Source organism: Centrocercus urophasianus, unplaced genomic scaffold, assembly GCF_019232065.1.
Source record: "Centrocercus urophasianus isolate 14NV4802_14NV808 unplaced genomic scaffold, USGS_Curo_1.0 seq_53, whole genome shotgun sequence".
NCBI lineage: Eukaryota > Metazoa > Chordata > Aves > Galliformes > Phasianidae > Centrocercus > Centrocercus urophasianus.
In genome coordinates, this window is record NW_024885122.1 from 802,641 (window position 1) to 870,552 (window position 67,912).

Below are 67,912 nucleotides of genomic sequence, written 5' to 3' on the forward strand. Positions count from 1 at the left end.
TCAAGAAGGGATCTGTCCCTTACCAAGACCCTCTGCAAACCAGCCCTTGCACAGGCTGCTCCCTCCTCTCTTCCCTGTGTTTCTCTTCTGCTCTCACTTGATCGTTCCCAGGCCGTGTCACCAGCAGATGCAGCATGCTTTCAGCTCTCAGATGGGGCCACTGATGTAGGTGCAGTTCACCTGTCCTGACCGCAGCAGGAGGTTGGAGCCCAATCACTCTCACTGCAGTGTGGAATCAAGGTAGAGTGGGTGCTTGCTACTGTCAGCAAGGTTTGCATAATTCTTCCTAGTTGTTCTGTGTCATTTCAGCTTGGGGAACAGTCCATCCAGAAGGAATTTGTTAAGTGTTGGGAAAAGGAATATAAAGTGTTTAAAATTTGGTTGTTTGCTGCCATAGGCTGCCTGCAACTGTCTGATGAGGCTGGAGGCTCTTGCAGAGACACTGGAGCTCAGCCTTTCTTGAGACGTGTTTTCATGGCAAGCTGCCTGAGATGTGTGTATTTCAGCCATGACCTGTCAAAGAGGCAGGGGTCAACATGTGAGCTGTATAGAAAGAAATGCACTGGAGTGAGTCCAGAGCAGCTAGTGCTGTGCTCCCAGGCTGTGTGTCTGGAGCAACGTCACATCCTCCAGAGCAGATGGAGCAGAGCCATCTGAGGTCTTGAGCCTTGGATACACCGGGCTTCATTGAGCTAGTCTATATGACTGCTGCTCCAGAGGTGTGTGAGTTCCAAGTGACTGCATTGTAAACAATTACATTTGCCACAAATCCCAAGAATTAAGCATTTTCTTTTAAAGAAACTCAGCATAGAGGTTTTGAGCCCACAGACATCAGTTCTGCTGTCTCCCTGACTAGTAAATGCCTTGCTGGGTGGGGGCCCACTTTACATAGCATCTCTCAAATCCTTCATTTAGCTTTTTCCTCGTTCTTGAAGTCTAAAGAAAAGTAACAAGGACAAACCAGGGCTCCTAGAACAGCAGGGCAGATACTGAACAGCAGTTTCTTGTGGTTAAGGGAAAAAAAAAAAAAAAAGGAAAAAGAAAAAATAAAGGTTACTTTTCCAGAGAGGAATTTCAGTGGGCCAAGGCACCACATTACCAGGATGCTCACACTGTCCACGCTGGGGAGCATGGTCAGAGGAGCCCATCTATGAATGGATTTATTTATTTCTGTCTCCCCTTCTTTGCATGGAGACATTGACTGGGGAATCAATAAAGCCAGTGAGAAGCTGTCCAACAGAAGTGCTGCCCCCAGCCGCCCAGCTCTTACTGCCCAGCTCGTCTGCCCAGCACTCGGAGGGTCAGAACCACACTGACTGCTCCTTCTAAGAGTGCTATTGACAGAAGCCGAGCTGAAGAGGCTCGGGCTCTTCAAATTCTCAGACTGCAGCCAAAAATAAAAGCAACTAAGATTTAATGATCCACCCCTGGCAAAGCTATATTCGGAACAATGTGTATCATTGCTGTAATAGCAACCTGGAGCTGAGATTGACTGAAGCACTCAGTGCAGAGGCAGTAGTCCAAACACAGCAAGCGTATGCTCTCTCCCCTCTCCCTGCTGAGGATAACCACTTTGGCTTTGCTCTGCTGAATGCATTCTGCGCTTCGATTTCTGCATCTCTGTAGCTTTAATATAACAAAAAGCCCAAAGGCAGTTCTAATGGGGCAGCAAAGTTACAGCCGGATCTGCAGTATTTCAAACTCAAGTTGTCTGTGGATCTTCTAGATTCACTCCCTTCAAGAACAAGGACCCGATCCAACAGTATTGTTGGCTTCCATGCCCTGTCACAACAGATGGTTGTGTTGGGCCCTTAATTCTGAGGACACAAGCTGGGCCATCCCAGCCAGGCCCCCTGCTGCCCTGCACGAGACTCCCCCAGTGCCCCCTCACAGCTGCTGCTCTGCTCAGGGGACCACCACAGCTGGGGCTGGAAAATGCCAATTCCTTAAGACTTCAGACCTTCCCTCTCCTTCACCCTCTTTCCTTCCCTCTTCTTTCCCAAAAGTACATTTTGATTGATTGATTGATTGATTGATTCAAAACTTTCAAATGGAGAGGTCAGTTTTGCAATGAAACCTCCCCAAGAAATGGGGAAAAAAAAGGTGTTTTTTAAGAGCTTAAAAGAGGAAATCAATGTTATTGTGATATAAAGGAGAGCTGGAAGAGCCCCAGAATAATTCAGGAGATCTGAAAGATTTTACACAATATTTAATCCTGGAATCCTTAGGGCTTTGGGGGGTGGGGGGAGGGTTAGGGTCCCCGCTCCCTGGTCAGGAAGACGCTGATCTACAGAAGTTGGTATGAAGTCCCTGAAAGGATGGAAGTGGGGAGAGGTGACCCTGGCTGCGGGTTGTCTCGTGCAGACCTGCAGCCAGAAGCCAGAGGAACATGGTAAAGCAGCTGCAGGTGCAAAACACTGCCGCACCAGCACAGCAGCACTGCATCATACAGCTGTGCACCTGCTGCTGCCTTCTGGGGCAGCCAGCTCAGAACACTGCTGTGGTGCATCTGGGGTTTCAGCTGTGAGTGCAGGGATCGCGGACAGCACGTGGGTAAAGTGGGCATTGAGATTTAGAGCAAACCCAAATCTCCGGCGCTTCTTGGTCATGGCAAGCGTTGCTGTGGCAAAGGAGACACCAGACCAAGGACAGGAGTCAGAGGTTTCTCAGCCTGACTGTCTAACAGCTTGTTTTCAACATGAGTCATTTTGATCTGCATCCTTATTTAGCTTTAGAGATGTGTGCCTCCTTCTCAGACCCAACACATAGTCAGTGTGTGCACAAAGCCTGTTCTTTCCACTTCACCAAAGGCATTTCCTCTCTCTACAGACTCCACTGCATCTGCTTCCATCTGTGCTTGTAAATTCCCAACGGCCATATACCTGTCACAACCCTTCACATGTCTTATTTTATGGCTAAAACACGCTTTGCATCTCTTTCACATTACAATACCAGCAGACATGAGAGAGAAGCAAATGTTCTCTTTCAAAGCATCCCAAAGATGAGACACTTGCAAGGAGCACTGCGACAACTGAGCCTTTCTTTGGAAGGGCAGGCAGTGCCAAAATAATCCTGCCTGCTTTCTTTCAAGCAGTTCAAACCTGGCATATGCATGAGGAGATTAACTGCTCCTCTTAATTACCCTCCGGCACGGAACGCTGTTTCTTGTATTGAAGTAAACCATTCACTCTGAAGCCCAAGACAAACACAGGTGAGGGCACAGGTGCCTGTGTCTCTCTAGCAGACGTTTTAGGTGGGACCTTTCGAAATCCGATTGCTTTGTATTTGCATCCCTATTATTGTGAGAACCGCATTGAGAAACCCCCGTCTCCTGCTCCCTTCCCCCCTGGGTGGGTGGCTGCCAGGTGCAAGGGATTTGAGTGCCCAAATCCGGTCATCTTTGGGCTCAGTACTTTCTGCAGTTCCCCAGGCTCGAGGGTCAGGTTAAAATGCCCATTTCTTCTTGCAGGTTAGTGAACTGAAGAAAAAGGTGTTTTCTGCCCATAGTTTGCAGAAAACCGCGAGGGAGCAGGTTGACTGGGAAGAGGAAGGACTTTGCTCTGCCACCTCGTTCTTGCCCGGAGCCGGATAGAGCCGGGCGCAGACTGCTGCCCTTTGGGGTACTTTGTCGTCCGCAGTGCTCCGTTCCCACCATCAGCCCCATTTCTCTGCTCTCTGTGGACACAAGCGGCTGGTGGCGTTCCTCCTGCCTGAGCAAACGGTGCGCGAAGCACTGCGTTCCCCCTGGGCAGGAGGGAGCAGGGTGATGGGCGTCCTCCGAGCGCAGGACTTCGGCTCCCTCTCCTGGGGCCGCCCAGCGCCGGGCTCCCTCCTGGGGCTGAGGGTGACGCTGCTGCCCGGATGCAGGTTGCTGCAGGGGCGTTCCCATGGTACCGGCACGGTGAGGCACAGCTCCCTGTCACCGTAGGATGGTTGGGAAGAAGAGGGGACAGAGGTTGGTCCGGGTGGGACGGTGCCAGCACGAGGCCCTGGGAGCCACTCTAAGCAGCGGGGATGGAGGCAGGGGGGGCTCAGACCCTGTGACCTCTGGTTTCCGTCCCTCCCCACTGGGCCCTCGGGGCCAGCGCTGCCCCGCACCCAGCCTTCCTGCTGCGTGACTCGGCGCACCGCATCGCTGCCGGGCGCTGCACCCACTGACTGGCTCGCAGGAAGAGTCACTCCCCCGTGGCCCTTTGAAGTCCGTGCCCGTCTGTCCCATGGTTTGTGAGTCGCTCTGTGCTCCCTGGGGGGAGACCTGAGAGGAAACTCCAAAATCCTTCCCCTGGCCTCGTGCCCTCCCTTCCGACCTCACCGCAGAGCCAGGAATGGGGAATTTCTGGCACACCTCTGGAAGTGTTCTCCTGTGAACGGCACAGCCACGAGCTCTGTGCCCTGCCAGGTGCCCGCAGAGGCCGCGCCGTTCCCTGCTGCTCAGGGAGCTGCTGTCCTTCTCCCAAACCAATCTGGCTCCCTGTCCCCCCGCTGCACCTACCCAGTGGGACCTGGGCTGACAGCCACTGCTGCCCACCGCAGGCACGCTGCTCTCAGGAGAGACCTCCGTCCCTGAGCTGTCAGCCGGGTTAGCTGTCTTCGTTCAGCTTTATTTCTTTGGATCGCCAGAGAGAGGTTGTGGTGAGAACACCACCTCCATCTTCCTGGACTGGTTAGGATGGCCCCCTCCAACAGATGAGCGTGTCATGTACATGGGTGCTGTCCTCTGTAATGGCAACTTCTTGGGTCTGTGCAGCTGATGCCCACCCCAAATGGAACGTGCAAGTGCTGGAATTCTGCCTTGGTCTTAATGCAGCATTTCTGAGCCTGAACCAGGTGCCTCGAGAGCATTGTATCACAACCAAAAACCTTATTTCCACCCTACGCTATATGTGTGGGGGGGGGGGGTCGGGGGGTGGGGGGAGGGGGGAAGAGGGGGACTGTTCTATTTGGGGCTGGTTTTGCACCTGCTCATCATTGTCCCTTGTGCAACTCTTGGTGCCTGGGGCACAGCTGTGCTGCAATCACAGACAGCTCTTGCATCACCTGCACGGTGGCCTTTGGCAGCAGAAGAGCAGGAAGTAAAAAGTGTGTTGTTTTTTTTTTAACAACCTGAGTTACACACACAAAGAATCAGATGGAGGCAAAATGCAGAAGAAGCAGTTTTGCAAGAGCCTTTTATCTAAGTGTGTGAAAGTTCAGAGGTGAAGAGGTTTGCAGCCAGAATAGCACGAGCTCTCCAAAACGCACTGTCTTTGCCAGAGTGCCATGGTGTCATTGACTTTGGATGGGACTGGGGAAGAGTTCACTGTAACAAAAGCCCTGTGCACAGCCCACCTGCAAGAGAAGAGCTGCCCAGGAGAGTGTTGCCAAGATGTGGGGATGATGGCTGCACCCAGCTGGCATGGACTGATCCCTGGCAGCCCTGCCGTTAAGGTGGGCTCACAGGGCACCAGCCCATGTTCAGCCACCCGTCCCACCCCGCTCCCTCCTGGCCTTGCCTCCCTGGCCCTCCTTGGGCTTGAGACTGTGCTGGGCTGTGGCAATGCATGCACAGGTGAGGACAGGAGGGCCGGGTGCTGTTTGTGAGTGCTTATCTACAACACTGTGACACAGCTTTCGTGAAAGAAGTAACAGCCCGGTGGGCTGTGGCCCAGCACGTCAGGGAAGGTCTGGCTGCTGACCTCAGCAGTGTGTTTGTGTTTCTGACCTTACAAAACCCATTCCTTCTGTGGCTGAAACCATATCTGGAAATGAGGAAGAGGTGGGGAGCAGCGGTGCAGGAGGTGTGCTCGCTCTCAGGTGCCTCTCCGCAGCCCCGTGCGGCTGTGTCAGACATGCCTGGGGAGGAATTTACCCCAAATCCACAAACCAAGTGCACGGTCAGGCCCCCGCTGATGGAGCACCTCGTGCCCTGGCTGTGACTTTCAGGGCTGCTGTGCGGGCCTCGGGGGCTTTGGACCTCTGTCAGGGAGTTTGCCTAGAACAATTCTGTCCTCTGTGCCAAGACCTAGTCGTATCCAACACATTTCCTGCTGTTATCTCGATCCCCGTCCTCGGAGGAGGTTTTAATTTTAATCCTGGTAATTCAGAAATCAGAGAACATAGGAGACACGTGGAGCTGCGGGATGCTGGTGCCCAGCTGGGCTGTGGTCTGTGTGGGCAGCACTGTGGGGTGCAGGGTGCGAGCCACCCAGCTGCGCCTGTGGTGGCGCATGGGCTGCGAGGGGCTGCCGCGTGCCGGGCTGTCTGTGCTGCGCTGGGGCTGAGCTGCTTTGTCTATACTTAGTGCATTTTTCAGATAACCTTCTTGTGCTATTTTGGGGCTGAGTGCTGACTTAAGGCCCCTTCTTGCCCTTGTGCCCGGCTGCATCACAGGTTCCAAGCCTCCCGGTTTTCAGCATCCTCCAACACTCAGATGTGTAGAAAGGTGCTAGAAGGCAAATGGGCTTTTTGGGTTATTAGCAATGCAAAAAAGAAAGAAAGTAATGTCTTAAGCCCTTTTTCCTTCCTCCTTGGGCCCTGCAGAAGGAGTTTGAGGCCCAGGCTCTGGGCTCTGCAGGGCTGAGGTGGGACATGGGGACAGCTCTGCAGCACCCAGTGACAGACAGACCCACTGCTGTCACTGCAGCACAACGCACCGCAGTGCACCGCAGCTGGGCTGTGATGGTCATTCAGCACTACAACAACCGAGAGGGAGAAATTCTCCTTGCTAAAAGAGGCACAAAAGCCTTTCTTCCAAAACAGCATGAAAGAGCTCTGCTTTTCCAATGAGACTTAGCAGCAGCAGCGGCGGCAATGTGGATGGTGGGAGAAGGGTGGAGGTTCTGCTGCTTGGGCAGCTCTCAGACGAAGCTTCTCCTCCACGGACACCGCAACGAGGCTCTGATGGCCGTTCTGGGCCTGGTGCTGTTGCGGCCATGGCTGGGCCTGGTGGCGGCTGTGCTGGAAGGAGTGCAGGGCTGGGTGCCTGCCAGGGCCCAGCAGGAGAGCCTGGGAGCAGGGACCTTCCTGCAGCTCTGTAAGGTCAGTGTCTGTGGAAGCTCTGTGCTGAGGCAGGCCACTGCCTCACATGCAAACTGATGGGCACAGATGCCGGGTCACCCTCTGGGCCATTGAATCCAGCGGCCAAGCTGGGCCTTTCCAAGGGCTCTGCAGGAGCAGCCATACAGCATTGCTGGGACAGGGCGGCGATCCCACAAGCAACAAGCAGGGATGTGGCCCAGGGAGCACTGCAGGTTCAATGCTGAGCCCCAGGATGGTGAAACTGGCAGAGCCAGGCTGAGCTCTCGAGGCTGTGCCCTGTTGTACCCTGCTGTGCCCTGCTGTGCCCTGCTGTGGCCTATCCTCAGCCTGCAGCCAGCACATGGGCTGTGTGAGCCAGGGAACCTGCTGTGTTCAGGGCTGCATGCATTTGTTTAAAGATTCTTGTACGTGTCAGAGGTCCCAGGATGGTGCATGGATAGCAAAGACTGCCCAGGACCTCTCCCGCTCTCCACTCCACAGCCCCATTGCCAGAATTGCTGTGACCGTTGCTGCTCTCTGCAGTCAGGTGCCAAGGTCACAGCCTCACTCATCACTTGGCGGCTTTTAGGATGTTCAGGAACTTGTTTTTCAGGTCCTTGGGGTGGGCATGGGGAGGACAAGATGGTGGGAGCAGCAATGTGCACATGTAAAATCTTGAGGAGGCACCCGGGGATCTGAGATGATGGGCATCTCAGCACAAAACCAGACTGTGGATTAAGAGAAGACTTTAGTGTTCCCTGCGTCCCCTCAATATAGCAGAAGCTGCTCGGGGCAGGACATTTATAGCTGCCCTTCCATACTGGGAGCTCTCTTGGGTTTCAGTGCTGGGTGATAACGGGAGCGTGGCTCTGAGCCGCCCCATTCCTCTGCCAGTAACAGGCAGAGATCCCCTGTCCTGGTGCCACACAGCTCTGTGGCTGGCTGTGCCGTGAGGCTCCATGGACTTCCCTCCACGCTACCATACAGCCAAGGGGCTCAGTGAGGAGGAAAGTGTAATAGAGGAGCCTGCCCGTGGCTCTCCATTAGCACTCTAGATCCCTCTCCCACTTTTTATACCTGGCTTTGCCATCTTGATCATAAGGGGCATAAAAAACTGCTAAATAGAATCTCTGCACCAACACAGCTCATGGCAGCATATGGAAAGCACCACCCCATGTCTGTTCCCCCTTGCAGCCTCCTTTGTGCCCCTAATCCATACATGTTGTCACAGACAGCAGCAGGCTGCCACATCACAGGCTGAAGATATAACATCAGTGCAGGTGAAGTCACTGCAAGGACAGACACTGGCACAGATGAGGAGCACTCAGGGTGGACACTGGGGAGGCCCTGCAGGCTGAGCAAGGCCAGACCCCAGGTGAACCGGGACAGAGTGCCATCCCTGAGCACAGCAGCTCCTGGGGCTTCTGACCTCCCAGGGAGCCCTAGGTGCCTGCCCAGGCTGCAGGGACAGGCACAGCTGTGTTTCCCACGGGGACAGCAGCTCGCAGCTCCAGTGTCGTCTTCCAGACAGGGAAATGTCAGGAGCACAGCTCCGGTTGCAGGCAGCCTGGCCTTCGTCCCCTCTGGTGCTGTGGAGTGACACAGAGCTGGGCAGCCTGAGAGCTTCCCCTCATCTTTGTCCCCCCAGTTTTCTCCCCATCAAAGATTAGGGAGGTTGGGAGGCAAATTTTCCCACCGCTTCCTGACACCCAACATGATTTTTTCAAGGCTGGAGGGAACATTCTGCTTGCTTTCTCACTGGGCCACTGCTGTTATGAAGCCACCTTCCCTGAACATGTGGCCATCAGACACCGTGACCTCACAGGCAGCCCCTGGCTGAGGCACGCACCCCAAAACCACCCTGGGGAGGATGACTGAGCACACCCCAGCGGCTCCCGTTTCCTCCTGTCCCCAAGCCAACCCAGGAGCTGGTAGAAAACAAGACGTCAGTCACAGGGGCACTGAGTCAGAGCGCTCTGGCCGGGTCAGGTGGGGATGCTGGCAGGATGCCCTGCAGGGGCTGGGCAGAGAAAACCAAACCTCCCCCCACAGGCAGCCCTGTGTCCCACTGCTGTGTGTACCTGCCTCGGGCAGCCCCACCAGGTCCACATGCTTTGCAGTCCTTGCTTCAAAGGGTGCTTGGCTTTGCCTGGCAGGCAGCTGGTGACTTTCTTGCACAAATGGTTATTTAGGGACAATTTACCCTAATTTGAAATAGAGTGCAAGTCTGTTTGCTTGCTTGGTTGTTTTAATGAATGGAGAATGCCTCTATCATGTTCATTTTTGCAAAGAAAGTCTTTTTTTATTATTCTTTTCTTTTCAGAGAAGTGTAAATCTAACACTCAGATTTATGTCAAGTTAGGTCACCACCTGATGTTCAGCATTTTCTTAGTGCTCTCCATTATTTGCTGTAGGTGAACTCCTTTGCTGCTGGAGGGCTGTGCTGGGAGCAGCCCCAGGCCTTGGCTGCAGGCTCCCAACACCCCAGACTGTCTCCATCCCAGGCCATGGGCTGAAGCCTGCCTGTGCCCCGGGCACAGCCTCCCCATATCCCCAGGTGCAGTGTGCAGGGCTGCTCCTTGGGGCTGCCGTGGTTGTCCCACGGCTGCAATCACTGTGAGCACACAGTGGGCACACAGCCCCTCGCTGGGGGTTCACGGCCGTCCCAAGGAGGTGTCTCCAGAGAAGGATCCATCCACCTCCAGAACAGGCAGAGCGGGTGTCCCCATGCTCACCGTGGGCTGTGAGCTGGTGCCAGCAGCAGGAGAAACCAGAATGAGAACAGCAGCCGGAGGGGCTGCGGGAGGGCAGGCACTCCAACACCTGCAGGGTGGGTTACTGGGGGGCACCTCCCAGAGCACCTCTGAAGGGGACAGGGCTGGAGCACCTCAAGTACTGTGACCAGTGTTGGGCCCCTCACTACAGGAAAGACACTGAGTGTGTTCAGAGAAGGGCAGAGAAGCTGTGAGGGGTCTGGGGCACAGATGTCAGTGGCTGAGGGAGCTGGGATTGTTCAGTCTGGAAAAGAGCAGGTTCAGGGGAGACCTCATTGCTCTCTACAGCTACCTGAAGGGAGGTTGTGGTGGGGGTTGAGGAGGGGGTTCATCCTCTGCTCCTTCATAATAGTGACAGGACTGGAAGGAACGGCCTCAAGTTGCACCAGGGGGGTTCAGGTTGACGTTAGGAAAAATTCCATCTCCAAGAGTGGTCAGGCACTGGAATGGGGAGGCGGTGGACTCACCGTCCCTGGAGGTGTTAAGAAACATTCAGATGTACATGGGTTAGTGGGAAACGTTGGTGGTAGGCGGATACCCCACACAGGCTGCCAGCTCTGCCTGTGCCCCGCTGCTGCAGGCAGCGCTGAGAGGGCTCTGCAAAGATTCTGCCATGCTATTATTACCTAGCGTCTCGTTTCTTCAAGCGCTCTGGATGGCTGGACCCAGCATTCTGTTTTTAACAAAGGAAGAGAAATGAGAGCCCTACCCGACCGCCGTGCTGCCTGCTGGCGTCAGCGCCGAAGCGGAGCGCTGGCATTACACGCCGGCCGCGCTCTCTGCCAGGAGCTCTCGGCGCTGCATCTCAAAAGCAGCTCGGTGAAGCCAACCTGCCTGCCGTGTAATTTTCTGCAGTGGCCCAAACGCAGTGCCACCATTCCGGCAGCTCCGAGCGGCCCCGCGCCACCGCACCCCGCGCTCTGCTCCCAGCCCCGCCGTTCCCGCGGGCGCAGCGCTCCTGGTAGGCGGCGCGCAGGCTGCGCCAAGGCCGCGGGACTGCCGGCACGGCGTTATTTAATGGAGAAGCACAGGTTCCAGTAAGTCTCCATTTAATTCCGCCCCCGGTGAACTGGCGGCGGGAATCGCCACCCGCTGTGCCGCGAGCCCGGGCCGTGACGCAGACACGCCGCCCCGCTAATGACCGTGCCCGTAACGCTCCGTCCGCTCACGGACCATTTCCTGCCTCCCGCCGCCACGTGACGGACTCGGCACGGGATCCGCCCGCCCCGGTCCGTGCCGAGCGCGAAAGAGCAGGGCTCGGTGTCCACCCGACGCCCAGGGCTCTGCCGTCCGGGGCACAGGGGCCCTCCCGCCCCTAACGGGGCCCGGGCACGGCCGGTCCCCGCAGCCACGCAAGGGGCACGCGGGAGTCCCACAGCCCCGGCCGAGCTCCGCCGCAGCCCCGAGCCCCGCGCCCGGCCCGCGCCGCCTCGCTCCGCCCCGCCTCCCGCGGCGTCGCCTCCCATTGGCCGGCGGGCGGGGGCGGGCGGGCCGCTTTGTGACGTCACGCTCAGCTGTCGGAAGGTCCCGATTTGTGCGGGGCAGCGGCGGGCGCGGGGCAGAACAGCGGAGCAGAACCGGGGACGTCCCGCCCGCGGCGTCCGCTCCCGCCGCCACCTCCGCGCCCGCCGGCGCCGCGCCGCCGCCCTCTGACAGCGCCCGGTGCCGATACCGGCAGGGTGAGTGCGCCTTGCGGGGGATGGGGGCTCCGGGGTGGGCGGGTGTCCGAGAGCGGCGGGCGGCGGTGCGGCGGGGCTCCGGGCCGGACTCCACGGGAGCCTTTGTCTGGCGGCGGACGGGGCCGGGCCGGGGCAGCCGGGTCGGGGCCGCTCCCCCCCCCCCGCGCTGTTGTTTGTTTCGGCACCGCCGGATTAAGCCCGGCGCCTGCGCCCCGCTCCCATTGGCCGCGCCGGGTTGGAAGGCTGCGGTGACGTCGCCTCATTTCCATATGACATTGGGACGTCACGAGGCCGCCTCCTTCCCCCCCCCCCCCCCCCAATGTCCTCCCGTGACCCCGCACGGCCCCGGCCTGGCGGCGGCACCTCCCGGCGGGGTCACCGCGCCGTGCCTGGGGCCTCAGCGGGCGGGGCGGCTCGGTTGGAGATGGCGGCTGTCCGTGGGGACGTGGGGGCACGGCGGTGTGTCGTCCGGCAGCCCCGCGGTGATGCGGCGCTCGCGTTCCCGCGGCCTCACGAGTCGCGGCGCGTGTCCCGTGCCCGCGGGGCTCCCGGCTCGGCTCCGCCGCCGTCACCGCCGCTCCGCGTGGCCCCCGGGCGCCCTCGTGCTGCGGGACGCGGCCTCGGCTGCGGTTCCGCCGCGGGAACGGGCGTCGCTCGGGTGGCACGCGGGGCTCCAACGACAGCTGTTTGTTTGTTTTTTTCCCGAAGAATAAATTTTATTATTTTGAATTCTCCGAAATAACGCTGAGGATCTTACCGCACCTCGCTGTCGCCGTATCTGCTGCTCGTGCGTTTGGGTGCAACGGGAAGAACGCGGGGGAAGCGTTTCCCTCGAGGATGAGCCCGTGCCGCCCCGTGGGCAGGGCTGGATGCGCCCGGTTGCGGGCCTGGCCCGGCTCGGTGGGGCGGGAGGCGTCTGCGGGGCTGCGCGTGGGGCCGCTGCGTGGCGAAGCGCCCGCCGGGAGCTGCGAGGCGCGGGGTCACCCCGCGGGGCGGCCGGAGGGGGGAGGGGAGCGGGGCCGCCCCGTGTCCGCGTCCCCGTGTCGCGGTGCAGGGGTCAGGGCTTTGGTATGCCGTGTGTGCGAAGAGCAGCCCTGCGGGCGCTTGTCTAATTTAGGCGAAGTGCGCTGAAAATAGCGCTTCCCACGTGTGCCGGATTCGCGCACCTGATTTGCGCCGCGGTGCGGTGTGTCAGCAGCATCCCGCTGTGCCGCTATGAACGCGGCGGCACCCGGCGCTGCCGTCCTCAAAGGGCGAAGCTGCCGTGGGTCCCCGCGCAGCCCTGGCGCTCTCTGCCCCACTGAGTGTGAGATGAAGCCGCAGCTGGGGCTGCCCCTTGTGGGCTGGGGGGCGTCCAACACCTAAGGGAGCCCAGTGGGTGCATCACCCTTGTTTGCCTATTCCATGGTGTATTTTTATTCTTAGGATTTAGTGCTCCAGGAAAGTGGGCTGCCTGATGGTTTAGAGATGAGCGCACGCACGGATGGATGCTGCTGGAAATGCTGTGCTGTGGTTGTGGCCGTGGTCCCGGGGCAGAACACTGCCATGGCCGTGTGCGTGACCAGGGAAGCTCCTCTGCTGCGCTTCAGTGCTGCAGAGGGAACCCTTCCAGGATGATGGACGGAAGGATCCCAGCTGCTGTCAGTGTGGGGGCTTTGCTCCATGTCCAGCCCCGGGGGTGTTTTCATCTCCTTTTGTCTCTGGACCAAGTGCATTTTCTCTGCACGGTTAATACTCTGCACCTTGTGTCTGCCATCTGTCTGCAGCTCTCTGAGGGCTTTGCGGCCATTATTGAAATTGGAGTGCTGGCCCCACGCTGAGCTGTGGGGAACTCTTCCCCAGCAGAAAACTGGAGCAGTAATAAGGCCTGGCTGGAGGAGGGTGCTGCCCAGGGCTGGGTGACACAGCCCTCGCCCTGCCCGGGCCGTGGTGCGCTCACTGCCTGCAGCAGTCCTGCTGTGTAGCCCTGGCTCTGCCCCTGTTCCCTCAGCTCGGGTGCACCAGGCACACATGGCAGTGAGTCTGTGCTGAAGTGCCCACCCAGCGGATGCAGTTGGGGTGTGGATGGGTGTGAGTGGCCGTCTCCACATGCGTGGCTGTGTGTGTGCCCTGCGCTGCTGGGTTTGGAGGCCCAGCTGGTACAGGCTTGGGGCTTTGTTGTAAAGTAGCAGTGGTGGCACGTGTGATAGGGTCACCTTCCAGATCCGGAGGGTGGCAATGCAGCTGCATGCAGCTGCTTGAGAAGAGCATCTCTGCAAACAACCCACAGAGAATCTAACAGTAACAGCTTTCAGAATTAAACCAGCCCAAAACAGATTTCAGCACTAGTGAGGCTTCTGGAGGTGAGAGTGCTCCCCAAGCTCTTGGAGCCCATCCCCAGCGAGTGCACATTTCTAACAGAAGTCACATGCACTGCGTCCTTTGCTGCAGCAGGGGCTGGGACTGCCTTCCTGCTGTCCTCACTGACACCACTCCTCTGGCCTGAATGCCCCTGTTCCCTTTTGCAGGCCTTTGCACTGAAGCCAAGTGAAGAACCTCATAACTGCGCTACGCGCCCTGCAACTCAGCAAAGACTTTCATCAAAGCACTCCTGCCCCAAGGAAGGACCTCCAGCACCGCTGAGCTCTGTGCCCTGCCCTATCTGCCCATCCCCACGTTGAGGCGGGTGCTCAGCAGCTGCTTTTCTCCTGTCCCACCTGACTGCTCCCCACCATGTTCCAGCGTCTCACCAGCCTCTTCTTCAGTGACAGCAGCACACCAGAGGGCCTGGAGGAGCCCAAACCCTTTGTCTCTGAGGAGGAGGAGGAGGATGGATGGCTCATAATCGAGCTTGGAGGTGAGGAAAGCAAGGTTTCACACAGCTGCTGAAGGGTCTCTCCAGTGCTGGACAAGTGCTGTGATGGCATACCTTGCCCGTTAGTGGGGAGATGCTGCCCTGGGGCTCCTGAGCCCTCAGTGCGAGGATGGGACCCCTGTACAGTGCCAGGTCAGGAGCAGACCCAGGCTTTGGAGTGATCCCACTGTTCACTGAGTGGGGGCAGAGCACTGTGGCCTTGGCTAAGCCAAGGGCAGGCAGGGATGACAGCCACATCCCCTGCAGCCATCTCCAGCTCTGTGATGTGCTGGGGTCTTCTGAGGCCAACCAAGGAGTGAAAAATCTCTCTAAAAGTCTTTGTGTTTGTCTGCCCAAAGTGTGCCCGGGGCACTCAGGTGATGTCTGCTGCTGTGCCTGGGGAGCCCCTCCATGCTTTCTGCTCCAGGGCTGGCTGGGCCCCCCTGACAGCAGCCAGGCCAAACGCATTCCTTGGGCATGAGGGCTTCTCCAGCTCCATTAAGATCCTTGGGTTGCTATTGTAGGGTCGATGACTCAGCTGATTGCAATGATCATTTTGTGACCTTTTGCTTGCACAGGCACACACAAACAGCTGTCTGCACTGCAGGCCTTGGGCTGCTGCTCCTCAGTGCCCACCAGCTGCCTTTGTAGCCTCTCATGAGCACAGAGCCCAGTCCAGGGCTGGGGCTTGTCCCCCTTGAGGTGGGCACTGTTCTATGAGTCTGTCTCTCACGCACCAAGGAGAGCTCAGTTTTCGGATGTGAGTTGTTCCTTAGGGATCTCTAAGTCAGCTGCAGAGGGACTGGAGCACAGACCCAACCGGGGTGGGGGGCTGGGGCACCTCAGTGACAGTGGGAGCACTGCAGAGATCTGGACTGGGCAGGAGGGTGACATGGGCTCTGAAGTGCTCCTGGGGTCACAGTTGTGATGTGGGAGGGGATGCAAAGAGCTCCTGGCACACGGGTGTGCAGATGCTGTGCACGGGGGCCAGCGGGCCTCTGTCCTGCTGCTGGCAGTGGTTGCAGTGTGTCCAAAGCGTGCCAGGAGGAGCCACGAGTTTTCCCCCAGCAGATCTGCACAGATCTGTGTCCTGCAGCCGTGGGTGGGGGCCTGCAGCCTCAGTGGGGCTCCAGGGCTGGCTGTGGTTTGAGGGGCTCCTGTTTTTCTGGGTGATTTTTTGTTTTTTAACTGAAGCAGCCAGGCCCTTGGTGCAGAGCCAGCTCTCGGCAGGGAGCCGGCATGGACCTGGCACCCTGCTGCTGATCCCCGCCAGCACCACGGCTGCCTAAGCGTTCCCCAGCCAGCGAGGGATCGAGTTAGTTCAGCCCTATTTTGGAGCCCGGAGTTATGCGAAGCGCTTCCAAACCAAAGCCTCTTGGCTTCAGCCCCGGCCTCTGTGTTGTGGCAGGCGAGCACCTCGCAGCCTGGCTGTCCCCCAGCATCCTCCAGGTCTCTGACCCGTGCAGTGCAAAATGCACCTGAGTGCACGGCCCTGTGGGGCACAACTCAACGTTATGGCTCCCAGCCGCAAGTCCGTGTGGTGTGGGCAGCCCGTGTGTCCAGGGCCCTCTTTGAGATGGATGGGGACAGCTTAGCACGTGTGGCCCCGTGTCCTGGGAGCATGCTTGGTCCCGTTGACCAGTGCTTGATCCAGGCTCTGTGTCTGCTGCTGGCAAGCAATCTGCAGCCTGGTGCAGCCACAGCTGTTCCTCACCTGCTGTCTACTGACCTGAAGCCAGGTGCTCTCCTGTCTGCAGGACTAATTGTGCAGGCCCTGTCCCAGGTTCAAGGAGCTGGGGCGTGTTAGAAGGCAAACACCTGCCTTGTGCTTCGTAATTTTTCCAGCCTGTTTAGGCAGCACAGGCTCATGTTTGCCTCTGATTTCTCCTGCGCCTTCAGCCGGCAGCGGGGTCAGCGCTGTCCGTACAGACTGTGCTGTGCCCTTCCCCAGCAGAGCGGGTCCTGGTGGCTGCGAGGCAGTGCGCTCAGCTGGCCAGGAGGAGGCGGCCGGCAGGCTGAAGTCAAAGGCGATGTGGAAACTTCAGGTGAAGCGCTGATACTCCAAGGGAAAGGTTTTTTTCCAGGGAAAAGGTGCGCACTGTGTGTGCTTTGCTTCCACGTGTGCACGGTGTAGTTTGCTGCCTTTCTTGAATGGCACAGTTCAGGAGATCTAGGAAAGCTTGCAGACAAAAGCAAGGATTTTTTTTTTTTTTTAGCTTTGGCCAAATTTCTTTCTCTGCTTCAGGAAAAGAAAATAAAAGAAAAATAAAAAGGAAATAATTACTGCCAGGATCCCCAACTTTTGGTGAAGCCACCCACCAGAAACCAGTGCAGGGTCAGGGCGCAGGGCACGGCCGCCCAGCTGGCACCCGCTGCGCCCGTCTGCGGCGGTGATGCCCCGGGTGCCTCGCACACTAACGATGCCCCTTTCTCTCCCCCCTCTCCCCACTGTACATGGTGTGTGTGTGTCCCCGCTGCGCCCCGCATGGCTCTGCACCCCGCTTGCTCCCCAGGCGGTGCTGCCCACCCCGGTGCACAGCGGCGGGCAGGGGCTGGTGGCCACGGGTGCTCAGTGCGGCCCCGTCCGGCGCCACCACCTGCCTCGCCACCGGCCCCGGTCCCAGCTCACACCGGCAGCCCCACGCCCACCCTGCCCAGCCCCTGCTTGATGGACGAGAGTTGGTTTGTCACCCCTCCCCCCTGTTTTACTGCAGAGGAGCCCGGCCCCGACGGCGTGGGCAGCAGCCCGATGGAGGACCTGCTCATCGAGCACCCCAGCATGTCTGTCTATGTCACCAGCACCCTCGAGCTGGATGCAGAGGGACCTCAGGACGATGCTGCCGGGTGAGTGTGAGCTCAGGGACCGGGGCGGCCACACACAGCCTGTGACATTTTGCCTGTGCTGCCCAAACCCTGGGGGGACCTGGGGTCGGTGCTTTGAAGAGGTTGGCCTAGGGTAATATTTAATGCCACAGGTGATAAGACTCTGGGACAGGTTGATCAGAGAGGTTGCGGATGCCCATTGTCATTAGAGGTGTTTAAGGTCAGCTTGGAGCAACCTGGTCTGTTAAAGATGCCCGTGGCAGGGGTTTGGGTGTGATGATCTTTGAAGGTCACTTCCAATCCAAGCCATCTTGTGAGTCAGTGACACCAGTGTCCCTTTGTCCTACCTGGCAGGGTGCCTTGGCCAGCGCCATACAAAGACAGCAGCCTCCATGCCTGAAAGTATTCTGGCATGCACTAGAACTGTGTTAAGATGACTGTGGGCATGGGACTGGCCACGTGAAACCTTTGCTTGCTGCTGGGAAGGCACTGGCCTTGTCCTGCTCCTCTCCTGCATATCCCATGTCACCCCAGTGCCAGGCTGGGGAGTCTGCCAGGCTGGGCTTAAGCCTGGTGGCTTGCGTAAGTACAGCATGAGCAGAGAAGCCCCACCAGGAGAGGGTGGCCCTGAGCACATCGGTGTCCTTGAGCCCCCATTTTCCCCATACAGGGGAATGCTGCAGCCTGCTGCCACCAGCTCTCCCTCCTGGCTCTGCTGGCTCGGGTCACACTCCCACTGTGTGCAGCAGTGGGACAGGGTGCTCTCTTCTTCACCCACCCCATGTGGGTGCTGACCTTTCTTTCTGACTCATATTCCAGCTTAATGGGGATAGTTAAACAGAGATGCCATAATCTGCCACCTAACCGAGGCGCAAACAAAACCCCCTGCCATCCCCTTCCCTGGGAGCCTGCAGGATGCAGCCCATGATCTGCCCTTCCTGCACCTGGGGAGCTCTGTCTTCCCCCCATGGCTCTCCCTTACAGTGCTCAGGAAAGCCCTGACCGCGTCCAGCTGACCCAACCCTGGTGCTGCTGTGCTGGGTTGCTGCTGCCCTGTCCCTGCGAACCTTTCCCCCAGGGTAGGGAAGCATTCTCCGTGTCACAGCTTTACTATTTACCTAGCCTTGCAAGGCAGAATTGGGGGTGAATCTGTTTGGCCAGGGGATGATGTCCCTCTTGGCCTCCTCCGTTTGCATAGCCCTTCTGAGGGCCACGGTGCCATCTCTAGAGGAACCTCAGAGCTGGTGGTGAAGGAGGAGGGAGGCCAAGGGGAACCAGGAACAGGCAGGGGAGCGAATCTCCTTTGGGAGCAGCATGGGCACAACAGGGCATGGGCTCCCGCCCATTTCAGCACGGTGGTGGCAGCGTTGGCCAAGCAGGGTCCTGCCCAGAGCATCCCACAGCCCTCGCGTGGCGACGTGTGGGGATGGGCTCTGCATGAAGCGGGGCATAGGAGGGCGGCTTGTGTGCGGGATGCGTGATGGGAGCCCTGGGCACCACCGACCTCTGACGGCCCCGCGTTCCCACAGGGAGGTGCCGGAGCCCCGGCTGGAGCGGCACGCGCCACACCGCAGCGCATCGCTGTCAGTGAAGGCCGCCGTCCTGGAGAAGATCAGCCAGGCACGGCGCGTGCAGCGGGCCAAGCAGCTGGCCGAGAAGCCGTGGCTCAGCCAGAAGGCGCTGCAGCGGCAGGACCGGGCCCGCCAGCGCCCGCCCCGCCGGGCCCGCCAGCGCACGGGGAGCTTCCTCCACCAGCCCTGCCAGCGCCACTGCAACTACTGACCTCGCCCCGGCATCCGCCGGCGGGGCTCGGCCTCCCACCGCCGCCGGCCCCGGCGCCGCCGCCCCGCGCTCTCTCCGCTCCCCTCACCTCTCCGGGCCGCCGCTCGGCGTGGTGCGGACGGTGGAGCAGCGCGGCGCTCTGCGCTGAGCCCTGCCGGCCGCTACCCCGAAACAGCCCTTCCCTAAACCCGTGGAGAATCCCGATGGTTGCGTCCTGAGGAGCTGTGACATCAGTGCCTTTCTTCACGACGTCGTACTCCTCCAGGTGAACAGACCGCGATGTCACGATGCCGAGCAGAAGTGGCGAAAGGGACAGAGGCGAGATTTGGTGTTTGAGGGGAAAAAAAGACGACGCTGTAACTGATGATGCTTCCTCCTCCCGTCCCTGCCGGCAGAGCAGAGCACAGGCGGAGCTGCTGTCGCTGCTGCCGGCAGCGCTGCTGGGCCCTCGGCGGCTCCATATCGGCAAAACCAGCAATCCCTCTTCCTGCCCAAAATTCTTCATTGCGTTTTTACCACACTAATATGAAAACCCCACTGCCGTTTGCTTCAGAAAGCCAGGGGGGCTCTGTGTTCTGTGTTTTTAAAGACAACTTTACCAGAAATCTCAGGAAACAAAGCACTGAGCCGGGAGCTGCTGGAGCCCTGCTGGGAGGTGGCGGCCAGGCGCTGGTGCGGCGCGGGAACGTCGGCGGATCCCCGCAGCCTCCATCTGCGCGCCCGGCGCCACCACGCCACGGCCACGAGCAGCCACAGCTCCTGTGCTGTGCGAGCCAAGGAACATCAGCTGCCCTGCGCCACCCCCAGCAGCAGAGCGCAGAAGGGACCCGCGCAGACCCCCAGGTGGCAGAAGCACGTTGGAGCTGGCAGCAAGAGAACGTGAAGGAAAAGAAAGGATGGAAACCAGTGGTTGCAGCATGAGGCCAGGCAGCAGGAGGGCTGCAGGCTGGATCTGTGCCACAGAGGGAGCCCTGCCTGCCCCCGCCAACACTGTGTCGCTGATGGCAGCCACCTCCAGGCCTGGGCGATGCTTGTTGGTGCTGCTGCACTCAGGCTCCTCCTGGCACCCAGTGCCGGCCCCTGGAACTTGCTGCCCTTCACCATTGGGAACCCCTGGAATGGCGGCGTAGGAGCTGCTTTTAGGCAGTCGCTGTAGGCCCAACCTCAGACTGCTGACTTAATTTTTTTAAATGAAAAACCCACCCCCAGACCCTCCTCCAGTGAGCGGCCTCCCAGGTCCCTGAGTGCGGATGTGGTTGGCACTGCTTGCCTGCAGGGCTTACCTTTAGCTCTGATGACACCGTGATCCCAAAAGCACAGGAAGAATGGAAATTTATTTCAAATGCTTTTATTCTAAGCCACACATTGGAGCCTTCCAGATTCAATTCTTCCAGGCCAGTTACTCGTTCTGGTCCTGCTGGGCACAGCGCTGGCTGCCGTGCTGCTGGGAGCCCAGTGCCGGCCAGTTCCATTTCTAACAGGAACCCCCATTTCAAACTCTCCTTTCTAATTTCAGTAGCAGGCAGAGTAAAAGTTCTGAGGCAGAAAACAGGCAGTTCTGTTGTGCTTCTTTTCCAGCTGTTCTGGTAAGCACAGAGCTGCAGAGCTTGTTCCCAGAGCAGAGCAGGAGCGAGCTGGGGGTCAGTGCCTCATCCTGCCCACCCTGGGCACAGTCAAGATGCACAGTTTCATTTCTGTACCGGAGACTGATGGATGGATGATTCCTTGACTTGAGAAGAAAGTTTGCATCCTTCGGCTTCCTTGGCTTCACGTGAAATGCCTTTTTATTTCTGAAGTGATCCCTGGTACAAACTGGGAGCACTGCTCTTGTAGGAATGTGGCCACAGGCGCTGCTGAGGATGACAGCACTTTTCTCGGGCACTTCGGTGTGGTGAGGAGGGCTGGGTTTGATACCTTGAGTCACATCCCACACTCCTGCTCTCTCCCAGAGCTCTGGATAATATCCCTGTTGGCAATGCCTTCAGAGGAAGAATTTTTTCTCTAGCCCAAATGCACATCAAGAAGCTAACTTGCAAGCAATTCCTGCCTCCCAGCCATCTCAACCTGCTGTAAGTTCTGCACATCTGAGCAGCCACCAGTCCCAATGGCCCCTGCAAGGAGCTCCCAAAGCCAAGGTTGGGGGATCCACCTCCACCCCTCTGCAGCTCAGAGGTGCAGATGGGCACCATGCAGCCCCTGGGCCGAATGCTGCCTCATGCACACTGTGTGTCTTGTGTCCACTCTGCTGCTTGCAAGCGTTGCCCCCTAGGAGACTCCTCACCATGTCAACACTCTGCTTCCTGCTCCTCCTGGCGCCAGGGCATCCGCAGCCCCTGCAGAGCCCTCAGTGGTTCCCATCATCTGTTTCAAACGGCAAATGCTGTTCCTCCGTCCTGTTTTGGGGAAGAGACTGCAGAATGTTCTGTTTTCCTTTCATCTTTCTGTGCCAGTCTGAGACATCTGTCATCACGCTGCTCCCGACCAACACAGGAAAAAAAGTGGAACTACTATCACGCTTTTCATCAATAATATCTTTATAAAAGGTTAATAAATTATTAACAGTGTTCTAATGAAGAGGTTAATCCAGAGACGTAGCATCCCATGGGCGAGTGGAGTGCACTTACTATGGTGAATAGGCTCCTGTGGTTCCCCCCTCTGTTGTTTGCACACTTGCTCGTGTATTAATATCTATTAATCACTGATTAACCCTGTACACGGTGTGGATTCACTTCTCGCACTTTGTGACCGACACTTCTGTTGCTGTGGCAGAGACACCTTTGAACTGCACTTTGCAGAAGACCTGTGCTGCTCCTGTCCTGTCCAACGGTGATCACTCCAGCCAGCCTGATACCAAATCTCCTGCCCCACTGTTCTAAGATCAAGGAAAACCCTTCGCACTGAGGTGACGAGCCTCCTTGAATCTTAAAACAAATGAAAGGTGCTTAAAAACTGAGAACTTTTTGGTGTGCACAGGTGTGCACGTGTAAATATTTTCAAACCCGGTGTGGATGTTCAGTAGGTTGTTTTGGGGTTTTGAGTTTTTAGTTTTTTGCATCCGGTCTTTTTGATTTGTGAGTAGCTGTGTGGTGCTCCTGGCGGGAGGGGAGCACAGAGCAGAGAGAGCTGTGGCCGCGTCCTGCTTGGGCAGTGGGGCGAGTTCTTGGCTTTGTTTTGTTGTGCAGGGGGAAGCTGCAGCGTGGGCTCAGGGACAAATGAGTTGGCTGGGGCCCATCATGGGGTGCTTTTCCAGACGCCTCCATTCGGACGTGGGTTCCGTTGCTGCCCATGAGGCCGTGGTTACTCACCTGTGCAGAGCTGTAGGGCTGTGTGCACTGTGTCCCCTAGGCAGCGTGGAGTGGGGATGTGTGGGCATGGGCATGAGAGCAGTAGCTGCAACCTTGTGCTGTGTTATCTCCGATTCCCTTGTGTTTATCCCCAGATCCACGTCGTACTGCTAGAATGGAGCAGGCCAGTTCTGCTGTAAATAACCCAGCGCAGACTGACGCCTTGAGAAAGCCCCATGATTTGGGCAGCCAGATGGCACCATCTGCTTCTGTGCAGCAGTGTGAGGCACTGGGGTCAGAGAGCAATGCTGGGGCAGGCAGGCAAGGATTGCTTTTGCCACTCTGGCAGCTCAGTGCAGCCACGTCCTGCTGTCCAGTTCTGGCTCTGGCACTGGGAGCCGCAAGGTGGGGCAGAGGGCTCTGAAAAACGCAGCCACAAATGTGCTTTCCAAAACAAGTGCTGTGAAGGCTCGCTGTAGGGAGGAAATGGTTCTTTCCACAAGAGTCAGCTTTTCTATAATGGAGAAGGCTTCATGCATAGCTCATCCCAAAGATCACCTCCACAGGAGTATTCACTGTACCTCCAGGCACGTTGCTAATGAATAGGTAATTCTATGTTTACATCTTCTCTATTCAGCCCCACCGGGCAGGAAGACGCACAGTCCTGTTCTGCTCAGAGCGAGAAAATGCAGAAATAACACTGCACTGAGGCTTGAGACACTAACGGCACAGCTTCGTGATTGCTCCCACAGAGGCTCAGCATCAATTCCAGTGCCTGGCAGCACCCAGGCCTCCCCTGAATTCCCACGGTTAGAGCAGGCCTGCAGAGGTGTGCCTTGATTTCACTTTGATTCCAGCTGCCAGTGGTTCAAAGTCGTGAATATTACCCCATGTAATCCAGGGCTCAGTCCTTGTTATGTTAATGTGACCACAGCGTCTTCCGGCCTCAGGCCACGTTGTCCGCCTTTGTGCTTCTTAGAAGAGGTCTTTATTGAAAACTACAACTCTTTCTTTATAACGTGAGGCAGAACAAACCGTGCAGCTCTGTGGAAGAGCGAAGCTGTGCCGTGCTGTATTTCTTCCGTTCTGCCCCGCAGGCAGACGAGGTGTGGGGTGCCCGCCCCATCCACTGCACTGCTCTGGGGGTGTTGCTTTTCCAGCTCAGTCACCAAAACGCTGTTAGAGGGAGTCTGCCACACACCCTGTGCCTGTCAGCGTGTGAGCTCACAGTGCGCAGACCTGACAGGAGCTTTGGCTCCACTGCAGCTGACAGCACAGCTCCTGCCGCTGCTTTGCATTGTCTGTGCAGCGGGGCTGGGGGGGGCAAGAATATTTTATTCCCTTCAAACGGAGGGGGAAAGAAACCAGCATTGTAAATTCCTGCTTGTAGCTTAAAACCAGGCTGCGCAGCCATAGGGAGCCCCACGCTCCTCCACTCCTTCACCTTCCCCACTCACACTTATTGGAAGCTGGTCGCAGGCGTGCCCAGGTCTTGCTAAATCTTTTCTTTAGCTCTGTTTCATCACAGTTACACTTTGGGAAAGCGGGGGGTGGGAAAGTGCAAGGCGTAACAATAAAATAGTAATAGTCGGTTTTTTTTCTTGTATCATAAATATACCTGTACGGAGCAATGGAGCATTGCAACATTTTATTTATATGTATCAGCCCTACGACTAGGTATTCTGCTTGTAAAACTCACCTACACTTATTGTACATCTCTGTGCTGTATGACTGTGTATGTGCCTTTCACCCTTTTTTCATGGTCTGTCATTTTTTTCTTAAACAACTGCAGAACTTGAATAAATTAGCGAACCGCAGTTAAAAGTCCTATGCAAGGGATGACTGGGAATTACATTTTCAATGCTGCTGCGTTTCCACGTTGCTTTAAAAAGCAGGCACTGGGATCCGCAGAGAGCCTCACAGGAGGAATGCCCCCGAAGCCCCCTTTCAGCTGCTAAATCCGCCGGGCAGCTTTGAGGCGCTCAGCCCCCAGCACGGCTCCTCACCGCTCCGTGCGTGAGGCCGGGCGCTGCCCCAGGACAGCGCTCCACGTCCGGCTCTGCCCTCCACGTGCTCTCCCGAGGGGAAAGCGCTGCCAGGGCTGAGCAGGATGCCTTACGCCTTCGCTCGGATGCTGAGCGGGTTGGGGCGCGGCGGAGCCCCGCTGTGCAGCAGTGCCCACCGTCACGTCCTGCCGCAGGGGACCCGGCGCTGCCCAATGCCTTACACCGGTGGGACGACACTGACACCGCGATTTCGGAGAGGAGGAAAAAAGCCCCACGTTTTCTACATCACCGATGCTGTAGGACCGAACGCTCGTTCAAAACGCTAAGGGAAATCGTCCTCTATGTGTGTTGATGTGTTAAATCGATGTAAGTGAGGTTAGTAGGGGAAGGGTGTCTACTTCTTGTAGGACTTTGTTTAATGTTTGCTGCGTGTCAACAGACTGAGGGACATGGCTGCCTGGAACATGTTACGTAGTGTGCCTGTGTGTGTGTAACCTGGGTTCGGTTGTTAGATCGTAATGCCGTCTTTTGACTGAAAAAAAAAATCTAATATAAAGAAAAAACACAAGAAATAAAAAAATATATATTTAAAATCTATTTTATGTGTATTCCTCTGAAACCTACCGGTACATGCTTACAAACTGTCTGCAAAACAAGGTTTTGGTTCTTGAAACAGACTCTGAAAAATCAACGCTGTACTTAACAGACACGAGTCAATAGAAAACAGTCCCCTTTGAAGACAAGGATGAGAAGAGGGTGGCACGGGCTGTCATTGCAGAATTCTTTCCCCATTTGCAAGCCCTAAAACTTGGAAGAAAAGTGTAAGGACATTTGAAATAAGTTCCACTCACGTGGGAGATACAGCATGCCTACAGTAAAGGTGGCTGACCACAGCAGTGGCTGCCCAGAGCAGCTCCATGCACACAGCTCCAGCTTCTGCTCCAGGACCTGAAGGGCTGAGTCCGATCCACTCCTCTTCCACCCAGCGTTCCTTGTCCCTGGCCATCCTGGGGACTGAGGTACGATTTTCTTGCAGATGGGTGTGGAAAGCAGGTGACAATATTCCACACATGGCCTAGCATGTGCCAAGGGGAACGCTCACTTCTTCCCTTACCCACTGTCTACACCTCCATTATCAGCACCCACTGACTCTACTTGTCCCCCAGCACCAGGTTAAGCTCTCAGCCCCAGGCTCTCCTTGCCCGGTGAGCACCAACACGAGGCCCTCCCACCCTTTCCCCAGCAGCCCTCCTTTCCCAGGGCTCCCATGCACCCTCTCCTTTGGCCTGCCCACATCTCCCTAGATCATGACCATCAGCTTCCCCTGTGGTGGTGCTTTCTGCAATCCCGAGTGCACCCCTTTCTTCCCCTCCTACATAAGACAACCCCTTGTGGATATCAAAAGGAACCCTTCTGCTTCATGGGTGCAGTGCTGCAGTTGGTAAGGCCGAAGCTAAGCTCAAAAGCAGATCTTGCTTTCTCACATGTAGCACCAATACCTTCAGGCTTCGCCCTCTTCTTACTCACAGAACAAGGACTTTGCCTGCAAACACGATCCTTCAGTTCTGTGAACTTTGTCCAGTTCTTCATCCCCCAAAACTGGCAGGCGGTGGCAGCAGCCAGGCCAGGCCCAGAACATGGAGAATGCTGGAGTGGGCAGACGGGCAGGATGTGAACAGCAGCACTGCAGCACAGCCCCTCCTCCTGCATGCAGCAACGAGACTTCTGAGGGGCATGGGGCAAGTCTGCTTTGTCTTCCAATCATCCCACATAGGAAATGAAAACAATTTTGAGAGCTGGACAACTGAAATGAGGTTAAGAAATGATGAAAGCTGGAAATAGTAAAAATAGGTCACCCCAGAAACTCAGCTGGCTTCCAACTGACTGCATGTGTGTGAAATATGCACACATGCAAATAAAAGACAAAAATCTTACAGGAGCTGATGCTTTCCCTGGCAGCCAACCTCAGAGCACCATGGTGCAGGACAGGGCTGTGAGCAGCAGGGCACGGCCAGGCCTTTGGGAGGAGGCAGCACTGCCACACCACAACAGCTTCTCAGAGGCAAAGAAAGCGAGGAGCTGAGCTCTGACAGCGAGGGAGGAAGGGGAGAAGTTAGCCTTGCTTGGTTACCTGTGCACAAATACGTTATTTCTGCCATTACAGGAGGTAGCAGCTGGCAATTCATGTATTTTAAATGGGTTCCTAAATATAAGTGTAAAAAATCCATTGGCAAAATGGAAAGGTATGAACACCCACTCGAGCACAAAGCGAGCCGCCATCTAAGATGACTCACTCCTCCATTTCTCCCCATGAGAGCTCCCTGGAACAAAGAGGCTGACCTACTTTCCCTGGCAGGGCACACAAACAGTCGCTGCCATGGCCGTGCAGCCCCACACAGACACGCTTCAGGCCAGTCATTCCAGATCTCTTCAAATGCTGCACGTTTTTCGGCTCCGTTTCCTGCTGAGCGCCTGTCTGTGGGGAGAGCTGTCTGCTGGGAGCCTCGCTGTGCACTGACTGCACACAGCCCGGGCCTGGAGGGCGGCCTTGGAATCTTTTTCTTGCTTCACCACAACAGCTGCACTGGTTAATTCATCTGTGGCTCAACAAATTCCTTTCTGAAGCTCCATATAAGGAGCTTGTAGGCCCAGGGCTCTAAATAATCCATTCGGTCTTCCCATTTGGAACGATGCTGTTGCTGCTGCTAATAATAATAGAACCCAAATTATAGGACAATAACATTTATTTAGAGCATGAGGGATTCCACATTATACAAACCCATAAAGTCATTTTTGTTTCACTGGTCCGTTTCTACAACAAATACATCAGGTCTACTATATAATAAAACTATTTACATTTCCAAACAAAATTGGGTCTGTTTATAACCCTCTTACTGCTATTCACATACAGTACTTAAACAACAGCACAATACGTTATTTTAATACCTAAAAATGACAACCCTGTATTCTAATTTGTTTATGAAAAGTGGAAACAAATACATTTACAATCATCTCCCCTCCCCTTCCATTTCTTACAAACACATTAACCTAATGTGCTAACCCTGGACTTCACTCTCTAAATCCAGGGGTTTTTAAAAAGAATTCAGTTTTTATATCTATTTGCTTTTTAGGAAAAAAAAAAATCATTGGGAACAGTATAATATTAAAATGACTTACTGTACAGAATTTTATTTAAAAAAGAAAAATCACAGCTCAAAATCGCTATTGGTAAATTCACACTCATTTACAAGTTTCATGTTTCCATGCAGTTATTTACTTGGATTTTCTTCTTTTTGACTGCATTGCACTGGCACTCGTTTCTGAAATCAAGAGAAGAAAAGAAGCATGGATGCTCAGTCGGTAACCACTCACGTGAGGCGCAGATCGCCCTCTTGCCACTCTAAATCACAGCAGGAAGGGCTCGGGGCCGGTCCCTCTCCCCTGGCGACGCAGGCTGCACCCCGAGCACCGAGCACCGCCAGCCCTGCGGCAGCACAGGGCGCCCTGCAGCTCCTGCCGCACGCCTGGCGCAACGGCGCGGCCTTACAAACAGCAGCCGCGTGCCTCAGGCTGCTCTTGAGCGTTAACCCCACACCTCACACCTTGCTCAGCCACAGCACGCACCAGGGCTCCGCAAACAGCGCCGCTCCGCACACAGGCTGCAGGATTAAATCCGAGCACAGGACTTGGAGACGGCGTTGTTTGGAAAACCAGGCTGTGCTCCGCGCCTGCCACGCGACTGGGAATCGCTTTGTCCCAGCCCGCGGGGAACCAGGGCGTCAGAAAGCAAGTGTCTTCAGTGCACGTCACAATCCACAGAAAACAGCTCGTGAAGAAGGATGCAACGCACACTCGCAGAGGCTACAGCGAGACTGGGCGGTGCTTTCAGTGCACTTACCAAGGCACGGCGCTTCCGTTTCAGAACGCAGAGACAAGAGCACTGAGTAAGCACTAAGGGCATCTGCATCTTTACATGTTCTAAAAATGCAATTGGAAACATGGGCGATGTGTCTTTGGCTCCTTGCAGTATTTTCCAGTAGCTGCTATGGCTGTGTGCATCTGAGAGTCCAAGGGAAAACATTCCCCAAGGCCTCTCACACCGGAAAAGCAACGACACGGCTCCACGGCTATTAAACGCTATCTTACAAAAATACCCACTTCTCCAAGTTTAACAAACCCAAAGCTACAGCAAACAGTGGGCAGCCCTTCCTGGCAGGGCCTTCTGACAGCTGCAAACCCCAGCACAGTATCAGCTCCCAGCAGTGGGACCAGACCTGGTGGGCAGAGCGCTGGCCTCCAACCGCTGCTCCCTGCTGCTCCTCCAGCAGAGCCTGTCCTGGCCTATCCTTCCCATACACCTTGGTGCTCATTCGGAGCACCTGGTCCCAAACCCCTTTTCTCTGCCTGTTATGCTGAAGTTTTTTCCTAAATGCTTTTTTTTTTTTTTAATAATGGCCTTAATCAGTCTCTACTTCAAATGTCAAAAGTCATTTTTTTCCCAACCCTGCACTCTCCTAAGGTGGATTAACAAGTTTCTTGGGACACTGACCGCAGACATCCAGGTGGAGGCCATGTACAAAACATACAGGCTTCCTTACTTATGTTTCACTAATAAACGCACAGAACACAGTAGGCACACGCCTCTTCTTGCCTCCCACACTCCATCTCATTGATCCTTCATGCTGTGCCCTTGCAGAGAAGCGCCTTGTTTCCCCAAAGCTCTGCAGTAGGCAATGGCTTGCATGGAGATAAGGCAATGGCAGGGAGCAGCACGCAGCAAGCCAGGCTGCTGGAGAGCCCTCAGAACTGCAGTACTTCCACATACAGGTTTCAAAAACAACAATTTTCCTTACAGAGGTAAACAAATGACACAGTTGGTACAAAGTCCCTACACAAGTGCTGCTATGCTTCAATTTAATGCTCTTTTGTGTTCTCATATGTTCAGAATTTGAAGTGCCACTGGTTGTCATCTTTAGGTTCACTCATTACAGCACACTTCAGACAGGCTTGAGCTCCCCAAGGTATCACCCAATCATTTTACATTTACTTCACATTTTTCAACCTTTTCTTCACATCATGAAAGATAACTTAGAGTTACAATACAGACTTCTGCACAACCCTGCTACGAGAGGGGACTCCAATTAAATTCAGCAGGCACAGAACTGCAGAACACAGAGGGCCCTCCATGTGACACTGCACGCTCACATACAGCTGGAAGTCTCTCAAACTCTTATAAATGTAAATACTCTTACCAGCAAACTTTGGTTATCTTCAATATGGAAAATGGTTACTGAATTCAACTTGACTTCTTTTTATAATGATGATGTATTAATACCTCTGTGCTCTGCAAGTTATCTTTAAAATACTGGGTGAACGTTTCCTCTACCCTCTCGCACAACCTGCGTCCATCAGAGCTGCTCTGACCCTTAAGGTGAGGAGCTGGCACTGTTACCTGGAACCGCAGAGCAGCAGCACGGACTGTGCATCCTGGTAACAAACGTGCACACCTCACAGCTGCTGTGTGCTTTGTGCAGGACTGCAGCCCGTATGGAAGTAAGGCACGTGGTAACTGCCAGCGCCAGGGGCTGACACCTGTGACATCAGGGCTTGGGGTGCTCCTGGGAAGGACCCCCGGGGCTGTGTGAGTGCACCCCTGTGTGCTTGCAGGCTGCCAGCTGGGCAGCGCTCTGTGTGCCCGCACGCAGGCACCTGGCTTTGCAAAATTGACCGTGTGCTTGGAATGACTTCAGTATTGTTCTCATGTCTTCCAGAGTTCAGGAAAAAAGCCCCGATGCTTTTTAACTGGAGTACAGTCCACTAATGACACATTTCTGTAAAGAGAATTCAACTTCAACTAGGCAAGCTTGCCGATTACTTTGTTGATTAGTACTGCAGAAAACCTGTTCCACAAACGTAACAACAAGAAATCCATACAAGATTCACTGCCAGTACAGATGTAGGTAAACACGTGAACACCAACCTGTGTCTAAAACCATTGAGCCCAGAGTTAAAAGCACACAACGGGTACAAACTGTAAACCCACCACAGTTACGAGCCAGTTATCGAAAGGTTATTTTGGGAGCACCTCACTTCCTGCCCGGTTCACAGAAATGACGGCTGTGCATTTTACCTTTTGCAGTGCTGGATGCAGATGCTGGTCTGGAGGACCTCTTGCGCTGTCCATTCTCTACAGTTTCCTGTGAAGCGGCAGAATCCTCTGTTCTTGAATTTCTTCTACTTGGAGTTTTAGACTTTTCACAATTCTCTTTTGTCTCATTACTAATAAAGTGGGACAAAATATTTCTGATGAAGTGTAAGAAGAATTACGGATTTCTATGCAACTCAGACAAGCTGAAGGATGGACCGACACAGGTACCAGTTCCGGACTATTAGCACTGAAGGTATGAAATGCTAGAGATACCAGAAGTTTTATCAGATGAAGAATGACCTGAGTAAGCCAGAGTATAGTCCATTTCTATTAAAAATTATCAGAGGATATAGAATTGAGAAGTCCTCAAAGAGAATATTTTCAACATTAGAAGACCAAGAAATTAGATGCATTATAAATTGTCTGCTCTGTTTTCCACAGGTGCCACCATTACTGAAGTCTAGGAAAAGCAAACAAGTTACATTAGAGACTGCTATGATATGGGAATACAGAGTTGAAATTGCAGGTGAACATAAGGAGGAATTATGAACCCTTAATTGCCAGCTCTTGTTTCTACTAAAAGGACTCTGCTACCTGATCTACATCATTTCTTCACGTAATAGAAAGCGTAAAGATTATTTAAAACTTTACTGATGTTTATGGCATACTTCTGTTGTAAGGAACAGTAATAGGCCGTGGAAACAGTAGGCAGTGTGGAAATCCATGTTTCTTGTTGCCGAGACAACATTTGGAGTGTAATGTGTTGTAATTAAACTCCACTTATGCTTTATTAGTATTTGCCCTGCAAACTCACCCTAGCAACTGGGCTTCTCTTTAAATTATTAATGCCAGACAATTTCTGATGACAATGTAGCTCCTGAATATTAAGCTAAACGTATCTTCTGTGAATTAAAAGGCAAGCGACTAAGCAAATAAATAAATCAGCTGATAATAGAAAAGAAGAACAAAAACTCCTTTCATGCCCTTCTTCTGCTACTTGCAAGATTTCACAAAAAATCTTAGGATGCCTTAATCAGAGAACTGGTGGGAAACACAAAGCAGGCCTGTGCATTACAGAGGTCCTACAGTGCCGATATTTCAGAGGAAGCTCTACTTTATGAGAAAGAAACGACTACAGAGATTTGCAGTTTTAAGTAACAGCTGAAACAAAACACACTTGGCCAATCCAAGGAAAGACAATAAATCACATTCTCAAGCAGGTAAACAGAGTAAAGGAGAATACGGAAGCACGTGGATTGTCAGGTACAAAATAAACATTGAAAGCAATTTCCCCACAAGTCATCAGTACGGGCAGTCAGGTCACAGGACTGGTCTTCCAGGAGGGAACCAGTAAGCAACGACGGCCAATTGCTTCCAGAGCTACCTGGAGGTGCACGCCGGCCAACGGCACCATCGGCTGCAGTTCGCTTACTGGAGAAAACAGCTGAAGAGTTCAAATAAGTATCCATCGACTTGGATTGCTCTGTGGGGAACAACAACTCTCCTCTGGTTTTCTGGTTTCAGAAGGAACTGAAGTTGGCCCAAGTAAAGGATTTCTAGTGCTCTGCATGCTGCACGGCTCCTCCAAGGTGTGTGTCATGTACCACCCCACCTGGGGCTGGAGCTGACCCCCATGAATATCAGACACCACCAGACTTTACCCCTCTCTGAACACTTTTCTTTTTTCCAGAAAAAGCATCAGTACAGAAAAGTTGAAACAGAAATGTACTTGAGATAACTGGATGTACTGAATGACAGCCAAGTACGGAGAATCCTCTCTCATGTGCCAACTGTCTCACCTTCAGCTTAGTAGAAAAACTCTATCCTAAAAAAAAAAACCATCAGCCTTCCGGTCTGTCCTTGATACAACTCTGGAAAGGTCCCAGCCCATGTGAAGGTAAACGAGGCAGACGTTTGATTCACAGTCTTTCCTGATATGAGAAAGTACATTGCTTTCCCTCCCTTACCCGCTTCATTTCCTGATGGGCTGAAGCAAGCTGCACCATTAACCCTGCTTCTGGTACCACTTCCCTTTGAGCAGGGCAGCACCAAGACCACAGCCAGTGGTACCAGCAGCTACCAAAGAAATCTTACAGGTTTGACATCAGAGCCGCCAGAGCATCTGAGGGCATCTGAGACTCTTATTTGTTCCTTGACATCTGAGTGCAAGAGCCAGGTAGTTTTAGAATTAACAGAAACTGATCTTGAAGATGCTATTTTCTTCTGACAGAACACAACCATTCAAAATTTACTCTTTAATTATCAAAAGTCTTAACTAGGACAAGACAAAGTTTCTGTCAGGCTTTCCTATCAGGTTTCAGCAAAGCATCAACAGGAAAACAGAGAAAATCTGCAGAAAACAGTAACTAAGGCACATTTAAGCTGTAACAAGAAAAAGAAAGCCTTTACAGAGTCCTACTTTCAGAAAACAAAAATTCCCAACAGCTGTTCTGCAGGCTTCTGGGGTTGCATTTTTAATTTGTCCTCAGAAAATACCAAACGCTAGAAGCACCAAGACCCCTCCAGGATGTGGAAGGGGCTGAGCAAACAGGAGGAAACTGCCCAGAGCACGAAGACAGACTTGGGAGAAAGCTATCTTAAATTCTGCATTTCAGTCACATTTTGGAACAGTTTCCTAGCAGAATTCCTGAGTAGGGAAGAAAAGGCTTGGCAAAGAAAGTGAATAACCAAAGCAGAAGATATATATATATATATATATATATATACATACATGTATATATATTTTAATTTGTGCAATTGAAGCAAAGAGAAAAGGACTTCCCTGCATGAAGCTGTATCTATTCTGAATCTATATAAACTATCTCCTTACCTTTGACCAGCAACTACTGGAGCATTTGTTTCAAGTTCTACAAGAGAAAAAGATAGTTTTTAGGCCCGCTGTAGAAGTACATACTTGCTAACAAGGCATGGCTATTTCACAGTTCTCTCGTTACTCATTACGTCTGACCATTAAGTGTCTCTTGTCTACTGTTACTCTCAAAGCAAATCCATCTAATGCACCCAATGAGGCAGACATCAGGCAGTGCTCTGATGAGGGCCTGCACCAGCTGCAAAAAGGAAAGGTTTCTTTTAACTCCTGCAGAAAGAAACTGCAGATAAACTTTCTAATAAGAATTACAGTCCTCTCCCTTATAAATTCTATGTTAGTCGGCTTATTCCTTTCAAGGCTTCTACATTTTTATTGTTTTAAAACTTAAAAATACTGATCCGAATCTACCGTACAACTGACAAACATTTCTCTTTAACACAACCACCTGAAAGCAGTATCTCCTAACGAATTTTGTAGGGAGGTGCAGGAGGAACACACACTTCTGAAGCCCAGCTACACTTCTGCTGAGGTGGAGACTGCTTTTGGAGGTGCCAAAGAGCACTGTGCTCTGCCTTCCTCCTCCCTCCTAGTGATATCATAAATAACTCTGCTTTTCCTTTGACTGTTCACAGCAGCAGTGATTTATGTCATGTCATATTTCCCATCCTTTTTTTTTTTTTTAATTAATTTAATTGTCCATCTTTTAATTACCCCCATATCTACCATTTTGCTGAGATGGAGTACCTCTACCTGATCACTGAGCCTCTTATGAGAAACTGCAACTGATCTAGAGATTATCACTGAAATGCACTATCTTAGCTTGCTGTTTAATGACTGCACTGCCTGTGCTGGCCTCCACCTCACCTTTATCTTTCAGTGTTTGTGGCAGTGGCTTTGTCTTTAAGATCAATTCAGTGCTCCACATTTTCTGTAACGCACACAAGGAACAAAGCCATGAAAAGAGTCAGAGAACAACCCTAGCCCTGTTATGGAACATGAGATTCTTCAGCGAAAGTGTACGTAACTGTGCCCAAAAACTCATCTCAGTAAGAAAAATAGAATGAGGAAGAAAAAGTTGCTCTTTCTTTCTACCGAAACGTGAGTAGGCAGAACAGCCACAGCAAAAATCAGTCAGACCAGTGCTTTCCTTTCCTGAGCAGGAACTCTGTGGCTGCACACACGGCTACACGTGTGCCAGTGCGAGGAGACACGTGGCACCCTGGCAGGGTGTGTGTACTCCTCGAGAAGGGAGCTTGATGAAAGCAACCGAGGACAATTTTTACTTTTCTCAAGCTTTACTTCTAATCATGCTACACACAGCAAAGTGATGGAAATGGCACTTCTCGTGTCCAACTTCACATCTGCCCATTTTCCTCATTCATCTTAGGAATTACTTTCATAAAACACTGTAGGATTGATGTATATGATAATAGATGGCAACAACAAAAAGTCACCTTTGGGTTGGAACTAGGTGGTCTTAAAGGTCTCTTCCAACCCAAAGCACTCTGTGATTCTGTGATCTGCCACAGCTCCATCCCTGAAACAATGCAGAGTGCTCTTTAAAAGCTTTGAATGGAAAGATAAATAAATGAACAAAGGATTAGAACTCTAAAAATTAACCTCCCAGTACTGCTTTGGGAAATATTTCCAGAAGCGTCCTACGCAACAAGAAAAACTCCTATTTGTCCTTAAAACTTCAAAGCTCAGACACGCTGAGTGCATCACTGTGAATCCAGCCTTTTACAACTGCGACTGAGATCTAAAAGCTGCCTTGGTGATTTCTTCCTTGCTTTATTCACCCTCCTACTTGTGCTCCAACGAGCCTTTGGAAACTTCTAAGGCACAACATATATAATAAAAGAAAACAATCCCCCCAAATAAAAATAAAAAAATAAATTAAAAAAAAAAAGCCAAACTAGCAAGCTTATTCGTGATTTACCATTTTTAGTTAGAAACATAATGAGTTAGGTCACCTACATTCTGCTTTTCCAAAGGAAAATTTACCTGTTCTTTGAACAGTACTTTCTGTTGTGGCAACTGAACTTTTTTTCTGCGTTAAATGTTGAGAGGATGCTAGAACAGAAGTGGAGGGGAAAAACCATTATTTTCAAACGGAGTCACAAGATTTTTTTTGCTGTAAAAGCAGCAATTGGGCTGCTTTTACAGAACAAGGCATCTTCCAACTTACTTCATTTTTACATTTACAGATAGAATTGTTGTAATCCGCATTCTATTCTTCCCCCCTTCACCCCCCCCCCCCAAAAAAAAACCTCCAGCTCCTCAGTTTAAAAACAAACAACAAAAACCTCTCACACCTAAAACCATCAGCCAACCTACCCCAAGCAGGTTTTCCCAAAACACTTAAGTGATGCAGCTAAATATCATCAAGTGTATTTTTAAGGGCAGTGTTTTGCCACTGGACCAAGAAACTAAAGAGAGACCTAAAAGAGGTCTCTGTTTTGCATCCCTCAGCTTCACGCTCGTTTCAGCAGAAGTCTTGAGGAAAAACAGCATCGTTGTTAGTGAATGGATACCATCACCTTCAATTAACATGCAGAAGTGCAAGCTGCTCCCAGAGGCTCCCAGGATGTCCTCAGTCAATACGATATCATGACTCGACATTTTTTTTAGGTTGCCTTGTTAAAAATAATATAATAAACCAATACCTGTTACACAAATGCCTTCCAGTCTTCTTTTGGGTGTGATCATGAACTTAGCAAGAACACAGACACATAAGGGTTCCAATTTAGATAAAGAATATTCTTTCCATTTGTAAAAACACACGTACATTCAGATGCCTGCATCACTGTCCCACATCTGAAGAGAACGCAGCCCTCTGCAGTCGGAACAGCTTGCTTCAGACTTGAGAATAAATGAATCCCCACTACTGATGCTGAAGGTAGGGACATCTATTTTTTTCTTACACACCAAGAAGCAGCGAGAGCATTTGGAAAGTGCTATCACTGCTTCCTGCTTTGAGACTGCTGTACAGACTTACATCACGCTGCTCCTGCCAATAACTTTTTCTTCTAAGAAAGCATAATTCCTTCTGTGAAGCTCAAAGGCAGCATTTCCACCTTCTGGCAGCATACAGCTACGGCACACAACGAGCCCCAGGGAAAATTTAGGCTTAAATTGAAGCTCGTTTGCACTGATTTATGTGGGACCTATTTTCCATGCTTTTGTCTTCCAAAAGACAAAATCCTTGTCTAAACTGACAATATAAAGCACAATGGATATTCAAATTACTTTAAGAGTGATGACTTATTTCCACATTGCTTCCAACAGGTTAAAATGGCATCAAGAGCAAGCAGTGATGTCATGAATAAAGTCTGTCAATGCTAAAAGTAAAATTATAAAGGAAACAAGGTAGAAATGAGGAGATTTTGTGTTACAACACACAATTGAGACATAATTGAACTTCTAAGTATCTCTCTGAAAAGAACATTTTCATTTTTCCCTGTGCATAATTTATTTATTTACTTATTTTGCTAGAGTTCAGCTATTTCTCTAGAAGATGAAGGTTCCCATTGGAGGGAACTTGTATTAATAGGATTAACACCCAATATCAGAATTAAGTCTATATATTTAAGTAAATTATATATGTTAAAGGACTCTGAGAAGACCAAAGCAGATCCATACACCTGACCAGGAGGGGCAACCTGGCAGGGCTCATTACTAGAGCTTTAAATTAGATTCGATGGGTGCAGGGAACGTACTCCTGATGCACAGAGAAGAATCAGGGAACACTGCCACTTCAGGAAGCTGTGGGGGAACACCTCAGATTTCCCCCAGAGATTTTTGCAAGGGCTCCTCCAAAAAGGCAGTGAGGCCAATAGCCCAGCAGAGCTGCCTCTGCACAGATGTGTGCAGCAGGGGAAATCAGCAGGAGGGGATGGAAGCCGTGGTGCAATCAAGAAATGCGTTGGGTTCATTTGTACAACTGGAATACTATGATTGAGGGCAACAGGCTTTTCAGAAAAGACAGACAAGGTAGGAGGGGGCAGGGGCATCGCCCTCTATGTTAAGAGGCGGACAGAGTACAAAGAGCTGCCTCTGGGAAACAGCCGTGCTCATGCAGAGAGCTGGTGGGTGAAAATATGGGACCGGACCAATAAAGGACATCTGGTGGCTGGGTCTGCTATGGGCACCTGATCAGATGCAGCCTGTGGATGAGGCCTTCGTGCGTCAGCTCCAAGAGCCACCGCTCTCACAGGCTCTTATCCTGATGGGAGATTTCAACCACTTGAATGTCTGATGGCAAAGCAGCAGAGCGGGCTGCGAACAATCCAAGAGACTCCTGGGGTGTGCTGATGACATAATTCCTGGCTCAGGCATCGGACAGGCCAACCAGCACTGAAGTACTACTGCATCTGGGGCTCACCAAAACAGAAGAAATCATTAAAGAGGTTCCGACTGGAAGCAGCCTGGGATGTAGCTGCCACGCTTTGGTTGAGTTCAGGATCTCAAAGAATGCGGGCTGGGCAAAGAGTCTAGTCAGAATCCTGAACTTCAGCAGAGTGAACTTCAGGCTGTTTAAGGAATTACTGGAAGAGATCCCATAGGAAACTGCCCTTAGGGACAAAGGAATAGAACAGAGTTGGCAGCACTTTAAGGATACCTTTCTGAGAGCACAAGAGCTCTCCATCCTCCAGCAGAAGAAATCAGGGAGAGGAGACAGAAAATCATCATGGCCGAGCAAAGGGGAATGGTAAAATTGAAGGAAAAGAAGGAATAATACAAGCAGTGGAAGCGGGGATGGACGGCCTGGAAAGAGTATAGGGATACTATACAGATGTGCAGAGATGGCATCAAGAAAATTCAAGCATAGATGGAATTCCACTTGGCAAGTGATGTAAAAAATAACAAGGGTCTTAAAAGACTGGAGATACATTGGTCTTAGAAAACAACAGAGAGCATACCCATTCTGATAAATGAGAGAAAGAACTGGCTTCTTCAGATACAGAGAAGGTTGAGGTACTTAAAGATTCTTGGCCTCGGTCTTCATTCCCAGTCAGGCTTCCCGTGCCTCTTGTGTTCCTGAACTTCTAGGCAGGGCTCAGGTGAACAAAATCCCTCTCACTGTAAGACTGGAGCAAGTCTGAAACCACCTCACGAATATGAATGTGTGCAAGTCTGTGGGGCCAGACAACACGCATCCTAGGGCTCTGAAGGAGCTGGCTGATGCAGTTGCCAAGTGTCTCGCCATCATATTTGAAAAGTCACGGCTGTCAAGCAAGGTTCCTGGTAACCAGAAAAAAGAAAACATCACTTCCATTTTTAATAAAGGGAGAAAAGAAGACCCAGGAAACAACAGGCTGGTGAGCTTTATGTCCGTGGCTGGGAAGGTCACGGAGTGGATCCTCCTAAAAGAGATGTTAAGGCACATGCAAGCTGAGAAGGTGATCCGAGACAGCCAGCACAGCTTCACGAAGCACAGCCTGCGTCTGACCAATCTGGTTGCCTTCTGTGATTGAGTGACAACATCAGTGGACAGGAAGGAAAGGAAGGGAAGCAGACGTTGTCTACCTGGATTTCTGCAAGGCCTTCAACATGGTCCCACGCCACATCCTTATCTCTAAATTGCAGAGATATGAATTTGAAGGCTGGACTATTTGGTGGATAAAGAATTGGTTGGATGGTCGTAGCCAGAGGGTCGTGGTCAATGGCCCTATGTCCAAGTGGAGGCCTGTGATCAGTGGTTGTCCTCCACGGATCTATCCCGGGACCAGTGCTCTTGAACATCATCAATGACACAGATGATAAGATCAAGCGTACCCTCAAAAGTTTGCAGATGACATCATAGAAGGAAGGGACACCACTCCTTCTTCACAGGAGCACCTCCTACAAAGAAAGGTTGAGGGAGGTGGACTTGTTTAACTTGGAAAAGACTCCACTGAGACCTCATTGTGGCCTTCCAGTACTTGAGGGGAGCTTATAAGCAGGAAGGGGAGAGACTTTTAACATGTGTGATAGCAACAGGACAAGGGGGAATAGCTTTAAACTGAAAAAGAAGAAATTTAAGTTAGATGTTAGGAAAAAATTCTTTACCCAGAGGGCAGCGAGGCTCTGGCACTGCTGCCCAGAGAAATCATGGATGCACCACCCCTGGGGATGTTCAAGGCAAGGTTGGGTGGAGCCTTGAGCAGGCTGATCTGGTGGCTGCCAACTAGCCTATGGCAGGGGGCTTGGAGCTCAATGATCTTTAAGGTTCCTTCCAACTCAAACCACTCTACGATTCTATTATGTACCAGTTTAAAAGATGTCTGATGCATCCAATTGTCACTGTTGATGCATCCCATCTTTCTCCCACTTCTAAGTTACATGAAGTCACTCCTCTATTATGTTCACATGAAATATCACACATAGGCTGTAAACGAAAACAGAAAGAACACCTGAAATGTGGATCTTGGTGAAATACAAGTCTACATATTATCCTAATACTAGAATTAAAAAGTAGTTGTCACCCTACAGAATCTGCATTTTATAATATTCATGGAAGAAAGCACCAAGGAAGCTTATGAAAGCAATCTCACAGCTTCTATTTAAGAAGGGTGGCAGCAGACTTACCCGTGTTTTGCAGCAGTTCCTGATGTGTGCCTGTTTTGTCCTCCACCAAACCACCCCCAGCCTGCTCAGCCGGTAAGCTGCCATGGTTACTGCCGTTTGTACTTGGTGTTGCAGGTGCGAGCTCTGGGATTGCTGGAGTGGTTACAGCTGACAGTGCACTTGTAGGAGGAGTGCTTGTTGATAAGCTTGGAGATACAGAAGCAGAAACAGCAGCAGCAGTGCTAACGCTCACATTGCCAGGCCCAGAAGTGCTCTGTTTTGTAAGACTGGGTACTGGAGGTGTCACAGTTTTATTGTCCAGTTCTGCTGGTGACTGCTCTGTTCCCAAGTTGCTTGGGACTGATGTCTCCAGCCCCTGACCTTCTGTTTCTCCATCCAAGGTGTACTGCTCTTCCCCTTTCTCAAGGGAGCCAGTGACTTTCTTGCACGCTTTTGTCAGCAAGAGTTGGCCAATCTTGTCTACTTTTCCCTTTCCTTTACTAGAAGAAACAGGACTTCGTCTGTTCCCGGGCCCTGGACTACTGCTTAGAAGAGGTGAAACCACGGGTCCAGGCTGCGTGGCTGTAACGGGGCACTGGTCATTTGACCCACTGCTCTGAGAAGCAGCTTCTTCGGGGCTCGAGTCTTTTGCTGGCTGAGCAGGAAGATGTGAAGGAACATTTGAAGAAGTTGTAGCAGGAGAAGGCAGCTGAACAGGGGGTGCCAAGGGATTAAGAACGAGTGGCCTGCTCGTGGGAATACTAGGAGCAGGGCTGCTAGAGGATGTGCTAGGAGGAGCAGGTGCAGAGGAGAACTTGATGTTCTGTGGTATATGTAACGGGCCCACAACTGCAACTGACTGAGGCATCAGGCTAGAGTTGGATGTCATCGGGGCTGTGGGAATCGTACTTGGTTGAGAGCCTTTCATAACCTGAATTATTGAGGAAGAGTTTATAAAAACAGGTGTAATGAACTGCGGCCGTGCATTAGACTGAGCTGCCGACTGTCCCTCAGAAACCATAACTTTGTTTCCTACGTTAGGCATTGTGACAACAGTAGACACTAATGCAGGTTGCAAGTGAGATGGCAACGGTGCTGATGTATTAGCAGAAGATGTAATGGGGTTTGAAGTTACAAAAACTGTTATCTGGTTGGGCGGTAAGGGAGCTGAAATAGAAGAAGTGACAGGCCTTTGCATTACTGGGGGAACACTCTGTGTAACATTTGAGTTTATTTCCCCCGGTTCCTGATGCCCTGGATTTGAACAGGGCTCATTACTTTGAGGGAAACTATGTGAATTAGATGGCTCTTTGCTAGAAGATGCATCTTGCAGTGGAGGAATGACAGCTACCTTTTTTATCTCCTCCACAGTGGTGACTACTGGTGCCATTTCAAGACCTGTCAGTCCTGGGGGCTTAATGGTTACATTAGGAGCTCCAGAATTATCAAGAAGTTGGCTTAAAGAAGTTGGTGCTTCCCTCATAGCCGCAGATACCATGGTTTTACTTTCCTCCAGAACTGGAAGCTTACCCACGTCTAAGGCCTGCCCATCTTTTTTTGACTGCTCCTCTGGAACCAACATTTTTATTTCTGGAGTAGGGATACCTTTTAGTTCAATGCTGGGCTGGTCTTTGTTACCTTGGACAATTTGTGCACTTTGACATTCATTATCTTGAGGAACACTGAGACTCTCTTTATTGTCTTCAGGAATGCCAGTCATAGCAGGTGCAGAAACTGCAGGACTCTGATTACTTAGCACGGTACTATTTTGAAAACTTGAAGTAACAGGTGTTGGCAAAGAAGCAGGACCAACCATTATGTTCCTCTGCACATCTACATTCTGCAAGAGAGATGGATTCTGCGGAGTAGTCAACGACAACTTTGCTGCCTTTGAATTCTGTCTACCAGGACTTGGTGTTGTTTTCCTGCTGGATCCAGGACTGGACCTTCGACTACTGCTTGGACTTGCTCTCTTTGTTCCTCCAGCATTTGTTTGCTTTCCTGAATTAACAACGCTTTCCAATTTATGTGACTGTGGAGCAGCAAAACTAGACTGATTGTTAATTGTGAGATTTGATGGGGCTTGTCCAATGGCCTTCAAAGTAGTAGGATTAAGACCCTGCTGATCAAATCCTCTACTGAGATTAGGCCTGGGAGGTAAAGGAATATTAATTTGGGGAGGGAAAAGACCAGCTATAGAAGCATTGAGTCTCTCTGGAGACAGGCTTATTTCTGAGGGTTCTGTGCTAGGTGGGCGGTTATTAGGAGTCTGAGGATAGTATGGCCTTGGGCTTGCTCTGTTTGGGGTTTTAGGCCTTGAAGTTTGTGATGGGGTAGCAACATTAGGAAAATGGTGTGCAAGGGAGCCAGGCAGAGAATTAGATTGCTGTTGAGGACTTGTGCCTTGGGTGGTTGAAAGTGGGGATGGTCCAGGTTTGGCTCCCGTCATCATTAATTGGTTCTGTGAAACTACTAAATGAGATGTCAAATTATTCTGAGCTCCTGATGCTGTGGTGCCTTCAGTTCCACCTCCTTCTGGAAGGGAGGATACTGATGAAACTTCTCCCAGAGGCGAGCTGGAAGGATTCTGTACATTATCTTGATAAACCATTTTTCTTGCATTATTTCCCAGAGAAGGATTGCTTGGCAAGGAAATTCTCTGTTTATCAGGAGACAGAGGCACAGATCCAGGGCCCTGTAGATTGACCATTACTGGCATGTTACCACTCGGCTGCATGGGCATTCTTTGGGCATCTGGATTCAGAGGCCCTCGAGGTGGATGAACTCCTTGTGGTACGGGAAGCCTGACTGATTTGGAGTCCTGCTGCATCATAAGCATCATCATCATTTGTTGCTGTTGCTGCGGTGTTTGTGGTGGTGCCTGAGCTTGCTGTGGAGGCAGCTGTGGCTGCTGTTGCAGCTGCTGTGGCTGCTGGGTATGTGGCATGAGTTGAGGTGGCATCTGCTGAAGTGGTCTTTGTTCCACTGGCTGAGAAGGATAACCTAGGAGGACACAGTGACATGCTGATCAAAAACAAAAATCAGAGAAAGCAGGATTTATGTAATGAATGGCATCAGACAGGAGGTGTAGGTTAACAGGAGAGCCTGTTAATCCCCTGTAACAGCCACATTAACTAAACAGGCTTTATAAACAAGGGAAATTATTTCACTTAAAGTGTTTTTAAGGATTATAAACGACCTGTGTGACACTGAATGGAAGGTCTCCAACATTCCAGTGACCAGCTATTACTCTGGCTTCACAACACCTCAGAAAGTCTCTACACCTGTCCACAGGCTTGTTGCTGCTTTCAAATGCAGAGTTAAACTTTCACAAATTAATTATCCTCAAAACAAACCTAAAAGTTTGTAAGACAAGAACTGGAAAGCCTGTTACATATCTGACCATTCCCACTGTACAAAGTAGAATCTACCATGCATCAATGTGTTACTTTGCAAAGAGCGTGCTGAAAGGAACACACGCAGCATGTAATCCTTCCTATGAATAAAGGATAATTCCAACAGTAACCTCCATCTCTTAATTTTGAAAAATCAACTACTGGCTACTGGTCAGTTTTAAAGACACCAGTCTGTGCTACTACTAGAAGTACAGAAATCTATTCAGAATTTAGAGTAGTAATTCTACAGTATTCAACATGATAATATTCAACACATATCACCTTCAGGTGATACACAAGGATGCAGACATCTATTCGTTTAGAGCTGGTTCAAAGAACACAAGTAAAGGAATCTATTATTTACTAGGAGAAAAAAAAAAAAAAGAAAGCTTGGTCTTGAACGTGCAAGAAAGTCACAAAGATCAGTAAAAGCTCTACTGTAGTGACAACATGTAACACTCACCTGGTGGCCTGCTGCCAAAGTCTGAAAGTTTAGGGCCTGAGCTGTCTAGGCTGATTCCCTGATCTCCGGACGTTGATGACTGATCGCTCTCCTCCAGGCCGCCCGCGCGCGGTTCTGAGGAGCTGGAAGAAAAATAATTGCTGTTTACATACAGCCGTAACATCAGTGTTTGGATTCTGCTTCCACAACCATCCCAGCACTTCTGGCTGACCTGCAAGTAACTCATGGAAACAGATCACTGCCTCAGGTACAGCACAGCAGGTGTGAACGCAGCCCAGGACTACCGGCAGTCACTTCTGGGCCTGAAGCACTCCTCCTGAAGAGAGAAGATGCCTGGTGCTTTACTCACCCGAAGCATTTGTTCCTTTCCTTTGTTTCTTCCTGTTTATAATTAAGAGAATGCCAGTGAATACTTCAAATTCATATATAAATGGCTCTCCTGATGCATTCAAACAGGCTTCCCTCGAACACTGCCATGCTACCTGTACACATAAGTATCGTGTATATATGCACTGAACTTCAGTGGCAGCACCAAGTTCCCAGGGGAGACCAGCTTAGGATATCAGACCTCTATCCATGTCACAGCACAAACGTATCGACACATCAGGCATTCAAGGCCATCCACCAGAGCACACAGCACTGTGGAACGCAGACCCTGCTCCAGGAGATCCTGGGGGACAAGTTAAAATTGCCAAGATTTGACATCCAATGCTTCCACTGCATCACAACAGCTTTTGCAAGCTTAGAACAAGCATGCTTTTGTAGCTAACGTGTGGCCAGAGGATGTAAGATGAAGAGGGATGAAGAGTAAAATACCTTAATGGCTTATTGGTTTCATGAATATACTGAGACTGTATGGAGATCTATGTAATAACAGCTCTCCACTTAAACTAAAGACACCAAAACAGATCTGCTGCCTGCAAAGTGAAGCAGAGCTCTACAGGAATGATGAGGAAAAAGAAACTCTCAGCAAAACAAGAATTATATAAAAGTTTACCTGACAGTAACAGCCCGCTTCTGGTATATGGACAGCTGGCAGCAAGAAACTCAGGCCTGCCCCAACGTCCTATTAACTACCCAGTGCTCAGAAAACAGGGAGCAACTTGGAAGCCCCTGAATTTTCACTGGTCAGCAGGGGAGGCTCAGGTGTGGGTCAGGGAAAGGCTCTGCCCGAACAGCGGTGGGCACAGCCCCAGAGCCTGAGGTCAGGGAGTGCCTGGACACTGCCCCACTGAGCCAATGGTTTGGGGTGCTTGGTGGAGCCAGATGTGCTCCTTGCAAATGGGGATGTTCTACATTTCTGTGATTTCTTAAAAATGGGGATGGGGATTACAAATGTTACAGTTAAGGGTCAGATGAAAAGCAGTTGCAGAGCATTACCACACAAACAGGCTTAACCTGGAGAGCTGTCCTTGTGCAAAATCAATTCTTCCGACACACCTCCAGCCAGATGGGAGCCATCAAGCAAGCTGCAAAACAAAACCTCACTAAACTCAACTGGAGTTTTGTTCTCTAGCAACCAGGAACAGCGATTACTGCAGGAACAACTGCTGCTACAGTTTCCGGGAAATTTAAACACAAACTGAATTTCAAAAGCAGCTGAACTTTACTGAGCCCATTTAACAACCACCAGCTATCTAAGAAGCCCACCACATTCTGAATACACATAACAGTGAGTCTGTGCCAGAGGGACAAACATCCCTTATTTGTTCTTCCATCCTACTGCTCTTAGTGCAAAGACAAACCAGCTGCACAGTATGGATTAGCAGTTTTCTAAGGGCACTTTAGCTCTACCGCTGCATTGCTGAGCACGGCTCTCAGATATGAACCTGCAGTCAGAGCACAAAGAGAATGTCAAAAGAAAAAAAAACTAGGCTAAGCAGAAAAAAACAACACCTCACCAGCAAAGAAACAACAACAAAAAAAAGAGATGCAAATGCTGACATAAGACTGGAAGAAATAAAGATACAGGGAAGGCAGTGCAAACTCTATAACATCAAATAGTCCTCTGGGAGATTCTGCAGCAGCTTTATCCATCCATTTACTGATATTCCCAGGCTACTCTGAGGCTGCATGACCATCAGCAAGAGCAATAAAAACAAAACTGCAACGAGGCTTTTCTTTAATGAACACAAGGCTTTTGGCTTTTCTTTAATAATGACACAAGGACTGTGTATTTTCCTTTGCTGCAAATGAGCAGTGCCCACAATGCACTGTTGCTAGTGCCATGCAACGTTCTGATGCAAACAAAAATATGCCGGAGTTATTGTGTGAAAGGTACCTGGATAGCCTTAAAGTTCAAGAAAACAACAGACAAAAATACCTCTTTGCTTTTAATTCAAGTCCCGTTTGAAGGCAAGACATTCATTCCAAGGCACACCAGTGTTGCACACTGTGTGTATTTTGGCCACTTGGTTCTAATGCCATAATTTCTGATGATTTAATTTGAAATCACCAGGCCTGTTTTGCAGCAATTTGAGCTGACAGGCTGCACCATGGCCCGTGTGTACAACTAAACAGCAGATATTTGACATTTCTTCTGCGCCTTTTAAACTGGAGTGCTTTGCCTTGCCTTCACCATTCAGCACCTCCACATCTGCAAAAGGCGTTTTATAGCAGCACTAGGAGATTAAGGCAGTTAAGGACTGCCACAGAAGATCCCTTGCAATATAAATAAATGCAAATCTGGATATTCCTGTGCTGCAAATTTGCTCAAACTTCTTCCATTCTTTTCTAAAGCAAATTGGAAAAAAAACCCACAGAAGTTTAAACCAACATGTAGATTCCTCTCAGGGCTTTTCCTCCTAACCTCCTCCAGGCTAGGAAGGCCAGCATTGCTTGGGCTTGTTATTCCCACACCCAGAGAGTACCACACTCCAACTCCTAGCTGCAACTTCCCCTAAGAGAAGACCAGCTCAATTCCAGGCAGAAACACAATAGCATATACATGTCTCCAGAAAAATCACAGAATTGTAGGGGTTGGAAGGGACCTCCAACCTCCTTCAAAAATCTATACAACATATTGCTATACAAAGGCTTATAAATCTTCTGAAAGTGCTTCCCAACTGTCTGCCTGTGACCGCCAGATTGCTTGAGAGTGGCAGCCTCCATTTCCAACACCAAGGCCCCAGGAATCCACAAACATTTTGAAAAAAGCTTCTCATCTCTTTTACCCAGTAAATGCAGCAAACATTGCTATTTTAAGCAGAAGTATTACTTAAATAGGATGCTTGCACGTTCTTCTTGATCCTGAATGAACTTTGCAGAGGCACACTGGCATGGAGCTATCACTTGAGTGAAACTGCTAGCATACGAAATAAAGTTCTAACTCCACGCTAGCTGAAAACACACTGACAGGTTGCCTGCGAGGCCTTCCCACATCCCTTAAAAAAAAACCAGTGTAATATTAAACCTACTTTGTTTGTTCCAGTTGTTGATTAGTTTTCTTTTTCCTTGGAGGCTTCTTCTTCTTTGGCTTACTGGCATTCTGACTATTTGTTTTGTTGTTCACACCGAAGTGTCCTGCTGATATATCGCTCTGTAGAAGGTTCACCAAGAGCGGGCTTGTGAGCGTGACATCCTTATTGACAGGAAAACCAGGATTCTGTCCACAGGAAATCTGATTCCCATTTGGCGTTCCGCTAAACCCGGAATTGAACGGCAGACCGTGGCCAGAGAAATGACTCCCCGAAGCACTGCTGCTTCCTTGCATTGCTTGCATATGGGAAGGCACCATGTTAGACTGCTGCACGGGAACATCAGGTAACATCTGTGTCACGTTCACATCACTACTTGTTGCAGTAGTAGTATCCCCAAGTTGCTGAGACATGTGGGGGCCAGGCCCAGTAGGTCTTAAAACTTGCCCTTGTATTCCCATAACCTGAGAAGGGTTACCGTTCACAGGGCCTTGTTGAGCCATCATCTGCCCAGTGAACTGCACCATGTTGCCTTGCATGTTTGGGGTTGGTCCTCTCATCAGTTGAGCTGGCCCCGACATAACACTGGACTGGTTTTGTGTATTAAAAGGCTGTTTATTTCCCTGCATTTGAGTGGTCATCATCTGTTCCATCATTGAGTTTGGCTGTAACAAGACCTGACCTTGAGGTCCCATCATCTGATTGTGTGTAGACATCATCTGTTGTCCCTGCTGGGAAATCATCTGTTTGGGTGGGGTCATCCTTTGGGGTGAAGGACCAAGATTTTGATTTTGTGGTGTTACCATCATTTGGCCTTGCGGCATGAGCTGAGTTCGAGAAAGTATCATCTGGTTCTGAGGGTTCATCGATCCCTGAGCCTGAATATTTACCATCTGTCCTTGAGAGGATACAATTTGCTGATGCATTCCCATAAGCTGAGACTGTGGTCCTTGTTGAGGCTGTCCTTGTATGTTGCCCATGTTAACTTGTGGCACTCCGCTAGCACCAGCCTGCTGGTTGTTCATATTTCCATGAAGTCCCATTAAATTGGTCTGCATTATATTTGGTGGGCCATGCGGTGCTTGCATCTGATTTTGAGGAGGCCCAGATCCTTGGCCACCTTTAAAAACAATTGTTAAAAAGCTGGTTAGAAACCGATGGGAGCGACAGAAAGTTTTCAAATCTGATGGTGAATAACTACTCCAAATTCATGCTCCTGGACACTGGAACATTGGACATATTTCCAGTTCTGTGCTATGATGTTTGGTACCACAGATAAACATTACTTGTCAAAACAGAAAATCATACCAGCACTTCTCAAAACAAGCACCTTCACTGGTGCTTCCTTTGTGGACCCCACTGCAGAAGGCTCATCACAGCTTTCATTTCAGTCATTATCTGTACATAAGCCTAAAAACATTCCACAATAGCACCTAACTTCACAAAATAATTACCAACTGCAAGAAGCTTCAAACCTTCAGGTTATTTTATAATAGGTAAAAAATAAACACACATATAGTAGTAATGAGGGGACATAATCCAGATGGAAGGCTGATAACCAAATTGTTAAAATATTTATGAACTACAGATATTTTTTTTTCCACAAAACTCTCTTTAAGCTGATTTCCAAAGCTTTCAGACAAACTAATAACTTTTTAAAATAAAACAAGGTGCTTCTTTTCTTCTTTTTCCTAAGATAACACTCTTCTTTTTTTCAGGACAAAAAGTTTATTTTGTGCTGTATCTTCATTACCCCTAGCCTCCAAATCTTTTTAACTTCCAAACAGATACGTATGGATCCTAGGATGACAGTCCTAAGTGATAATACTTGAGTACAACCTGCCACTTGATTTTCTTTTCCTCATTTAACAATACACATAGAATACCACTAAGCACTTTCAGTCCAAGCTAGCTACAATACTCCATTACTAGTAAGAATGTAATGTTTTATAATTGTGTTATGCAAGTAAAAGCATCATTTTCTACATACGAAAAAAAAAAAAACCAAAAAAAAACCCCAACAAAACCAAAACAAGCCATCAATAACTGAGGAACAACACATTCCAAACAGACCTGTGTGCTGCACATTTTGGCTGGTTTGTAGCTGTGGAGCTCCACTGTTCACTGGTGTTCCTGGTGCTGTGGAAGGCACCTGACCTTGCATGAAGCTCTGGTTAGCCTGGCCTGCAGGGAACCCGGGAGGGAGGCGCTTGGGCATTCCTTAACACAAGAATTTTCTCATTAGTATGCAGGGAAAGAAGGAAGAGAGAAGAATAAAGAGGAAAGAAAACAATCTGTAATTGGATTTCAGTAGGAAGAATCCCTTTGAGTATGTACTGTCACACTTCTGGTTTAGGAAGAAAGTAATTTTTGCCAATACGTGAAACCCATTGAAAGCATACTTAGAATTCTTACCTGTGCAATAGTTCTGCTTAACAAAGCACCACGACTCCACTGAAAACATAACTGTGCTTCTAGTCTAAGCAGAACATAACCCCACAGAAAAGGGGAAAAGTGGAATTTTCAGAAACCAGAATCTGAAGTACCATCATCTGCTGTTCTCTACTGCTGCTCATCTCTCAGCAGGACCTTAACTTACTCCATGTAAGCAAATACAAATATCTTGCATTTTTATGACACTTTTTCCTCCTCTCAACAAGACCTGCCACCACAACACACCAGGTACAACTTCCCAGCACTCCTTCGCCCTGCTGGTCCACGTACACACAGACTCAAAGTGACTGTTAGGCCCATGGAGGGCTGAGCTGAAGAATCTTCCAGGTAATGAGACAGAACAGGGCTTGGCTACCCACAAAGAGACTTAGCTGCAGCAAGTCCCAAGTTTATATAGGCAACCCTGCTACTCCTACTGCAAGTATTCTGCCAGGTCTGTGCCTGGCACAATGCCCACACTTGGACACATCACAACACCACTGCTGTCCTGCGACAGAGAGCAAGAATTGCACCGTTCCCAGCAAAATGAGCAGCAGCATGAAGGCCTCTAGCAAAACCCACCTCTTTACCTCACCATCAAATATACAGTACCACAGACCTATTAGAAACTCCATACTGCTGTATTTTCCTGATTTACAGACAGGATTTAACCTTGGCTCCTTCTATGACTATAGCTTCCTTGCACACTTTAACTGTATTGCTTGTGTAAATTAATCTGGTCTCATGTCTACAACTAATACTTCAATATAGTTGAGTTCATAAGTCAAACATCAGGTGCATCTGTAAATACGGAACAATTATTTCCAACAACACATTACAGGACTATAGTTCCAGTTCTGCAAAACTTAGAGCAAAATTCTGCACGTAGGAATGCTTTAATTGAGGAAAGTTAAATTTGGCCTCTTCTGAATTGCAAAATTAACCAGGTAAAAGTGTTGGAATGTATTCATTTACACTAAGCCTTTAAATGCAAAATGGCTCAAAAATGGAAAAATCCCTAACTATGGCCTAATTATTGTCTAAACTGCAGGAAGGACTAAGCATGGACAGAAGCCAGGCAAAAACCTCAGCAACTAGAAGGTGCCGTAGCTTTGTTTAAATCAACAGAATCGTTTTTAAAGGATCTTTTAAAAAGATCTGAGGATACAGCTCACAGCAGGATTACTGATTTTAGCAATAGAGCCTGGAGTGAGTCCAAATAACCTATTTTGATAGTTTATTTGGGTTGTTATTTTTAACAGAGCAAAAGGAGGGTTTTGTCTATAGTAGGTTTACATCGTAAGTATGCAGAGGTTAGGCTGTCTAGAAGTCAGGGTTACATTACCTAGAAGATAGTGATTCTTGACCGAGGACATACAGCTGGAGAGACAAAACTGTAAGGAAATGTGACAGTTCTCAAAATACATGGCCGCTGAAGACAAGAAAGGAGGTAGCAAGCAAAAGGCACTGCCAGACCCGGAAACCAGTCTACAGGAGGAAAACCCTAAAACTGAGACAATTCAGATGAATCAAACTGAACCAAATCCAAATGAGATCCACAACACAAACAGCGAAGATACCTGCCTAGATGAGTAGACCAAGGAATGGTACTTGTTACAGCTCAGCCAAGCTGTATCGGATGCACAGTGTGAGAACACAGGAAAACAGAATACATACAGGACTGTCTGTGGAGGTAGATAGAGAATATGGCCTAGACTTTGTAAGTACAGAAGGAAAAGATTTTAAAGACCCAGGCAAGAGCCTGTGCACAGGCACCTGAGAGCAGCCATTCAGGAGAAAGACAAACAGAGAGAATTGCTACAAGTCAGGCACAGCACCAGAAAAGGCACAAGGGAAAAAGAAAAACGAGGACACAAAAGAGATCTTAGGATTCATAAATGAAATTCTGCCATTGCTAGAGAAGCCTTCTGAGAGCAGTAAGGCAAAAACGTGAATGAGGAGATCCAAAGAGAAAACGAAGGACCACAAGACCAAAGAGGAAATTAAAACCTCCCTTTACTTTCTCATTTTAGAACAGGGAACAGCAGTAGCAGTGCTTTAATAGTGAAGAAACTGATGACAAATAAAGACAGGGTCAAGAGGAAACATCCACAACTTAGAAGGGAAGATGTAAAATAATGCTTCATTTCTGCAGCAGAGAACGTAAGTGGTGACAGACAAAGCTGAAGGGAAAAAAACATTCATTTGTTTTTATTGAACTCTCTCCCTTTCAAAACAAACAAACAATATCTTTGCCTATTCTGAACTTGCTGTAAGGCAACAGAAGAACTGCCAAGAGGATGACAAGGAGTCATAAGCAGAAACTACATACAACAACTTCGTTGCCACAGCCAAGAGTTCACTTCTAGGTTACTAACGCAGCACGTCAGGACACAGGTAGGTAGTAGAACTGAAGTGACTGATGCTAATTCACCCATACTCACCTTACAGGTACACAACCTACATCTTCAGTTTGTCTCTGAACAATGTTTTGAAAAGGAACAACACCATTAGTTCTAGCCATTTTATGTTCTTTCTTTCATTGTAAAAGACAGTCTTAGTACTTCTTACCTCCTAAGCCAGGGTGTAAACCTTGTGGACCTTGGTTCTGCTGCTGCATCACCATGAAGTTGGGGGGTACGTTCCCCTGTTGCACCATAGGATTACGACTAGGAGAACTGACAGTCTGCTGAAATCCCTGGGGAAGCGTGCTACTTTGGGGAGGCCTTGGTCCCATCTGCTGCTGCGTCTGGTTAACTGTTGGAGATGATGCAGGAGATCCCTGCTGGAAGGAGGAGGGAGAGGAAGCAGGAGACTTGTTGGTCAAGTGGGGTTGTTGTAGTGGTGTAGGAACGCGTGAGGGCCCTCCCTGAAGGCTTTTCATTTGAGGAGCAGTAAACTGGCCAGGATTGCTCATTTGGGGAAAGTTTGAGTGAGCCTGGGAAGCTTGCTGGCTTCCGAAAGGATATGGAGGTGGAGGATGAGTAGGAGTTTGTACTGTGGCTAGAGATGGTCTTGCTTGAAGTTGCTGTTGCATTTGTCCAGGTAAAGGGGCCTTTTTCCAACCCTGGTTTACTGTCAAGGTACCCAGTGCTCCCTGGGTTGGAGGAGGCTGAAGTGCTCCTGAAGGAAGCTGGTTCCAGCCAGGGGGAACCGGAACCTGTGCCGGTGAAGTAAACGAAGGTCGAATACCCTGCTGTGGCTGCTGATGTGGCTGGGGAGGACGTGTCTGCAACTGTGTTTGTTGCTGTAGTTGCTGAAAGTTGGCTGAGTTCATTTGCCTGTTTACAGGAACTGATTGCATTGAATGGAGTTGCGGAGCTAAAGATCCAGATGGATGATTTTGCTGCTGGATATTTAACCCAGATAAAAGTGGGTCCATTGCATCTATTAAAATAGCAAAGAAAAGTTAAAATAAAAGTAAATAACCTACTGTAGACAAAAACCACCACAAAACAAGGAAGGGTAAATTGTTTGCTTGCATCTGTTCACTCTGCTGAAATTAAGGTCTAACAAATATTCACACTCCAGTGCTCCAATTCCTTCAACAGACAGGACAGACAACACTTGGCTTCTCAGGATTCCCTCTGAAAACCTTCCAAGTCTCATGAATTTATAACCTCTAAAAAAAAAAATAAAAATGGGTAACTCCATTGCACCTGTTCCTACAAACACAAACCTTCTACACACTTACTGGTACAATAACACAAACGTTAACTGGTATTACTCCTACCAGCTAAAAAAGTGGCAAAATGAGGAATTAACACAGTCCTAGAATATTTGAAACATTCATTAAAAATGTTGTCTGTAAGAATAAATCCTGCAAAGATCTAAAGGAAGCTGGTAAATACTACTACAATTTTATGAAGGGAGAACTAATAATCTCCTCTCTTTTTCTACAATCTCATAATTATGAAGAAAATAACCATAAATTGAGGTAAGCCCCTCCCACCAAGATCCCCAAACATTAAGTTTCTACTCTCTCTAATCCTGTTTCAAAAGCACCTGTCCTTAATCTGGCACACGTGCTTCCTACTGCAGACCCCTGACTCATTCAACCATTTCTCTCCTTAAGACAAAGCTCTGTCCTAACAGTGTTACACGCAAAGGATACCGCTGCTGCTCAACACATTTGAAGAAAACATTAAGGAACCTGGAGACTTCAGATCCCCGTGTTATCTGACAAATGTCACCATATGAACAGGGACAAGGAGGGCCCTCCAGAAAGAGCAACTCTCAGAAAAGGCGAAGGAAAAGCTTCAGGAAACTCTGGAGTTCATTTACAGGTACAGTCTCAAACTTGCACACTGAAGAAAAATATTCCAGGTAAACATTTCTAGTAAAGACCAGTGCTCTGAGTAACTTTTACAACCTGGCTGTGAGGAAGGTCGAGGTGTTCTTGGCTGCAGCTCTGTACCAGCACCACCTGCCACCATAGAGGATGGCATGCTTCCACTCTGGGACATCATAACAGCTGCAGCATTGCTCATTCTTATCAAACCTTAAAAAAAAAAATAATAACAATAATAATTAAAAAGCCAGCATATTACCGAGTACAGCAATTTTTACATAGAAAAGCATTAAAAAAAAAAAAAAAAAAAAAGCAATTAGACTTTACAAATTGTTCTCCTGAAATAGCTGGAGGACACAGATCTCTGCCTCTGGAATAAAACACACAAATTAAGGTCATTCTGAAGCAGAGCCTTTAACACCAAAGGCTTAGAAGGCTGTAGAAAGAATCTGCCTATTACCAACTATTTGAAGCTTTCCTCTCTTGCCTGACTTGGCACCAAGTGACGAGACTGTACCAAAGTAATGCACTGTGAGAAAGAACAGTTCTAATGTCTCTTTTACAAAGGCTGCTGTTTTGTAAAATGGTTTGTATCTCTGACCTGATGGTTAAATTCTTATATTTGTATTGTTACCTGCAGGCAGGAAAGGAACCCCATGATCATCCCATGGAAGATAAGCTTTCTGAGTCAAACTTTCCTGCCCTTTGCTAATCACCACAATTTACTATTTAACTCTTTGTTTAATCAGGTTTCTACATAGGTAAAGTCTTCCCATTCATTCCCATCAACAGCCACAAACGTGCCTTAAATTATCTGTTGATCCCAGTCTTCTAACTGCATGAAGTCCTATTTACTAAGATACCACTTAGTTTATCTCACCTTTTGATTCAGCTGTTAAAATAAATGATACAGTGTTTTTCCTTCAACTTTTAATAAAATCTCGCTTTTATAATGAAAAATTGCTTACTATGCACATACAAACCAGGCACTCAATAAAACTTCACCTCTTAAAGAAATGCAGTTCTCTGTGATCAGATCTCTGAAGGTTATCCAAAGATAGAGACCAAGAATAATGACAGTGCCCCGTCCTTCACTTCACTGCACCAGATTTCACCTGCAATAGCTTACTTTTCTGCACTGAATCAAGCCTTACGCCAAGTGCCATAAAAACAGAACTGTGTCATAATCTCTGCACATTTTAAAGTGAAGTCACTCTACAAGACCAAAGTGATTTTACAGCCTCTCACAAAAAAAATGATTCAAAAAAGCCAAAAAAAACCTGCCCCACCCAAATCACTCTAGTGTTAATACGGAAAACGCAGCCCATGATTTACATGACCTGGGATTAGACAGTGCAGAAACAAGAACATACACCAATTTTATGGCAACTATAATTCCTGTAACAGTAATTGCTATGACCAGTGAAATTTCATAATATGCTTCATAAATTCCAAGCTTTGTAAATCTAAATCATTTCTTTAAAAAGCAATTTACCTTGTCCCCCTTGCATGGGAAATCCAGTTTCCATTCGTACTGAGTTGTTTGCTCCCAGGGGCCCATTGATTCGGACATCTTGGCTTCTATTTTGAGCTAGAGCTAAATTGATAGCACCTTCCCCTACAAGTAACACAGAAGTTGGGGGAATTGAATGATATGCAGGAAAGCAGAATACAGACACCTTCAAAAGGATATTTAAAAGATGCCAAGGAAGGAAGAACAAACTTTACCTATAATATGCACTTTGTAAGTTATGAACAATACCCTTATCTTTATGTTTCAATTACCAAAAAAAGACAGCATCGTGGCAAGCATTAAGTGCCTTCAATTTCATCCTCAGTGTGCTCTGAGAACAGCTGCCCAGGACAGATGTTTCAGTCATGAACTCCACTGAAACCTTCATTTAAAAAAGCCTCACAGGAGCCAATCAGGAACAGGGCACATTTTGCTAGTAACACTCACAAGAACATTCTTCAGCAGGTTTCCTGCTGCTTACAGGATTTTCAGCTTCTGTTATTATTATTTCTATAACACCTACTCTCAGAAGAATAAAAGCCTTACACTCCCTTTTCATTGAAATTATTCTCCAAATTGCTGAATTATGACATTCATAACATTAACTAAGTACAAAAAACCTCTTGATGAGAGTGCTTAAAATTGTAGTATGTATTCATTATAACGCCCAGGAAAACAAATTAAGCATGAAATACCTTCAATCTGAACAGAGAGAATCCCCAGATCACGAAGCTGTTGGTTGTTATTCTGAGCCAGGATGCGCAGCCGCTCCGCAGCTTCGCGCGGTATGTTAAAGGTGACGCGCACGCTGTTCCAAGGCTCTATTTTCTGCAGCTTTAACTTGTTGGATTCTTGAAAGAGAAAAGGCCAGAGTTACTGCAAAGTCAATTTTCAAACATGCCCCGTGAAATGACTTGGTAAAGAAGCACATGTGAAAACCCCCAAAGCGGTGATTTGGCAGTGAAGCTGACCCGTGGCTACCCTCAGCCGCAGGGAGTTCTCCAGCACAGATGAGAGCACTGCACTGCTTCCCAAAAATTAGCCAAACGAAAACTGAAAAGTTATGACTAATGGAATAGCCAACACAAACACTCAATAATATCGCTCAAAAAGCAAAATATCCTGTGAAGAAACTGCTTTGGAAAGACAGAACACACATTACAGTGGATTTAATAGGACTGTTGGTGTGCAAGATGTGAAAAATGCGAATATGAGACTGAAGCCCTCGCAATTCACTCTGCGAGATGTTTGTGAAATGTTTTTTGTAGGCCAGTGCCAATGAAGTCCTACTGGTATTTCATTTGCTCCTACCATGTTATTCAGTGATTCTGCACAGGGATGCTCAGACTGCTGCAGAAACCACATTGAAGTTGTACTAAATATTTAACAGCAGTTTTTCTGTAAGCCTGTTCTATGTATGAGTGCTTCTACACAAATCAATCCTTTTAAAAGTAACAGGTGGGAACAGGCTGAAAGATAAGCCAGCAATGTTGGAAACACGGATCTGAAGTTGCATGCAGTTAAAACTGCAAAGTGCTGTTTAGGGAAAGAAAAGGCTAGATTCCTAATACAGATTTACAGGCTTCCAACATCAAGCTTTTTGACAAGGAAGAACAGCAGACTTGCAGGAGTTTGCTTTGTGCTCCCTAAGAACAATTCACATGCAGCTCACCCCTTCTTGTCCTAACTAGCTCACCAAGACCCTTCTGCTGCTGCAGTAATGGCACTACTCAGTTTGTCCTCTTTCCATCAAACGCATCTTCAGAGGAAAGGTGACAGAAGCTTAAAATCCTCCTTGATGCAGGTCTGAGTGGTGCTGTGTTGAATCTTACCAGCGTTCCAACACTTTACATATAAAAAACGCATTATCAGTTTCACTACTTCTACATGTTTGAAAAATGAGAGATCAGATACCAACATCAAATCTCACAAGTCTAAACCAATATGATTCACTAACTTGACATTTTGAATACCCTGTTTTGTTCTGAATCAGCTCAAATAACTCACCACACTGATCATTTCAAAAGGATTGATTTTAAAGATTTGTTTTCTGCTTTCTCAGCTGAAGCTTGAATCGTGTTCATTAATTCTGCCATTAATATTTATAAGGAAGGCAGCATACAGATGCCTGTATGTAACAAAGGCGACTCCATACAGACACAGATTGAATTTGCTCCCATCAAAGTGCTGCACCAGTTACACCACTGCTAGCCACATCATCTTCAACCTCCACCAGAACACAGCTCAAACCAGTGGGATTTCTTCAGTGTATTCATCACTTATCACAGCTTTGTAACTTCCATTCAGACCCCAACAACCGAAGCCATCAGTTCCAACTATGACTAGAGAAAATGGAAAGCTAAGAACAAAGTGACCCCGAAATGCGACTAGTTTATTCAGAAGCCAGAAATTAGTTTTCAGAAATGGTACTCTGCACTATGAAGAAACATGTAACACAAGAAATATTTTAAAATCTAATCCAGAAAATTGGATTTCTTTAAACACAAAAACTGACTGCCTTTAAAGAACAGTGGATTCTTCTTTGTACTATGTGATTTCAAAAGAATATACAAAAAAGCAGCATGACAGGACAGAGACCTCCAGTTCTCAGGAAAAGACAGACAGGAAGGAGGAGAGAAAACTCAAACTGGCAATTATGTGGCTTCTAGGCTGCATTATATCATAATAAGCCAAAGCAGAGCAGTGCTGCTGAGGTTCTGCACTTCCTGGTGCTGCTGTGTATGCACCTGCCGCTGCATTTAAGGCAACCTCCCCTGGTTTACCTGTTTCTGTAGCAGATTATACTGACAGCAGGCGGTCACCTGACTGTTCAGTAACATCCATCAATCTCCTCCAGTGATCAGAAGAGGGGCATTGCTGGGCTGGCCAGCAGTGGGGAGGAAGCAAATCACTGACACAAGCACAATGACCCAAACTACCCCAACACTGCACCCATCCAGAAAGACTGCTACTGTGTGAGAAAGACTACATAACCAAACAGCTACAGTTAATCATCATAAGTTCCTTTGCAAAGATCCTGACACAGTGGACAGATGTTTTTTTCCAAATCTAGATATGCTGATAAGACACGTTGCTGTTGCAAAAGCCCGTGTCACCAGTGAACCAGGGAAGCCTGTCCACACAGTGGGCACACAGGACCATGTCAGAATGCTCCGTTCTCCCCCCTTCACAAAAGAAGCCTGGTAGATGAGGTCAATGCAGCAGCAAAGTGACAGTAATGACTTGAACAGGCCCAGCTACTTCAGAGTGAATCTATTCTCAACTGCAGTGGTTTAAATCGGATGGTTTTGATATTGAAAAGCACATCCTGTTTGGATGAGCTTGGTTTCACTTTCATACAAAAGAGCAATATGTAATGGAGAGAACTGAAAAAGAAAAAATACAAGTAAAACACTGGAACCAAATAGGAATGAATGAATTCACTAATCAGATCAGTTTTAAACAATAAAGTAACTGCAGAAACTTGTACTTAGTGCCCCTGAGAAGAACAGCACCCAGATGGACTGAGATCAAGTCCAACCAACCATCCAAGGAACTAGAAAATGGCAATCTATTTCTTTTTACAAGCACTCTGATTAAGTAATTAATTATTCTAAGGACGGTTGAAAAAATGATGAGAAAGTACATTACCCATATGTAGAAGGCCAGGTACATTCTCCAGTATAACGCTCAGTTTCTGTTCAAAGTCTCTATCCTCTATATCTCCTTTAAAAGCTACAAAGATCGTGGAGTCCTCAGGAGCAGCCTCCTGTTTCAGTTCGTCTTCCTCCAGTCCTGAATCCAAATCCACCTCTAAGTCTTCCATAGCCGAGGAGTACAAGGAGGCACATGTATCTCCCAGCTTTGGTAGGTCGTCCAGAACCATTGTGTCCAACAGTGGGAGCCAGTCAGACGTTCAGAAGATACTTTGGGAGAAAAATACAAGTTACAGTCTGCAAAGACACCAACAGCTGCACTCAACAGCGCACAAAGAACAAAACCCACCGGGTGACCCTGTGCGAGGGCCTGCGGGACAAACAGCGCGACTCCGAGCAGCGCGGCCATCGCAGCGGCCGAGCTGTTTGTCCACCAGAGCAAACAGGAGTTGGTGGTTTCCTGACAGAATCCTTCCACATGTGACTGGAGCGGTATTCCCGCTGGCCTAAATGACAAAGAAAAAGGGAAGGGTAAATAAAATCAATGGCTCTCATCTCCGCGTCATACAGAGGTCAAACAAGAATCCGTAACAACTCTGCAATGCCTGGCTGCCGGGAAACTGCAGGGCACTGGGCAACACTTTAATTGCAGGGAGCTGGGGGGAACCACCAAACAATCGTAGGGATTGCAGATGCTTTGTACAGCAAAGCAGCAGGAAAGCCACAGCACCAGAAGATATTCAGCTTTTGATGAGAATTTTGCTCGTCCAGAGAACTCCCCAGCACACAGTGCCTGCTTTATGAAGGTTCAGGTGTTCTCAGCTGCGTAAGCACATTACAGCTTGAAATGTATTGCCTCTATGCTAGCCCACAACTTTTCCATCTTCCAGTGGAATTCATAAATCAAGTCATGTGCCCAGTACTGCTCGCTCCAGGAAACACACAATAAATTGCAGTTACATTATGATGTCACCTATGCAGAGGTACAACCTGAGACAGAAGTTGTCCATACAGCACAGAGAACAGCAGCATTTACTAAGATTCACACTCCCCACTTTGCCTGCAGCCATCACAGGGCTACAGGACCACGTGAGACAGCCCGATCCCCACTCTGGTCTCACACCCAACACTCAGCAAATATTTCTTATGCAATTCCAAGCATCCAAGAGTCAATACAGAAAGGAACCAGTTCCTGCCCACCGCCGTGATTAACAAATCAAACCAACAGGCCATGCTGCCAAGACCTTGTAACTCGCAAGCTGCTGGCATTCAGCATGAGCCACTAGAAGGGCTCAGTTCAGATGCTCTGCCCTCCAATGGGATGCAGACCAGCTTCTTGGCAGAGGTTCAAGTTTCTAACACAACTTAAAACCACAAGTCGGAGATTAAAGGTGAATTGCAGATAGCAGCTGAAAAAAAAAGCCTTTCTTCATCCAGAAAGTAACCAAGTTAGAAAGGCTTATGCTGCACTTTGTTGTGACAGCCCACCCAACCCAGCACAAGCCCACCCAACCCAGCACAGCCCACCCTGCTGCAGCAGCAGGCCTCTGCTCTGGAACACCGCTCAGATTTGGGATTGCAGATGCAGGTGGTTTTGTAATCTATGTTCTTTTGCAGTCTGCACTGAAAGTTAAAATACTTCACATGTGTTTCCACAGTGCTTTCAGACGAGTACTTTTTATTTGTTCCCCAGACTCTTTCATGCTCAGCTAAATCACAGCTCTGAGTGCTCTGCACTGAGTCAAACTCCAGCTCCACATCACGTGCCCAGGTAATGAGGACACAGCTGATAACTGTCTACAGGAAAGTTGGCTTAATTGATTTTCACCAACAAATGAATGGTGAGTGTCTTTGGCAGGGCCGGGCTGGTTTCCCTAACCACAGATCACCCTGTATCATTCATTACACATACTCTGACTTCTTGAAAGAAGGAGCTCAGAGCCCAGCATGAGGAACAGCCTTAGGGACAACCACACAGGGGCCTGAATGAGCACCCTGTGAAAAACAAGCTGCATCTTCTGGAAATAATGAAAGAAACACCTATAAAACACATATAACCTGTTTTCAGAAAGAGAAATTTTGGATCAATATGTGAGGTTTTAAATGCTCAAAATACATACAATTACTCAGGGAGAGATGTTCTACCTCCACTGAGAAGCACGAATATTTCTGACAGTCCCAAGCACCAAAGAAATGACCTTTTCCTCTGTAAAAGCACAAACTCTTCAATGTTATTTATTTTGATTGTTAGTGTCTGAAGTGCCTGCAGCAGCTTTGAAGACACCTCTCAAACACGCAGCTTGGCCTGCTCCTATGCTCAGGTAGGATTTATACCGACCGCGACAGGAGGAAGCGATGATTTGTGAAACCTTCCTCTTTGGGCAGAGCACAGCCTGTCTTCCATCCCCAAACCAAATGAATCCCAGCTGCATCCCTCTTGCTAACAAATTCTGTAATCCCCTGGTTATAAGGTTGACTGCCATAAATCAGAAGCCAGCCCACAAGCACAATTAGCAAGGATCTTCATTCAACACTCTGCCCTATAACCCTTCCCACCACCACTTTCCCCCTCCCCCCCAGACAAGAATAAAAACAAAAACTTTCAGGCCTGAGCACACGCAGCAAAACCCCAGTCCCAGTGACGCTGGTAACCTCGTGTAGATGCCTGTAGAGGCTGGGGCTGCAGCTGGGGACCAAGAGTGGAATCAACATGCAGAACTGCAGAACGGCCTGAGCTGTGGCAGCAGGCAGCCCAGGCCTACAGCAGGAGCCTGCAGCACAGATCCAGTGCCATGCGATGGGACAGTGCTTAGCAATGCCAGTGGGTTCCTGGGAGAGGGGATCAGAGCAGATCAGAGCCAGCCTGCAGCAGCTAGCCGAGGCAGCTGAGTGCTGAGAAACACCGGCTACAGCCCTGCCAGATGGAGGCAGGACAAAATGAGCTCTGTCTTGGTAGTTCTGTCCTGAGACAATCTCAAATGATTTGAAGTTACAGTTATACCAGCCTGTTAAGCAGAGTTTGAAGCCTTTATGTCTCTTTCTTCCCATCCCACTTGCACTATGCAAGTCAAGTAAAGCACAGCAAGGCTTTGTCCAGTGGCTGGAAAGGGTGAGAACAGTTCCTTCACAAGCATGGAAGAACCAGAAGGACGGATGGGCTGATGTCCTTCATGAGCAGATGCCAGAAGTCAGCACAGAGTGCAGCCCTCATCCCCACAGTGGCAATTATTTAAAGCTGCTGAAACCGGGAACAAGAAGAAAAATCAGTCCAGAAATGAGACTACAATCAAACTCTTCAGGGAATCCAGAACTGATGGCGAGGAGAAAAAGGCTTTGACAGCAGCAAGTAGTGACATAATTTCCAAAGGACACACAACCCTCCCTGCTTCTGCCTTCATTGAAGAATGTTGCACAAACATCTAAATGGGAATAAAAGGAAACTGGGAAAAAAAAAAAAAAACAACAACCAACACCACATCCAGCGTCCTCAATGCTTCCTAGATTGTTGACATTACTTCCAAGCCAAGCCATTCTGTGATTCTGTGATTCATTCCATGGTTCATACACAGGGGGTCTATGATGCAAACACCAAAATCACATACTTGTTCTAAGCATCCAGATTCAAACGCAATGTATACTTCTTCTACCTTCCACCACAAATTCCTAAACTTCAATTGTATTTTGTCTTCAGTTAATTCCAGGCTGGGAAATGGTGTGAAACAGTAACTCCCAAAAAATGACATCTTGAAAGAAAGTTTCTATGTTCCATGAGACAAGGATACAAAATTACAAAAATATCCAATGTTCCACAATGAACACCTTGGTTTTTTAAACACAGCTCTGCAGCAAATCCCAGTCTGAATTCTGCAAACAAGCTTTTTGACTACATCCCAATATTAACAGCAAACACTGAGATATGGAAAAAACAACCTTTTTTCGCAGGTAAAGAACCACACATGCTCCTTTTGGCTGACAAAACAGAGCAAGTTTTATCTACACTACTGCCCTATTTGTCCTCTTTCGATTCAAGATAAACCCTTCTGGATGTCATTCATTAAAAGAAAAACAGAAAAGGGAATAAGAAAGCAGCATAAGAACAACACACTGCTACAAGCCTCCTCGTCCCAAGCACACCCTGCCAGCTCAGGCTGACCCCCACCACTGCACACTGTGGGCCACACATGCACCTCAGGATGCATCGCCTGGGGATGTTCCACCACAGATGGCCAACAGAGCGAGGTGCACCATCCCTGGATCCTGCTCGTGTTCGTGGCTTCCCCACCGTGCTCTCCAACCTCTCAGCATAATGAAGGCACAGCAATAAACTGGTGGCTTTGGCAGAACCAAATCAGGGGTTTTATAGCAGTGTAGCAGTGATGTTCTTTGAGCACATGTCCTGCTTACATGCAACCTGCTCGCCAGCGTGGCAGCAGGTGAGGGAAGAAAACCCAGAAAAATAAGCTGAAATTGGTATTTTCTACCTAGAAAAGAGAAGAATCTCCTCAAAATCCCTCAGTATTGTACTTGGCATTTCTGTTAGCCCAGCAGCCAAGGGAGGGAAGCACTACTCACGTTACATCACATTACACGTGCTCTGCAGCAGCTTTCATTGCTACCTGCCACTTCTGGACCTTTGGTACCTTCTTGTGTCTCCTCACATCGTAACTCAAGAAGCAGCGTAGGGCCAAGCAAAGAATCTCAGTGGCTAAAACACAAGGATAACGCCGCTGATTCCAGCTACACTGATGATTACACCCATGGAAATGCTGTGATATCAAGTTGAGAAGCAAAACTAAAATCTAAAACGTGAAATTTGAATACCGTTCACTAAATGTAGGCCAAAACTCAAAATGCAGCTAAAGCAAACGCGCACCAACTTCTCCCCCTTCTCACAGCAGGACGCTCCCTGCAGTGCAGCCACTGGGCTGTGCGCTGTGTGCCATGGAACAGACGGACCGCAGCCAGCAGCCAGGCCGGGCTGCCCCAGAGGCTGCAGGGCAGAGCGAGGCGCTCGCAGGAGGATGCCGGCTGCTGCTGCCTTCGTCCCCCTGAGCACTCAGCAACATCAAGTTTGGTTACAGAAAGTCACTGATCAGCTTTAGCATGTTACCTCCAGCTTTCCTTACAGTAAGTGATTTGACAGAGACCTTGGGAGCGCCCAGGCACTGAACAGATTCTTTCACAGACAGCAAAGAATCCATCCCAACAGCCCTGTAAAGAGTTCAATCAACACGAAAAGGCCCAGTTTGATCCGATGCTTGCCCAGACGTCAAGGAAGCAAAGCCTACAGGAAGGCCAGGCTTCATTCATCTTGATGCACGGCTTTTCTCCATTCCCATATTTTTCCACTACACTTCCACAGCCTTCAGGCACAAAACAAGTAAAACCTGTGTTTGTCTGAAAGATAGAAAACCACAGATGGCTGCAACACCTGTGCTGCATCTTGATGCACACTGTTTAGCAGAACTTTGGCATTTTTAAGGTTCTATGAAGCTGAAGTTTATGAGCTGTGCTGAAACTCCACAGCTAGAGCCATTCTGCTGTGGACACATCTCTGTCTGGGCAACTCATTCTTAATTCAACAGGAGCCAAAAGCCTCCATCACCAAGGTTGCTTTAAAACCCAGTGCTAACTCCAGAGCAAGCTAAGCAACCACACAGAGATCCCCGCATGTAAGAGCTGAGGAGGAGCCCAGGAGGCTCCCTGCCCTGCATGTGAGCCCTCTCAGCACTGGCACTCCTCGCAGACGCTGCAGACTGCATGGTGTAATTAATGTCAGACATTAAGGATATTGCTGTCTAGAAGAAATGTACCACAGCCTGTAACAGATGAACACTGTGACAGTGCTGTGCAGTTGGTAGCTTTTCATTAAGGCCCATCAATGCAATTAGCAAATAAGTAAAACGAGAAGCTATTTAAACTTAGATGCATCCTGACAAGAAACCATTTGATCTCATCTTCCAAAGGCTACGAGAAAAACCCTTGTCAAGTAGCAACCTAGTCAACATGTGGTAGTGACAGGCTTCTTATCCCAGGTCGAACCAATCCCCAACAAAGCAGTCTGGGCAACAGCCCCACACGTGGCTCCTTTATCCCCAAACCCTCACTGATGTTCATAAATGCTGGTACAACAAGCAGGTATTCGTGACTCTCAGTCCTGAACTGAAGTCTGACTGGAACCTCTACCTCTTCTTTACTGCAGTATATCCTCCACCAGGCTCTTCTCTGTGTAGTGAAAGCCCACGAAATTTCACTAAACTTTACAAAATCCTGAAACACTGTGAAGTATGAAGAAAAAAAAGTCAGCCTCCTGACCGCATAAAAGCTTGCAGCACAGCACATTCTGCACTCCCCGAAGTCTTTGGCAAAATGAAATCCTGAAAGTGTTAACTTTACCACTTCACTCCCCTGCCTGGAGAGGGATGGAATCACACGAGCCCCAACTCACCACTTAGCAGGGAACAAGGCAAAAATAATTCTTCATGCTTGTATCTTGCAGTAAGGAAGGAGGCTTGAGTGTGCCTTGCACAAGTGCAGGACATAGGGGCTTACATCTGAGGCAGGCTCTGTAAGTACTGCCCAGAAACGGAATCCCATCATACCAGCTCCCAAGTCTTGGAAAGTCACATACATTTAATTATTAAAAGAGTAAGAATTACAGAATTAACACAACGCACACAGGACTTGGAGAAGTTAGCAGCATGCACCTTTTGGTGAGAATAACCACATCATTCCTTTTCACAAGCTGCAGACTTAAAATTCAGACTCCCACATACACAGCTCACGACAGGCATCTTCCTGTTCCAAATTACTCATTTATATAAGGACAAACTAATTTAGACAAGGCACAGCTCTTTCACTGTACTTTTCAATTGCTGTATGAATCTGACCCAGAGCCCTTTGCTCTCTGAAGCTGCAGAAGGCAGCGGCCCTCTCAGTCCCATGATGATGGCTCTCGCACTGCAGGGACCCCAAGCACTTCCCTTCCTTAGCAGCTCCCTTAGCAGCTGTGCTCTGCCTCGACTGCTCCTCTTTCTCTTCCCTAAACACAAGAAGAAGAGTTATTTACTGTGACACGACATCGAGGTCCCTATACTTAGATACCAGAATTCATTTGTTGTTCCTGTTTTTATGTACATCACCATCAGGGTTGGAAGCGCTGTTCCAAAGGCAGGCGGGTTGTCAGCAGCACCAACTAACGACACAGGACACGCTGCAAGAGCAATGCTGCCCATTAGGATGATGAAAAACGCATGCTCTTGGACCTCTGGAAAGTTTCCTCTACCTCCTCTCCATGCAATCCAAAGCCCAGCGTTCCCTCCCTCCTTTCCTTCTGATTACGCCACAGATAATCAGCGTCACACACCATCTCGAGGCAAGCCTAGTAAGATGCACAAGGCTAAGACACACACAAGCTGCAGGGCTGAAATGTCACTTGTGTGTGGTGGCTGCTGCTGAAGAGGCCACTGAAAGTTTGCAAACAGGGCAGAGCGAGAGGCAGACAGAACACACAGCAACCAGTGCCTCCATAAAGCAAACATGACAAAAGTTCCGTCTGTTAGCCAGATGGGAAACCTCTCACCTGGAATACGGTGATGGATCTTCCCTGTCTCAGATCTGTATACATCTAGCATTATTTTTCTTTCCATTTCTGCCCCTTCCCTTTTCCCACTCCTAAGCAGTCTTTCCCATAGCTTCCGCTCTGGCCAACATTAAGGAACAAATTGTCTGAGCACAATTTCTGCAATTCAGGACAGACTCTCAGCTGTAAGCCCTGCTGTTCATCCAGTGGGAGCTCCCCTATATGGCGTCGCATTTGTATTTCTTAATAGAGGCCACACGGTTTTGAAAGAGACACCAACACCAAGTTCCCTGCCCTTCAGAGGGACACCAATGACCTGTAACAGCTCTATTTCCATTGCAATCCAACCGTTACAGACACTTTCGCTCCCCAGTGTCCTTGGCAGCAAACCTTTTGCCTCTACAAAACTTTTAAATGCGGTGTATCTACGTAACTCAACTGCAACTCCAGCTTCCTTCCAAAAGCAATCAGTACAGTATTCAAAAATAAAAACATACTGTAAGCCCATTTAGTGGCCCAGTTATGAGTTTAAGACATTTAACATCTGCTACAAAGGTATGCAATCTTTGGCAGTACCACAGCTGAGAACTGAGCGATAGTTCATCAGAATGTAACTCTATTGCCCCACCTTCCAAGCATTTAAGCAGCTGAAAAGCGAAAGCATTAATACTCAGTTTACAAATGCAGGTAGGGACCTGGGTTTCTCATGTTTTCCCACGCGTTTTAAAAGCAGCAGCTATTTCTTTACCAGCACAACATTACTGCACACTGCCCGATGCAAGCAGCGAGTCCCACAGGACGCAGAGCGGCCGAGCAGCAGCAGCCCGGGGAGCACAGCTGAGTGCGGCTCCTTGCGCGGGGGGCAGGGGAGGAAGGGGAGCTCGGAGTTTCCGAAAAAACCGAACTCGGAGAAAAGCAGGGACGCACCGAGAGCACGAGATCAGAAGCCTTTCCGTCACTACAGCGCCGAGTTACGGAGAAATACAAACAAAAGCTGGGGCTCAAAGAAACGTCAACGCACCCTCGCTGACATCTCCAAACAGCCGCCAAAGAGCGGAGCCCAGAAACGGCGCCCGAGCCGACGACGGCTGCAGCACGGCTTCAGCGAGAACCGCTTTCCTCCTCTCGGGGCTGCGCGCCGCCGGCTGGGCCCGGCCCGAGAGCTCCGCAGGCCGCGGTGCGGCCGCAGCTGCAGGCGGAGCCCCGGGTCTCAGGCTGCGGCCCGACCGGGGCCCAACGACGCGGCGCGGCCCGGGGCTCCCGTCTGAGGGCGGCCCCGAACCCCACGGCTGAGCGCGGCCCGGCAATCTCCCCCCCCTCGGCGGCGGCCCCAAGCCGAGCCTGGCCCGCTCGTCCCGGCCCGCCCCGCTCCGGGCCCGACACCGCCGTGCCGCCGCTTCCGCCCCGCCGCCCCCGTCCCGCCCGCGCCGCCGAGAGGCCCGGGGCCGCCCCGCCCTCA

The 67,912-nt window shown here is 49.4% G+C and overlaps 2 protein-coding genes across 7 annotated transcripts; one reads left to right on the forward strand and one right to left on the reverse strand.

Annotated features, from left to right (window-relative positions):
* The first annotated feature begins 11,383 nt into the window (after window positions 1–11,383).
* TP53INP2 (tumor protein p53 inducible nuclear protein 2) lies at window positions 11,384–18,887 on the forward strand. 2 transcript variants are annotated; one of them, XM_042835488.1, is made up of 4 exons: window positions 11,384–11,449; window positions 13,957–14,285; window positions 16,796–17,126; window positions 18,635–18,887. In XM_042835488.1, the coding sequence occupies exons 2-4, from the start codon at window positions 14,162–14,164 to the stop codon at window positions 18,885–18,887; spliced, it is 708 nt and encodes a 235-aa protein (XP_042691422.1). In that variant the 5' UTR covers window positions 11,384–11,449; window positions 13,957–14,161. The 2 variants fall into 2 exon arrangements, with proteins under 2 accessions (XP_042691422.1, XP_042691423.1); XM_042835489.1 differs by having other exon boundaries at window positions 16,997–17,126.
* An 8,016-nt stretch (window positions 18,888–26,903) lies between these two features.
* NCOA6 (nuclear receptor coactivator 6) lies at window positions 26,904–59,377 on the reverse strand. Of its 5 annotated transcripts, XM_042835528.1 has the most exons (14): window positions 59,221–59,377; window positions 58,867–59,141; window positions 55,911–56,066; window positions 55,198–55,320; window positions 53,784–53,912; window positions 51,983–52,798; window positions 49,052–49,198; window positions 46,979–48,098; window positions 43,563–43,684; window positions 39,726–42,707; window positions 35,160–35,228; window positions 33,156–33,192; window positions 30,308–30,456; window positions 26,904–27,497 (listed from the first exon to the last, which is right to left on the reverse strand). In XM_042835528.1, the coding sequence occupies exons 2-14, from the start codon at window positions 59,099–59,101 to the stop codon at window positions 27,451–27,453; spliced, it is 6,132 nt and encodes a 2,043-aa protein (XP_042691462.1). In that variant the 5' UTR covers window positions 59,102–59,141; window positions 59,221–59,377; the 3' UTR covers window positions 26,904–27,450. The 5 variants fall into 5 exon arrangements, with proteins under 5 accessions (XP_042691462.1, XP_042691466.1, XP_042691464.1 ...); XM_042835530.1 differs by lacking the exon at window positions 26,904–27,497 and having other exon boundaries at window positions 30,308–30,374; XM_042835529.1 differs by lacking the exon at window positions 26,904–27,497 and having other exon boundaries at window positions 30,370–30,785.
* Between the last annotated feature and the right edge of the window lie 8,535 nt (window positions 59,378–67,912).

Excerpts from the sequence above, each read along its gene's own strand:
- TP53INP2 (XM_042835488.1), top strand. The coding sequence starts at position 14,162 with ATGTTCCAGCGTCTCACCAGCCTCTTCTTCAGTGACAGCAGCACACCA. Across the intron at positions 14,286-16,795 it reads GCTCATAATCGAGCTTGGAG|GCGGTGCTGCCCACCCCGGT; the intron begins GTGAGGAAAGCA and ends CTTGCTCCCCAG. Across the intron at positions 17,127-18,634 it reads CCTCAGGACGATGCTGCCGG|GGAGGTGCCGGAGCCCCGGC; the intron begins GTGAGTGTGAGC and ends GCGTTCCCACAG.
- NCOA6 (XM_042835528.1), bottom strand. The coding sequence starts at position 59,101 with ATGGTTCTGGACGACCTACCAAAGCTGGGAGATACATGTGCCTCCTTG. Across the intron at positions 48,099-49,051 it reads CCAAAATGTGCAGCACACAG|GTGGCCAAGGATCTGGGCCT; the intron begins GTCTGTTTGGAA and ends TTGTTTTTAAAG. Across the intron at positions 33,193-35,159 it reads AAGTACTGTTCAAAGAACAG|AACTTGAAACAAATGCTCCA; the intron begins GTAAATTTTCCT and ends TTTCTCTTGTAG.